This window comes from Nestor notabilis, unplaced genomic scaffold (assembly GCF_000696875.1).
Source record: "Nestor notabilis isolate BGI_N333 unplaced genomic scaffold, ASM69687v1 scaffold12375, whole genome shotgun sequence".
NCBI lineage: Eukaryota > Metazoa > Chordata > Aves > Psittaciformes > Psittacidae > Nestor > Nestor notabilis.
Window position 1 is genome coordinate 1 of NW_009930685.1, and position 54,168 is coordinate 54,168.

General features: G+C 43.9%; 1 protein-coding gene across 1 annotated transcript; it reads right to left on the minus strand.

Moving 5' to 3' along the window:
* Positions 1–5,776: 5,776 nt before the first annotated feature.
* LOC104406523 (unconventional myosin-X-like) lies at positions 5,777–44,323 on the minus strand (the record flags this gene model as incomplete). The annotated part of the gene is made up of 20 exons (XM_010015519.1): positions 5,777–5,891; positions 6,665–6,789; positions 7,759–7,839; positions 8,537–8,645; positions 10,147–10,229; positions 11,091–11,159; positions 14,751–14,843; positions 15,304–15,370; positions 17,594–17,694; positions 18,424–18,570; positions 22,396–22,514; positions 23,377–23,506; positions 24,860–24,963; positions 26,594–26,678; positions 27,317–27,330; positions 28,680–28,804; positions 33,500–33,634; positions 33,879–34,066; positions 38,463–38,621; positions 44,225–44,323. Coding segments are annotated over 20 exons (2,148 nt in total), but the record flags the coding sequence as incomplete, so codon positions are not given.
* Positions 44,324–54,168: the final 9,845 nt, after the last annotated feature.

Below are 54,168 nucleotides of genomic sequence, written 5' to 3' on the forward strand. Positions count from 1 at the left end.
TCGAGCGCTTGCCTCGGCGCCTCGCCCGAGCAGCCCGTACGCGGGGCACCGGGAAAAGTTCTGCAGCGACACGAACCAAACTCCGTACCCAACCCCCGCCTCCCTCACGGTGTGGTCAAGACTTAAAAGAGAGAGGGAGGGAGCGGAGGCAGGAGGGGAAGAGGAGGGAGGAGGAGAGCCTGTGCCTGCGCCTGGGATTAACTCTTTCTCAGCTGAGAGCTTTCCCTGAACAGTCCAGTACCTCCCTGCAGCTGGCACTGATACTTACTTGGGGGATTAAATATTTTGCAAAGAAACTCCTCCGCATTTCAAGGAAAGAGAGATTTCTAGACTCCAGGAAGAAATCTTAACAGCAATCCTAATAATGGAAGACAGCCGGAAAGCTAAAAACCCTGTCGAGGTGCAAAGCTAAGTACACCCTCAACCCTCCGGAGCTGAAATCCTTCACCAACCTCCAGGAACTCGGAGGTGGAGATGCTTCTTTGCTGAAGAGGCTCAGCAGTGCAACATGCATTAGAGGGAACTGAGCCCCGATGGAAGAGGTCCCCAAGTATTACTGGTTGCACTTAAGTGTCCAGTAGTTTAAGTCTCAACCATCTTCCATCACCAGTGTTTCAATACTCTGCTCAGTACCAAACGCTTATTTGAGGGATGATGGTGCTATCTTGGAGACAAAAGGACTGAGATACAAGCAAGATAAGGGCATGTTTACAGGAATTGTGCTGACATATCTGAGCTACTTTAACTTAGCTGGCTTGCATTGTGTTAGCACAGGGTTCAGCACAAATTGCTCAAATGAATGCTTTTGCTTTTTGAGATGGACTGCAGCATGCATGGAGCTCCACAGCACTGTAGGTACACTGCTAGCAGTACCCAGCCTAGAATAAGTTGGCTAAGAGTTAGCTTTGTCCATACAAGCTGTAGTCAGAGCAGCAACTGCCATATGGACACGCTTGTGTGACCTGCTGCCTGACACTGACTAAATTGCTGCCAGGGCAAGCAGCAGAATGGACTACATTAGGAGAGTGCTGCCCTACTTGTTAAAGCATTGCTGTGAACATAGGCTGTGAGCTGACACTCATCAACCTGCAGAACTACATTAATCAGTAAAAATGCTTTACAAATTTATTAGATCCATGTGGCTATGCTGAGAGGCCAGAGGGATGTTCAGAGATTTGAACAGTCATTTAGTCCAGTGCTCTGCACAGACTCTCCCCCTCCCCACTTACCTCCCCTTATGTCTCTGTATACCTTCCCTTCCATCACTGCTTTTGGCCTCATCACTTATTTAGGCTCTTTTTTTTCCCCCTGCAATGACCACCATGTAGTGAAACCTCTCCCTGAGTTATTACCCATACCCAGTGACTTCCCTGGACTTGAATTTCTCCTGGGAAGCCATTTCCATTAAGATGGCCTTAAGGAATGAGCTGTTTTGTACTGACTAAGTAACCATGGGTAGCCTTAAAAGAAGGTTCATTATCAAGGTACTGCCAACCATGAACCTGGCATCCTTCCCTGCAAGTTGTATATCCACTCCCTCTGCCAACTCAACAATCTTTTAAAGACTTCTTTGAGGCAGAGATTGCTCTTTCCGTTACATTCCAGAACCAAGCAGCAGTCACCTGTTTCAAGAATGCAGCCAGCAAAACACTGTCTCAGTCCACTATCTTCATCAAATTGCAAAAATACTGAGTCCATCAGTATTTCCCTAGCAAGCACAGACTTTGCTGTGCCTGTAAGGAGGGGGAAAAACCCCCCTAACTTCAGGGCATGCGGAGTTCAGCAAGACCCAACCTTAACCCCATAGGCTTTTCTATGCTTGAGAATGAGGGCTTAATCTCAAGTAATAAAATAATACCTAGTTATAAGCTACTGGCATTTTGAGGAGTTTTTTCAGACTCCCATAGGTGACAAGGAAGAGTAAAATGCATTCACATCCAGAAATATTTTTGGTGCCTTGTGGAAATAACTTGTAAGGTGGCCATTTCTTTGTCATAAATCATACTCACTTTCTGAAAACATGAGATCACTTTAATCTGAGGAAGGAATGACTGAAGAAAACATACAAGGTTACTTCTATCATATCTGCTTATATTAGACACTGGCCAAGTTTTAAACCACAGTGCAGCACCAGTGTTCTGCACAACCTCAATGCTTGCAAGCACTATCAGTGCAACAGTGAACACGGTTAAGGTTACGTGTAGATACATGCAGACACAAATGGAACTGTGTGTGCACCCATGTGTTTATAAGTGGGCTTATATGATTCTTGTGAACAACACTGGGAAAAGCAGGAAGCAGGTCACCAGGACCTGGATGCCAAATTGTCTACAGAAATCTCCTCCTTCAAACAGGCCCTGCAAAGCAGTAGGTTGAACTGTGGAAATGAAAGCTTTCAAACAGCAAGGATTACTGCATTAAACATCCATAGGAAACCTGTGTTGTGGGTATGGGCAAGTATGGCAGGAGGTCCAGGTGCACTGAGGAAAGGGGCACAGAAACTGCTGCTCCATCCCCACTGAAAACAAGGGCACCCTAGCACAAGCTTGCCCTACTTGTTTGCATCCAAGCCTTCATGTCTGCCATGCCACAGGATAAAACCTGCCTTATGTACATTAATACCTCTTTTAAACATTAATTTGACAACTGCCAACACAGCAGCTGCTCTATTCTTAATGAAAAACACAAAACATCATCCTGCCCTTCCACCTCTATTTCCTTTCCCAAGATTCACAATCCCTTGCACTAATTCACGCAGTCTTTTCCTTCCTCCTCCAAACAATTGCTAAGGATATAATTATCCTTCCATTCATTTTGCAGGAAGTATTCCCTCTTCTATAAGCTTTGCTCTTCACTCACCCCTTATACTTCTTCCTAGGTTACATCCCCATTGGCCTGTCACACCTTTTTCAGTAGCTACTTGTGACTCCATAAGCCAAGGTTAGTTCTGGGAACTGCTATCTGGGTACCCAGCGCTGCACCTGTAGCAGCAAGTGGCAGCAAGGACACACAGGGGACTTTTCTCCAGGACAGTGACCTACATTCTGTGCCCCTTAGCTGGTAACTTAGCCCTTACCTGAAAGCCTCTGGAAAAGTCAGGGAATGTTAGGGCTCTTTTGTTTATCAACCTAAGTATTCCAGGCCTGTGTTATGTAACACCAGTTGAAACAAGGCACTCTGTAAACCAAAACCAAGACACAACAGCTTGATGCAGGCAGCAGGGAAGGGACTACCAGGAAGCACCACTGTTCTGCATGGCCTCACCTTGGCATCTGCTTTCCTAGGGTCAAGCTTTCTGGAGGCACTGGCACAAAGCAGAGTTGCTTGAGGGGTCTCCAGGGGAGCAATGAAATGGCTTTGCCACCATCTGAGCATGAGAAAGAACACCAAGCAACTCCTCTGAAGAATGAAATGTCAGGGCAATGGTGACAGCACCTTAGAGCAGCCAGGGGCTGGCCAGCCATTCAGCATAGCAGCAAGGCTGGAACAGGCCAGGACAACCTTGGAGTAATATATTCTTTAGAATAAATAGAAATGCTCCCCTCTACTAGGACACACATCTCTAATGCAAACTGTGTTGAATATAAAGTAACTTCTATAACCAAACAAGATGGCTCTACTGCTTCCCAACTGCTTTCAGTTTTCTTTCTCAGTCATAAAGAAATAGAGGTACAAAGATTGTCAACTCTTAATAATTTCTTTCTTCCCACAACATGCACACTCACAGCAACCAGTGCCCTAGCAGAGACACTGCTGTTTACCAACATGCTGCATACAGCTCTTCAGCCAAGTTTTAGTTTATAGGACACAGTTGTTCCAAAAATTACATTAGAGTACATCAGGTGTTTTGGCAAAATATAAACACTTTTTGTTTGCCACAATTTACCATCTACATTGTTTTTCCAAAAGAATTTGTTTGTGCAGGTCAAGGAGTGAGTGAAAACAGATAGATGGACTCAGTCCTTCAGGTTGCACAACAGGGATGGAAGAGAAAAGGGATCCTATTGCTGCCAAGGGCTCAAGCATCCTGGATTTCCTGCTTGTCGTCAGTCTGTTGTAGTCCCTGGACTCCAGCTACATATCTTATAACCTTTTATACTTTAAAACATGAATATATGCACGAGTTTGGTCCTCACGTATATTTCCCTGCTGCCCTTGCTGTAGCCCAGCAATCTTCCATCTCTTGTCATGCTAGGAAGAAAGCTCAAACTCCATGTTTACCAGCTCTAACCACCACTTTCTAAAGCTCCCCCAGCACAAACAGATCTGCAACACGCGCACACTCCGCACAAGTCTTTAACACTAAAATTCTGTGAGACTGGCAGCCACCCAAGCAGTGTGGGCTATCTAGGGACAAGAATGACTGAAATGGCTCCTGGTTTGCAGGGACCAATGAGGAGACACCAGATTCCCAAATCAAAGATGTGGAACAGTTTAATCACAGAAATAAATTGGAAATACAGCTAAGCAATAAAACCTTCTTTCTTGAATGTAAATAGAGGCATGTGAAGGAAGGCCATAGAAACTTCAGGCTAATACATCTCCTCATAGCAAAGGCCAGTGGTTTCCTTAGTTGTCACACAGAGTTCATAGCCCAGACTACCACTGGGCTGCCACCACTTCTCTAAGAATGCAAGAGAAAGAGCTTGTTCTTTAAGAAACATTGTAGTCTACCCACTCATTAAGAAATGATTGCTCAAAGTAACAAATACCATTATCTGATCTCATGGCAAATTAAACACGAATATTCCCTAGAATCGCTTTGGTTCCATTGTGACCCTGGAAATACTCTGAACTACTTTTTGAAGGCTTAACAGCAAAAAATGCAAGAAAAGTTGCTTTCATGGACCACCCTATGCTCTGGATATGGACTGTATACCCTCTACTTAGAAATGCTGTCTTTAACTGGACACTACCCATCTTGGCATATTCTTTGAAGAATTTACTGGAATATGTGGAAAGTTGTGATAGAGAGTTTCTATTTTTATTTGAAACTGTCTCAAAGCTTTAAAAAGTTCAGAATGAGACAGCCAGCTCCCTCTCTATTAAATGATAGTGGTACATTTCCATTTGGATGACTGGGGAAAAGAAGAAAAAAAAAACAAAACAAAACAAAATCAAAACAAACACAAATACTCTAGACAAAAATACCCCAACCTGCACCCCAAATCCAGACTATATCAGGCAAGAGAGAATTATTAAACATTCACTAGAGCAGAAATAAAGTCTGAATTCTGCAAGTGGTAAGAAGTATTTGCATACCTTTTCCTAGAAAATGTATGCTAGCATGTGGGCTAACTGCACAAACCATCAGCTGAGCTTCCAGAGCAGAAAGCTGCCACACATCTGGTGATCCAACTACCTATTCACAGTTTAGATATATACCAAGCAGCAGCTCACTGCCTCCTGCAAGAATTTGGTTTAGCCAAGCAAAGCAAAACGTCTGGCACAAGAGGCAAGAGTAAAGGCACACACTGCAACTGTATAAAATGAGACCCATGCTTGTCTTCTTTGGATCCTGAAATTGGATCAGACACAACAAAGTCAACCTGGCTTGGTCAATGAGATGTTGTTTAAACAAAATTAAAAAGCCTTTTACTTCTCTAGATACATAATCTGAGAAATAGTTGAGATGCTACAGGTTAGTTGCAAAGCCCAATGTAATTAAAGGGTCATCACTGCTTTGCCCTTTCTACTGGCTTGAATCTCACCAGATGCAATCGCACACCCTTGCCGCTGGAAGAAAGCCATACCCCACCCCACACTGATGAAGTACCTTGGTTTTACCCAACTGCCATCCTTTCTTGCTGCTATCATAGATCTGAAGAAAGCCTGCACATACAGCTCTGCTGTTGTCTGAAAGACATGGCCCCTTCACAAGCATCTTGTACCTTAGAACCAAACAAAATCTCATGAGATTATGTATGACAGTAACACATCCCCCCTTCCCCTCCCTAATCTTTTAACTTTAATTATCCTCCTCCCGTTAGTCCTTCTTCCTCTGAGACCTCCCTTCTTCATGTTTGCCTTCCAATTTGGAAATTTCCGTCCCCCAGCCTTTATCTGTTCCTACCACACTGGCAGTTATTGTTGCAATCCCAGTAATAAAGTACAAACTAAACAGCATTTTTCAGTAAAGAACAACTGTCTCTCTGGAACACGTGCTTTCATTAGACACAAGTTATTCTGTTCAGTATAGTGGCGGCATTTAATGCTGCAAGAGACAAAGGAAGCAATATTCAATGGTCTCTTCTAGCCTTAAACTTCAAGAAATCCTTTTGATGCAGCCAATTAAAAGAAATAATCATACTTTCCAATTTTAATCATCAACTATATTGTCCATTAAAATTTGCTTCAGCCTATTTTCTTTTTACATGTTATGACCAGCTGGGCTTCACAGCATCACACAAGGAAATCTGTGACAAAGCTACAAAAATAAATTAAAAAAATGGACTGTCTGGCTATTTTTCCGTTCTGACTTTTACCCTAAAGGCAAGTCCCTGAAATGGCTTCCAAATCAGCCTATGATATGGGCAATAAGGCCATGGTTAGAAAAACATCCTACGAATGATTCATATCAGTAGTAGCAGTTATAGAGGGAATAAGCATATAGAATCATATACCTTGGGGCTGTTACAGAACGTGGTACAATGATAGCAATTACCTGCTGAGAAAATCCTGGAAAAGGCGCCGTATTGGGAAACCTGCTCTTCGAACTTTCACTGTCTCCAGCATCCCTGAGTACCGGAGCTGATTTAGCACCACATCTGAATTGAAGAGGTTTGGTGCCTACATAATGATCCAGATTGAAAAACAAGAAAGGAGACAGAAAGTGTTGATCGTGGTGTTATTTCTTTGCTGACTTGAACATTAACTGTTCCTCTGAGCACAGATAGTCACAATGGATAGTCATCCATTTCGCTGTAGAAAGTCAGCCCTGCACATGCAAGGTGAAAAGGGGGAAGTTTGGGTCAAGAGGAAAGCAACCTCACAACACTGCATGGTGCAGAAAAAGGGCCAAAAGGGAGTTGGGCAGATCCTGGAAAAAACCCAGTGTGCAGCCTGCTGTCATAGCTGGATTATGGCAGGAAAGCAATGATAACAATGCATTAACACATACAAAATGTAGAACTCTGGCTCAGTTCTGTTTGCAAGCTCTCTCCAGCCAAACTAGAGACAAATGGAGAATTCTTTTCTGGCATGAAACCCTCAGCAGGCTTTCTTCTGCCATATCACACACAGTTTCAAAACACACAAAGAAAAATTACCGGTTCAGAGCTCCCCACCCAATCTAGTTAGCAGTATATCCCCCCATCACAGTTCACAATACAAGCCAGAGCCAGTCTCTAAGCACTGTAAGTTGCTCATGAAGTATCCACCTCCTCTGCCTCAGAGCCAGGGATCTGCAGAAGACGCTTCCTACTGCAGAAGTCCTGCATTCCAGAACAAATTGTCTACAGGCACCACAAACAGGAGCAACTGCTGCTTCTGCCACAGCTCTGGACTCTGCACAAGCACAGGAAGAGGTAGGAATGGCTGTATCCTATCATACACAGCATAGTCTTTTAATCTGATTACCAGAAGGAGGGTGTATTTTTCCTCAACTATAAAACAACCAGAAGGAAAAAAGGAAGGGGAGGGGGAACTGCTCCTATCCTCAGCTTGGACCCTGATGGAGGCACCTGTCAGCTATTTGTGCAAGTGAGTGCTCATGAAGGTCTGTGTGCATGCATATGTTCTGCTGGAAGACAGACTTGCCTTTTCTGTATTTGGTTTGATGCAGCGGATGAAGAATGGGTTGGAAGTACTAAGCATGGCCATCAGGGAATGGAGAGAATCCTAAAAAGCAGAAAGACAAAACCCAAAGGATCTGTCACAATAGGAGGGAAAGGTGCTATGTTCGATGCAATAGGATCTTTGCACATCACTCCCATTCCTAATGCCCTTTGCCTACCAAAACTTCAGTAATGCAGGAGATCACTTCCTGTCCAAAACACACCCACACAGTTAGTTTACTCTAACGCTGTTTTAACATGGCCATCATTGTTCTCAGAGCTGTACAGCTGATGTGAGTTATTTTTACAAGTCTCTCAAACTTTAAATATAGGAACCTAAAACTGTGAAACTAACAGAAGATTTGCAGACAATCTAGGGGCTGAGATTCATACTTGCAAGGTCCCCCCAGTAAGGTTTTATTGAAATTGCCACTATGTCTGTAAAAGATATGGCCTAAAATGACACATACACTTAGCTGAAACACCAAACCAACAGGGAAGATCTAAGAACCTCAAGAACTTCATACACTTAGCAAAATATTCTTTTCTTCTTCCACTCTGATCAGTCTTAGCATCTCACATTTCACACCAAAGAGAAATCCTTCGGGCAGTGGCACTGTCTTTTTTTAGAACTACAAAATTCCTTCACATTTCCAGTGTTGGACACAAAACAAGGATGAATGACTCCTCTTGGCTGCAGGCATTGCTTTACCCATCTGCTCCTCCCCAGAAGCCTGCTGCTCTCTTGGAAAACATCCTACCCTGAACTGGGAACTGACAGTCGGTCTGCGCCTCTGGGTGCCCATCTTCAGTGTCTCTTCACTGCACTGGCTGCAGACTCTTTCGAAAAGGTCATAGATGAAGTCCAGTCTAGGGGAGAAGAAAAGAACTGAAGGACATGCAAGACACCCACCACCTGTGAGAAGATGGCTGTCATTCTCAGCTACTGCTCTTGTCCTAGTGTGAGCCACCTCATTTTTATTCTTGCTGTGTCGCAGAGAGTGGCTGCAGGATGCAGTTCAGCTGTGCACTTCAGTGAGGAAATTAATACTTTCCATGTGGCTGCCCAGATCCTGTGGGCTGCCCTGTATGCCACACTCAGCTGCAAAACCAGAAACTCCATCTCATGCTGTCAAGTAGGATATTACACAAAGGGAGATCTCCATTCTGCACTGAGAAGGACATCTCCTTCGAGCTATATGCCCCCAGGTGAAACTACCTTGAAGATACTCCAGCTAGACTGTGCTGTCACACCCCTCCTGACCTAGCTTTCATGGCTAGCACACAACATGCTCATGCAATTGCAACCACAGCTTTTCTGTGGCTAACGGACTTCTAGAGCTACCCTCAGTGCAGGTCAGCTCTGGGGAATCTTCCACCGTTTTGACACTCCTTAGACAGTGGTTTTTATGAAGCTGCACAAAATTCTCCAGCACTGATTGTGCCTGTTTATTGTTATGACTGCTTCTAGCAGAATTTCCCTTTCTGACTTGTTGAAAAACCTTGAGTTCTTCTATTATGGTGGACAATGACAACCACAATTCCGGCTTCAAGACCTGTGTAAAATGTTCCCAAGACGCCACTGTTCAAGTAAGGCAGCTATGAGCAGCTCTACTCTCAGCTCCCTCAGGTTGTTTCAAGGGTGCTCACAGTGCAAACTGCAGCAGGCTTCAGAGAAGATGCAGTTTTGAAACAGTTTCATCAGGCTGAAGCCCAGAGGCAATACATGGACTGAGGTAAGAGGCATGTGGTAGAGTTGCTACTCAAAAACTTCTAGAGTCCTCCAAATTATTAAATGCTTCTCTCCTTCTATTAGGCACCACCTCTGTCTTTCAGACTTGCTGAAGGACAACATCAGCTCAATTCTCTAGGGTCATGTTGCAGCAGTGGCATATAATAGCAAGGGCCATGCCTGGTCCCACAGCAAAGGCTCAGTCTGCTCAGGATAAGGACAGAACCTCTCCACTAACAAGAAGGCTGGAAAACAAGCAGTCTTTATACAGAGGCTGGCATTTGACAGCATGGCAGAGTCTTGACTCATTCAGGGCAAATTTGCCATTATTAGGACAGGGAGGTAAGAGGAAGAAGAGGAATAGGAGAAGAGAGGAGGGAGAAAACCAACACTGCCTGGAGGGATTTCCAGCGTGCTTTTATAGCTTTTTTCAAAACTGGGACAACAGTACTGGTTAAATCTGTGCTCATCTGGCTTCTCCAGCTTTCCTTTCTTTTGCCAGGACACTGAAGCACAAACTGAAGAATGATGCCTGATGCTCAGACAAAAGCAACTGCTTTCCTTGGTCTAGTTATTACACAAAGTGGCTTAGTACAGCCCAACAGATGTGGCCTCCTCACAAGCATAACAAGGTCATACCTGCTGTCTTTCAGCATGTTTAAAATGTCATCTCGAAAGGTGTCTCTATTCTTCTCCAGAAAGCCTCTCACATCATAGAGCACCTGCAACGCAGAGAGACGCTAGAACAGTCTGTACAAATCATTAAGCGCTTCTACATTAACAATTCAATATACAAGCCCTCCAGCAGAGCTACAAAGAAATGCTGCAAGCATGTGCCAAGATACAAATTTTTGGGGTCAAAGAGCTCCAGAGTTCCTCAGTTAATGGCAAGAAAGTGGATTTTAGCCATCAATTATTAAAAAAAAATCAAAACACAAAACACAAAAAAACCCTAAACCTCAAAACCAGAAGCCAAAGTGAAACAGCTGCAGAGATTTGCCTGTGGTGTGAGAGCAGGGAAATCCTCTGCAAGGTGTGAGGAACTCCATTCATTTCAGGAAATACTAACTATGCCACCCAGTGCTCTGACGTCCCCGCCACTAGTGCTCTGCAGATATGATTCTAGGAGGTTAGCCCTCTCTTGACACATCTCCATCTGCTCCATATCCCTCTACAACAAAGAGCAGCATTTAACCTTGGAGGCTTGGAGACTTTTTCCTTTTTGCAATAGGTATTTAGCCTTTTCTCCTCCTCCCGAAAAGCCAAATTATCCTTGTGACTTTTACTTTGGGTTTTGCTTGTGAATGTGAAAAAAAAGACAACATAAGTAACAGAAGTAAGGAGGATTTTATCTCCCAAATCAAAACTTAGCTGAGAAACTCAAACAAATGTCCAAGCTGGAGAATATAAGTACTGGAGAATACCATGCTAATTTAAGCCCATCACACTCCCTGTGATCTGGTATGGGGCACTAACTGTTCAGAAACACAAACAGCTCTGGGAGATATTCCTGATTTTTAAAACCTAAGCTGCAGGACCACACACCCAAGATACACCAAGCATCTCACACCATGAACACCTACCTCACCAGCATAGTGTCTTATTCCAAACTGATGGTCTGTTACCCGAGGCTTTACATAGTAGTGGTTGCTCTGAAATGAAAGAAAAAGAAGCCTTCTTATAATGCCAGTGTAAGAATAAATATGCCCAGTCAGAAATTCTGCCATGACTATGACAACGCTGGGATGGGGAAGGACCGTAGCTCTTGCAGAGCCCAACTGCATCTGCTGCTGCTATCTGCAGCTACATCACAAATACAGTATTCCAATAAGATGGAAAAATCCAGCCCTTCAAGGCATTCCTCATGTGAGCAAGGGCTTGCAGAATCAAGGTTGGGCAGGCATGCCATGGATGAAATGTTAATTCTTGCATGTCTGAAACCTGAGTAGACTAGGCTCCACACAAACTATGTGGTGCAGGACACAGGATCAGGATGCAGGGAAGCTGGCAGCTTAGCAGAACTCCTACACACCTCTACTTTGTCAAAGAAAAGATAATACCAATCTCCTGTCTTCCTCTATATTTCATCTGTCTTTGCATTTCTCTTCCCCTTTTTCAATATTAACTTTCCCTTTCTCTTACTATCTGTTATACTACCTCATTCCCCTCCTCCTTTCTTTGTTCTATGAAAAACATTAGCTATATAGGAACAGGCATGCTGCTTGAGACCAACGGTCCATCCAGCTGAGGATTCTGCATCCAGCAGTGGTTATGTAGGGTAGAGTAACGAACAAGGCAAGCAAATGATACTTTCAGCCTAATGCTCTCTTGAACTCCAATTATATTCACGCAGTCTCCCTAGCTAGAAACTCCAAGTAGATTTCTCTTTGAAATATTTGCCCATTCCATGCAGACTTCTCGCATCCAGAATGTCCTTTCGGAGGAAGCACTCAACCAATCGCACAGGGAAATAGAGCCTGACTCCAGTTAGTGCCACTTGTCTTCCATGGGCCATGTATTACTTTTAAACCCATCACATCCTACCTAAGTAATTTTTCTCCACACTGCAGGCTTCCTTCAACATAGTTTTACATAACACTGAAGCTACCCCAGACTTGTTGCTGATCAGATCTGATATAACCCCTTCTTGAGGGGAGGAGCCCAATGGTGTACACTGTTCAAAGCACAGCTGATCCATGGATTATACAGAGGTATGACAATGTTTTCTGCTTCTAATCTGTTTCTTTCCTAGGAATTTCTAATACTTGATCTGGGCTTCTTATTACTATTGAGCTGATGTTTCCATGGAACTATCCACCACAGCCTTTGTCTGGGAGATTGCTGCTCCTGAATAGCAGCAACCAGCTCAGGCCCATCATTTCAAACATGAAACTGAGACTGTTTTCCTTCAGGCACACCATTTTACGTTTATCTACACTGCTTTTCATCATCATTTTACAACCAAATCAGTTTCGTAAGGCACCTCGCAGTTTAGCCTAACCCTGTAAACCATGAAAAAACTTCCACTTCAGTGCTCATACAAGATGGAGTCTTATAGGCATCACTCCACAGAGATAACTGGCCATTTACATTCTGTGAATTTACCCAGTAGTGATATATGGATTACAAGCCTATAATTTCTGAGAATATTTTCTAGAAATTGAAATAATTTCCCACCTTCTCAGATACAAGTACAAAGAAAATCTGAAGTATGATGTTACATAATAATGTTAGTAACTCAGGTCTCATCTTCAAGTTCTTTTAGCGGTATCAGGTGGATGGCTTCTGACCCTGATAATTTGTTATTGCTATTGAAAACATTTTCATTGCCTTTTTCCTTTTCATGTTAACCTAATTTCTTTGTTCTTCTCTTCCCCCATCCAGTCATCTTTTTCCAGCCCCAAATTCCCTCTTTTCCACTCCAAACATGACCATTACTCTCTCATGTTGATGGGCACCCTCCTCTCACTCTTTACCAAACCTTTATACTTCATCCATGCCTACAACACTTCTGGTTCCTTCTCCCATCTCCCCTATTGCTCCTCTTCCCAGTTGTATCAGAGGTCATATTCTCTTAAATCCCAGCTCTATGCTTTTCCTCCTTAAGCCTATTGGAATCCACAGAAAACACGGAGAAGAGGGCTTGTTTTGTTATAATGTCCTTCAGGCTTTCCATGGGCTGAATGCCTTCCAGTGCTCTTCTAGCTAGCACTAGAGACTTTTACCAGGTACAAATGACGCTGTCACCTTCAAAAAATGCAAACTCTACAGCACTATCTATCTACTTCATCATTCCGCCTTGCACTTCAACTCCTCAGCCTCTTCCATCTCTCATAGGGTTCCATGTTAACTGCTATCCCCTCAAAGCAGACAGAGGTGATGCTATGAACAGCTTAATGAAAAGGCTACTTAAAGCACAGAAATCACCAAAAATAGCAACCAAAATGTCGTGGGACGCAAGGGAATGCAAAATAATACTGATAGTCTCATGCTGCTGTACAATAAACCACAGGTACCTTCTTACCAAGGGAACTGCATTCTAGTCTGATTATTTATCTCAGAAAAGAATAGAGAAAATATGCAGAGAAATTCAGAGACAAACAGCAGAAAGAAAGAGGAGCTTTGAAATTTCTCCATTTGGAGACAAACTGAGGAGTTTGGGACAGTTCAGAAATAAAATTCAAAAGAAGTGATGTAATAAAAATATTCATAAGTACTTTATTAAAAGTTAACAAAATACCAGCAATGATAAAAAAATAAGAAGGTAAATCAAGCATTCCCATACACCTACATAATACAAGGAAAAGCTACAGCAGACTAAACTGAAGGCATTGATTTAAGCCTAAAGAAAGGAAATACTTCCACAAAACTATGTGTAAGCAGCCAACCAGAAATTATTGATATTGTATCCAATTTGTAGTCATGAGTATTACTAGCAGAGTTAGATACAAATATGAAAAATAAGAATATCTGCATCCATACAAATTAAAAAAAAAAAATTCAGATAAAGGATACAAACTTGCGCATTTTCAGACTTGAATGAAGCCTGAGTTGGAAGATTAGGAAACATTAGCTGACTATGTTCTTACTACAGTAGTAAATTATTCCGTATGTCTCTGCTACACGGTTTCATTTGCTTTGTTTTCAGTCTATTTTCTATTAAGAAGAACTATGCTGGCTGTACCAGAGACAAGGTAAGAGATTGCTACAGTGATCACGCTGTGGTTTCTGTGTCCCCAGGGTAACTTTCAGACCTGCATGAAAAATCCTTCTACTCCTGTGTCCAAAATGCAAGAAAGAGGAGGAAAGAATTTAATTAATTAGGAACAGTAAGAAAGCTTTCATTAAAAGTCATGAGGCAAAAGCTGTCCCCAGCCCCAGGAGACAAAGATCTGACATGCTCTGGAGCAGACGCCTGTGAGTCAGCTGGCAAGAGAAACCCATGCACACTGTGCAGCAGCATCCTGTGCCTGGGGTGCTGCCTCATGTCCCATTGCAGACCAGCAGAATCTGACCTCCATCCCATGCTACAGATTCAAATCTCCTCTACCCACAGGCTGTGGAACGCACAATCCCTCCCTCTATATGCGCAAGTGACCATTTTCAGGTTTCGGGCCTAAGGCATTTTAAATTTCTTGCACAAAGCACATATTTTATATCAACAAAACGTTCACTTTTAGTTTTGAAATGCTGATGGGGCTAACATACTGATCTTTTGTCTGCCAGGTTATTTTATTACTTACCATATGCTGGCTGTGAAGTTTTTCCAGAAGGGTGTTGTCTGTGCCTTTGGGGAATCGACTCTCTTCATTCACCAAAGCCAGTAGACCCAGTTTCTACAGCCGAACAAGAGAGGGGCTTTTACAGTCATCAAAAGCTCTAACTACACAGCACCAAGCCAAGAGCTGGAGTTCTGGACAGCACATTGAGCAACAGTCCCTGAGTTATACCCAGCAAAGCTTCATCTGAAAGCAGAATTCTGGCCAGTCAATGCATTCCGCAAGCAGAACATAAGTGGAGATTATTTACTAAAAATTCACATTAAGGTTTTACTTAAACACTGCTCCCTGTCTAAAACTATGACACCCTCCCTAAGCTTACTCTCAACAATGAGCAGAGATCTCTTTTCTTGAGTTGGTACTATGGCTAGAACAGCTCATACTTTTGCCAGGTCATGATGGGAAAAGGATCTAAGCAACTACCTTTTTTTAAAAGCAGGAAACCCTAAGGAGGGTTTCAAGACAATCAGCAGTCCTCACTGTGATCCCTTACAAACCATCACAGATAACTGCTCACCTTCTCGATAAGGTCCAGGCACTCTGCATTATCCATCCAGTCAATGGCTTCCCAGTTTATCCCTTCCCTGACAGTCAAGAACAAACAGAAGAAAGATGTGAAATGGAAGATCCAGTGCCCTGGAGGTGCAGGACAATAGAATTAGCTGAGCATGGCAGCTGTCCCAGGACTCAAGACAATTTGCAGGAATTAGGCTTTGCCATGTATGAGGAAAAAGAATAGGACACAGAATGCACTGGCTGACACAAGGAGATGGAAGTAGGAGACAGCCTTTCTTAGCCATCCCAGTGTTTTAGACTGATGCTTATCTTGTAGTCATTCAGCAAATTCCACACCAAGCAGTAAGAAACTGTAGTTGCTCTCAGTTGTTCTTTCAGGAGTGATGAGCATCAGGCCAAGTGGTGGTCACGATGGACAGCTTGTTACACAGCTTCAAGAGTCAACTGCTTACCCACCAATCTGGAAAGCAGACCTGAAGCACATCCACCAGAAGACTGAGCCATAATTTATGAGTCCACCCAAAGAAGAGACAGGAACAACTTTTCAGGGAGAGTTTTGAAGAGGATGAGACAGATAAGCTTTGGTCTGACATGCAGGGGACCTGCAGGGTGACTCTGCATCTTTCAGAATGAGAGCTCCAGTAGGCACAGCAGTGTGGTAAGCGTGCTTCAAAAATTATGCATGTAATTCTGTAAATCTGTGCTGAATGTGTATTCCCCTCTCTTACCACCTTCTTATACTCCCATAATACAGGCCATTTCTGGTTTCAGAATTCAGAGAAGCCTTGGAATAACTCTTGCACAGGAATCCAAGGAAGACTATAGGCTATGTGTGAAGCTACTTAATGACATTCTGATACAGACACCTTTCAGGTGAAGGCTAACATTTTGAAGATAGTGAAGCTGTTGTCTACAAACCCTTCAGCCTTGGCTTTGTACTTTCAGGTTCAAAGCATTCAGAAACTGTGGGCAACAGTTGGAAGCAACAAACTGGAGTAATTTCTGAAGAAACGAAAGAATTATCTATCCCTCACAGGGAATGAAATATCTTAACCACTTAATGACAAAAAATCAGTTCACAGTGTTTCAGATTTTTGCAACAATGGGTGTCAGAGGAGCCTTTTTTTTTTTTTTTTTTTTACAAAAAGACCTCTTGGATTCCTTCTAAGAGCAAGAAGACCTTCCAGAATTGAAGGGAGCAGAGTTTTCCGAAGCAAATCAAAATCACAAATGAATCAAGTTGTCTCTAGTGCCACAGACCCCTTATCTAATCAAATGGTGAAATACACTGAGCTATTTACTAAACCTGAGGAAGCAGAGCTGTTACTCTGACAGATGAGCTTTAAACACCTCATCCTAGAATAAATTGATGAACAATGAAATTCTCTTGTTCTTTCCAAAGTTCAGCTGCAGAAGTTATACTCCTATGTAATCATCAGGAAAAAATCTTTTGTCACTATGATACCATTCTTAACACAAACTTCCTGCAATGGTGGAATTGGCCTGAGAATTGAGTGCATAAATAGCCTTGCAGTTTTGTAATCTTCAGCATTTCATGAATTGCCTATTCAACTGTCTCCTTTTACAAGGCTGCTGTCATTTGCCCTTGCTGACCCTATTCAATTGCTTCATTCACAAACATAAAGGCTTCTGTTTCAGAGCAAGAACAGAAGTATTTGTCTAGCAGCCTTCTCTAGAAGCAGAAATAATCTAGAACATCCAGGTACTTCACAAAATAATCACAAAACAATCCAACATGAAGCCCACAGAAGTAAAACAGCTGTGCAGAAGGCCCCATACTCTTTAAACTCAGGAAACAGCCTGAATTAAATTTCCTTGCTGAGGAAAAGAACTCTTTTCATAGAGATAGGAATCTCTAGGACAGAAAGACTTGTCAGCTGTCTAACATCTATCTTTAGGGACTTTACTTTTTGCACACCAAATTCTAGCTGCATAACACCACCACTACCTTAGGTAAATCATTACTGAAATCAGTAACAAGGCCAGTGACCATGTGTTCTAATTGGTTAAAGCCCACAGTCTTCTCATTCAGCTGAGAGACAGAAGGAAATCTGGACTTTCTAAATACTGTAAGAGAGAAAGCTTTTCTTGGAGACAAGTGACCTACCTATGCTGGAAAAGCACAGAGATACATCCACAGTCAGAGTTGCACTAAGGTCCAGATGCCTTTCCTGCCTTAGAGGTAGGGACGGGACAGCACAAAGGAGGAATGATGTCCTCCATTCAACCACCCATTAAAGAAATAGGGCCCTGCTCCCTCTGTTTGTCACCTGTTGTACTCCAGCTGCTCCAAGGAGAAGATATGTTTGTTGAAATATTCCTGGAGTTTTTCATTTGCATAGTTAATATTAAACTGCTCAAAACGATTCACCTGTAAGAAGAAACAAAGATTATAAAACTTAATTTAAGCTGGGCTCTAAAAGAATCTGTAGCAGCGATGGGGAAGGTGCCAGACTTGGTTGGAATAAAGCCAGAGAGCATAGGAGCAAGGGGTATCAGATGGACCTGAGAAGGACAGTATGGGAAGTGCCCTAGGAAAACAGCCTTTGTAGCTGGTTCATTCAATGCAAGGTTCATTCACTAGGCCTAAATGGTAGTAAAGGATGCTAAAGACAATCACATTTCTCTTCTTCTTAGGAAGAAAGAAATATAATTCCATTAGTGTTAGGTCACTAGGCTTGCTCTTCTGTGAAATATCAAAGCAGTCACTATACAGCTGTTCAACATTCATCCCTCATCAGCTGCAGTCAGAAGCATTACACAAAGATTCTTAACACAAAGCAAAACACATGTAAATGAACATCGTGCATGTAGAAGTTGGACATTTAATTTGTACACAAGTCAAAAATTCAGTATTATCTATCACAGTACATCTGCTTCTGGCCTGTGTCACAAACCAGACCTTGAATATCAGTCTACGTTAATGCAGGTAGCAGATATGGGCAGCTAACATATCTTGCCGCTTTCAGGGGTAAGTGGCAGTGGAGACATCCCAGGATGCTCTGTTGTAACCTAAACATGATACAAACCAACCAAAATTCCTTCCTGTATGGGCTGACATCTACCAGACCAACGCACCCTGCAAAGGCAAAATCCTGACCTGAAAGTTCTCGAAGCCAAAGATATCCAGGATGCCCACAGACTTAAAGTTTTCCTTGCCTTTGATCTTCGTATTAATCTTGCTAATGAGCCATGAAAAACACTGGGAATAGAGCGCCATAGAGAGGGAGTCCCTGGAGTCAGCTGCCTGTAAATAGAAAATATGAGTCACAGGGAGATGAGAAGGCATAAGGGGCACCACAAACCTCTGTGGGACTTCAGGTTCCTCCTCTCCTCTTCAGATGTCTCTCCTGGTTGTGTATGGTGCATTGTTTATATGTACAATGAACATTCAAGTTTGGAAATAGCCCAGCCACACACAGATGTAGTATGTATGACCTTTGGGTAACTGAACTTGAAAGCCTGAAGGAAGAAGCAAATTCACTGACATCTTTTGGAACAAGTGCTGGGGCAGGGAAGGTAGCAAAATACCTCATGACTAAACTGCAGCAGACATTTGCATGACCTGAGCCAACATTTGCAGAGACAGGCAAGGTATCTCGGTTCAGTACTCCTATTAGAGCTGTCAACTGGGTGTCTGCTCAGTTTTTCAAAAACTGGTAGGGTAGGATTTAATAGAGTATTCTGTCACCCAGCTACCCTCAAAAATCCCCTCTCCAACACTTTCCTGCAAACAGTATTATCTTACTGCAAGCCAGGTAGACTGGCCAACAGCCCGGACACATGCCCCAAGAAGAGTATGGGTTGAGAGATCTTTCTGGAGCTGACTCAGCATCTCATGCAGTGATCATAATGAAATGTCACAGGTGGAAAAAAACCCCTGAATTACAACAGCTAATAGGCAGTAGATAGCTAGGTGTATGCAAGTGTGTGGATCAATGTCCGAAACAGAACTACTGAAATACCAAGCAAAAGCCTACTACTTAACAGCTGTAACAGGAATGGGCTGGTTCTAAATTTTGGTAACATTTGAACTAAGCAAAAGGGGCACACCGAAATCTCCCAGTTAATAAAGAGACATGAGACACAACCACAAATTAAGAGGCTGACTGCACGTTTTCCTTCTGTACATAGATTATTTAGACTGGAAACCAGGGTTTAGGGTCCTGGAAAGAAGAGGAAGCCAAAAATAAGGGTTCCCAAAAATAAGCCATGATCCCAGAGAGTAGTAAAAGGGGCCAGGAAGGAAGATGGCAAAGACCTTGACTGGAAGAAAGATGCTGGAAGTGGAGAAGGATCCTGGAGATCAGAGACATGTGGAGACAAATGTCAGGGTATGCCCAAGGACCTTGCCTTGTAGCTCCTGAGACTGGTAACTGCAAGGAGCTACACAACATGAACCAACACAGCTTTCTGCCCAACCTTCCTGGACAAGTAGCAATCTCCCAACTGGGAAAAGAAGTTGACATCTAATGAACATAATGCTGAGGGGTAAGTGTGCAAGTATGTGGAATAATCAAGTAGTGTAAAAGCTATAATCTGGTCATTTCAGAAATAAACTGCAGTATCTAGGTTGCTTAATCTGTCTCACCTGTGACACCAGGTTAATTCCTTCAGTGGGCCTGACCCGCAATGACAGATCTTATAAATGCACCCTCATGCTCTTCAGTTCTGCAAGCCTGAATAACGGGACCTCTTCCCTTCTGCTTTGCTAATGGCACAGGCCAACTGACTCTGAATCCTCCCAGCCCCTCTCAGCAAGCTGCTTAGGCTCAGCCTGCAAGATCCTGCTTTTCACTGAATCTCACCTTTTTTTTTGCTCCTTTCTATTCCTGGGTTGTACGTTCTCTCCAGCAGCCCAAGGCTGAGGACACACAGCAACCTCTCTTCTCCACAGAAGAGAACATTTCAAACCGTGGGCACACACACCTTTTCTGGGTACTTTTTCTCTCTACCAGATGGTCTGTCTTATTAGTTGGGACTGAGGATACCCTCAAGGCCATGCCTCTGCACTGTCTCTGGCTACACAGCTAGTTGGACTCATTTTTCAGGAACAGTACCTCCCCATACAGCTGTAAGCAAAGCTCCCTTCCCCACAATATTGCGCAAATGAGATTCTCAAAGGCTCCTTTCATTCTCCCAGCTTTGCCTGCTTTCAGACCAGTTCATCCATTCAGCCCACTGAAATGTCAAAGCTCAGATGGGTAACAAGCCCATTACATAATGAGAAATCCCTGGCAGCTCTATCAATGCCTTCTCAGAACAAGTGGGAATAGGTGGGCACCACACACGATGGCTTAAGCCCAAACAGTCTGTACAGACCCAGTGCTCAGTGCAACAGGCTCACCCACTTGCTCACTTCTCCACCAGTGGATGCTCCATGTGTGAGCATCCACTTGCATTATAATCATTTTCTTGCAGTCTTAGTACTGCACCGGGCTGCAAGCAGTAAGTGTGGGGTCCAACAGGAATAGCTATAGTATAACAGAAACCTCTGTTCTGGGAGATTTTTGTGAATCCTACAACTGCACACCGTTGCTCTGGGCTGCATAAGGTATATCTGGCATTATTTGTTATCCATCCTTGTGCACTGATATGGAAAATTGTAGCTTATTTGGGACAGATAGCCGAGAAGAGAAACTGTGGTACTGGATACTGAGGGTATCTACCACAGACTATATACTGAAAAATTATTTTCACACAATTTCATTGCAAAGAAAGGTGACAGATTATGAAAAAAACCACAAACCACACACACAAAAAAACCCCAAACCAAACAAAAAAAAAAAAAAAAAACAAAAAAACCAAAAAACCAAACTATTTCTTAAAGGCAAAGCTCAGTTTGTGATATATTAGCAGGTGTGTTCACAGCAAGAAAAGAAGTGACTACTTTGCTGTAATGAGCACTGCTGAGGCTTCAGCTTGAACACGGTGTCCAGTTAGGGTCACTCCACTTCTTGAAAGACGTGGGAAAACAGAGACAGAAGAAGAAGAAGAGATTTAGAAAATTACTTACAAGGAAACATCGAAGGAACTGGATTGTTTAGCTTAGAAAAGAGAACATCACATGAAAAACTTCACAGAAGCGGAAGCTTATAAGGTGGACAGCTGGGATGTCAAAGGTAATCTAAATATGAGGAAAATCTTTTCAGTTCCAGACTCCACTGCAGCTACAGCAGGATACTTAAAGAGGCTGTGAAATTCCTTCCATGGGAAATCTGAAGGAAAGTTAGACAGACATCCGTCAGAGAGAGCCTAGTAACCCTGGTTTCTCTGACAGTGTAGGGGTTGGATTCATAACCCTCTGCAGTCCATGCCAGCACAAGATTTCCATTACAGATGTTAATTTTGCTATAACATGATGCTTCTTCCATCCTAGCAATATTGTTCCTTGTTTCCCAGTGTCTTGCATCTTATTAATGACAGAAGATTTTCTACAGTTAGCTGTGCATGGACCTAAAACACCAAGAGTGCCCTCAACTGATCAGCAATACAAAAGTTAAAGTTAGTAGGCACAACGCTGTGATGAACCACAGAGAAATGTAATAGATAAGCAGGACTGGCTCCAGCACACAGTACAGGTTCAGAAGATAAGAACTACATATCAATTTATTTGGTCCCCTTTTGTGGCTGTACGGATACAAAGAAGCTACTGAGGGGTAGCAATCTACTATCTGCCCAATGTTTCATGGTAACTGTGTGCAAGCTTTTTTTTTTTGCAGTAAATGCAGCTTAACCTGGGAGTTTTGCAAGGTAAAAGCACGCACATGTGCAATTACCCCAAAACATCTGATCTACCTTTTGCATGACAGAAGTGTGACCTAATTCTAGGTGAGCGAAAGGTGACTTAAAACCAGTATTGTGCATTGCTATTTGCAAATGAACTCCCCTGTAAAGCCTAAAAAGCAGAGTCAACACTGGGACCTGAACTACCAGTGAGGGCAAAATACTTGAGGACACAGGTGAGCACCTAGGGAGTGTAACAGGAAGCCCTAAGCTTCAATGGATGATACAGGAGGAAGAGAGAGGGTCTGGAAATGCAGAAGTGGCAGAAGCAGCACTGGGCACTTACCTGCTCCACAGTGAGAGGGGAGCTGATCTCTTCCCCACGCAGAATCATGGACCTCTGTGTCAGTACTTCAGAAAGCTGAAAGGCATCTAAGCCCAGGAGGTCACTGGCAATGTTCAGCACTGATGACAAAGGAGGACACACTTTTTTTTCCTCTGGATGGATCCCCATCATTCATGGGGGATCCATATTCTACAGCTCAGCAAGGAAATCCCAGGGACTTCTACAAGGCAAGTGACTAAAGCCCAGCACAAAACACACTCCTCTTTACTTAATTCTCTTTGGCATACTCAAAGCTATAAGCTCCAGTATAAGGAAGGGTCAGCATCTGTTACTGGCCACAGTCAGACACTCATGTAAGTCAGCCTTTCTGCTGACAACCAGAAGAGCAAAGCACTGTGTAAAGATCAGCACCAGTAAAATATTTATTGAATGAGAAGATGTGTTTTCCTAAGGGCACAGTAGTGCCATCTGAGAGTGGGATTACTAAACTTGAATGTCAAGAAGACGGGCAATTAACTTAAGACTTGAAGCATTTGTAATATATATTTATTGCTTCTGTCTGTTTAGGGATTCACTTTACCAGACCAGCTCAGCTTGCATAATTGTAACACAGTGCACACTAGCAGATACTCAAAGGAAGATGTAGGGAAGTCTCTTAACAGACTACTTTTAACTCAAAATCCTCTATGTTCTTATTTCTTTCAGCTTTTTCAATGCAAAAGAGAAGACATGAGACTGTAGTCAGTCTGAGAGTATCCAGGACAACAAATGGATTACATGGCCACAGCCCAACTAAATCATATCAGTGCTTTAGAGCCATGCATCCTGTGGCAATGGTTTTGCAGGGTTAAACTGCAGAGAAACTGCTCGCAAAGGCACTGCAGATCAGCATAGCTGAGGAAGAAAGGACAATGGAGTGAGCTTTACTGGGGACCTTACAGGGCTTTGAATGGTTTACCAAGTTGCTGGGGTCACACTTACCGGCTTTTGTTGTGACCTGGGCCCCGCCAGCTGTCATGAATTCAACATTTCCCAAATGAAGAGTGCCAGAAAGAAGTCTGAAGATGTCTCTGATTTCTTCAGTGCTGAAGTCCACCACCTTCATGGCAGTCTAAGCAAAACCATACTGCTAATGTTGGCTGTACATACAGCCACAGTACAATGCAACCACCACACCTATCCCCAGCCTGTGTAAGATGTAAACCTCAGAATTATATTAATCACGAATCAAAGAGAAATGGAACAGCACAGACGCTCTCTAAGCTACACATCTGTTAATGATCTTCATTGTCTCCCATTCTCTCCATCATTTATTCTATCCCCATCTAAAGCAGGTGGATATTTGCCCTGTCCTCAAGCTGGAGTTTGCTGCTGCTGTTGCCTGTCACAGGAAGAACATGTTTGTGCCTGTGTGAGGAAATCCTTTCCTGAACACTGACAGTACAGGTTATAGATGTCACCGGACTGCTTCTACATTCTGCTTTATTGTCTTCCCTGGAGGCGGAATTCTTATTTGATCCAGGTAAACCCCTTAATTTCCTCTATCTTAGAATAATAGATTAATGCAGCAAGATTTAAAACCAGGCTTTCAGCATTGACTGCTAGATGGTTAAAACCAGGTTACCAGATAATGAGCAAGTATGGTACATTCCCTCTGCTTAGTGCGTGCATGTGAGCCTAGGTTCTTGGGGCATAAATTGACATTGAAAGGTAAGACCTAGTTTTCACACATTCACTCTGCCAGTGGGGCGCTTCAGGATTCTAGTTCCCTTCTTTACTCCAGTTGTCTCCTCAGCTGAAGTATAAATCCCATGTTGCTATTGAAACCTCTGCTGTGCAGGAGACATTTCTTTCCCTTAACTCATACTTACATAGGACCTACTGAAATCCTAAGCTGACTCCTCTCAGCTTGCCTATCTGGTTTCACCTACATTACTAAAGCCTTTTGACCAATAACCACTTATCAAACAAAACATGAATTGCATACTCATCCTGCTAAACCCATAGCCTCTGGTAAAGTTACAGATGTCTACTGAAATTTGTGTGATATTTCAGAATATGGTATTTGCACAGGTGATACAACTTCACCAGAACATTTCAGGAGAACACTACCTTCAGACCAAACTGTTCCCCTTCTAATGGTCCATGTGAGATTTCCTGCACCAGGCCATCTAGAGGGCTCCCAGGAACCATTATGGGGTGGAGTTTATGCTCCCCAAAGTCTACGTCATTCTAAATTATTATTCATCCTTGACTGCTTCCCCAATTCCCCCATTTCTGTATAGAAAAACCACTTTTTGAGCCTTGTTTTTACCATAAAAAGATAGAGCTGAATTTCAGACTGGTTGCACACCATATTTTGTCTTAGGACAAATAAATTCTGCCTGTGGGATCTAGACCCTGCAGCACGTTTAGCCCATGAGACTGTGCTCAGAAGTTCAGGAGGAGTTAGGACAAGACTCACCATGACCTTACTGAACATCTCTACGTCATTCAGGTTCTCATCAGTCACACAACCAGACTGGTTCAAGTAGTGGTAACTCTCTGGCTCAGAGAGGAAGAGGCTCTCTGCAACAGAGGAAAGAGAAGTAGGGAGGAGAAAGACAACAATTTATACAGCAGTCAGCCTTTTCACTCTATGATCTTTGACCCTTAAAACAGTGCGTATGTTTACCACAGGGAGAATTCATCTGAACAGATTCCTTATCCCTCAAAACCCACACCTAGACAACGAATGCATTGGGGAAGGAAAAGAGGAGGTGTGTGGTAACAAAGCTTGCAGATGGTATGCAAAATGATTTAGAACATTCAAATCCCAAGCTGCAGACTTGCAGAATAATGCTTTAATACTGAATTGTCACAGAAAAATAACAGAAGATTAAATTCAATCTCATAAAGTGTACAGAAAAATAGTCTTAACCATACACATACAGTAAAGACCTCTAAGTTAGGTATTACCACTTGAGGCAGAGTTCCAAGAGACACAGTAAGATTTCTAAAGATACCATGTCATTGCTGAGCAACAGTTAAAAACTGAATACAGTTCAGTTCCTTCAGTTTTAGAAAGAACACAAAACTAAACACAAAGCCATAATTAGGTCTCTCTACATATCTAAACCACAACCTCACCTTAAATACTATCTGCATGTTTGATCTCCCATTTTGAAAAAGATAGATAGAGAAGAACTATGGAAAAAGGAGACAAGGATGATCAAGAGCTAGAAACACATTACAGATGGGGGAAGTGAAGCAGCCTGGGACACCAGCTTGGAAGGAGATGGGGAAGAATAGCAAAGATCTGTTGAAGAAAATAATCTAATTTGTATGCTTTCTCTAAGCATTTGCTGATAACCATGGTCTCCACTTTCCTTTTGTTGTAGTTGGATCTCTGAATAGACCTGTGTAGCCGTTCCTGCATGAACTCTTTAGAACTGAAGCCCTGCTCCCACTCTGTGTCAGGACCAATCTTCTGTCTGATTATCCTAACATACACAGAATAAAAGCATAAAGAAGTTCCCCAATCCCTCAAAACCGGAGTGCAACTGTAACATTTTCCTGTCCACCTATGTGACCTCCTCAGCAAGACCACCAGTGCTCAGCAGTGCTGGGGCAGCTACACACAAATGTTGTTAAGGGGGTGCTATACTACCAAGAGGACTCTTCCACTGCCTGCAGCTGCCACTTTCTCTGTATGCCCTCTTCCAGACCCACCTCTCCTTTCCCCATGTACAGAGCCATAAATCCTTTATTCAGATACTAGATATGTTTTGACTCTAGTCCTGCCACTACATCATCGCTGATCTAATTCATCTCTCTCCTCTTACCTATACTGAAGGTTTGTTGTGTAAGTATATCTGTCTCTCCAACTTTTGAACTCCCTGAACAGCTCCCATCAGCATCTGAATCAAGAGACTTCACTCTTTCTTTGCCTTTAGCTAATTGCATTACCTCATCACAGTTGCACAGACTTTTCCCTCCAGCTCAGAATGCCTGACGTGTCTTTTCTCATACAATATTTCTGTCATCCTCAGCCTATTTATCTCGTATCTCCTTTCTGTTTCCCATTAAATCACCATATGGCCTTCAAGAAAAAGTTATATATCAAGTACCTGAAATATCCATGCTCTGACTGACTTACACCTGCTTCACATGCTGGACTGGAAAGAGGACAGAGCCATATTCCAGAAAATGAAATTACCTTTCTGCTCCTTGCTCACACCAGCTAGAAGAGCATAAAAGATATGGTAATTCCTCTCTCCGGGATTCTGGTGTACCACTCTGTTCTGAAACAAAGAATACAGGAGTAGCCAGTAGAAAGAGATTGCACTTGTGGTTGCAAAGGCAGAGAGGACCATGATTCAGGTAAATCTCCAGGGACAATACACAGGAGGGGCTTCTTCCAGTTCAGTGATGGCGTTGTCTAAATAAGGTCTATATGAAGATCTTATCATGTGTGGCTGTGCAACCAAGCACATAGACTTCTCTGAACTCAGAGTGTATATGCATGGACAAACTGAACTTTGCCAGTTCTGGGCCCACAACTCAGTGAGTTCTGGTGTTCAAAGCAACCTACATCAGAGCAGAGATGTCTGCATTTTGGAGTTGTAACCCCATATTCCTCTCCATGGAATTGAGTTTCCAGGTACTCTCTCCTTTTCCCCTTGGTAAACAGCTTTTTCTTGAAGTTTCTCTGTAATGCACAGTTTATAAAGACAGGAGAACAGGTTCTGATAAAGAAGGAACAAACATAGTTCCTTCACTGTCCTCTTCCTCAGTTGAGACAGCTGCAGTAGTAACACCTAAAAGCTAATGTCTATGATGTGCTGTGACAGAGGCACCATTGTCCTGGAGGAGATCTAGCACTACCCCACCATACTGTGAGGACAGGGCTCGCCCAGCAGTCAGTAAAGGTGACACCTACCTTTTCCAGTAAATCTGAACAGCTTGTTAAGGAAAAACGATTCAAATATCATATTCACAGATCTGCTGATGACTGGCAAAGAATCTTCTAGACACATTAGGATGAACCCTGTAACAAGCAACAAATCATTAAACAGCTGACACTTTGGAAAGTGGAACAAAGACTGGTCCCAAACATCATCTCGGATCCTCTTTACTTCTTGTCCAAGGAAGTATCACGTGCCAATGTGCCAAAGATACATTTAAAAGGGCAGGGTCAGATAGAGCATAGGACCTGTACAATGGTGAGGTAACCTTGCAAAGGATGAGCCACATTAGGGACACCTGAAAAGATGGAGAGGCCACTCTAATCTGAAAGTCTGTACTGCACACAGTAAATCTTGCATCAGTTCTCATAGCTTCTACAAGAGACTACTATCTTTAATCTACCGAGCACAAAAAGCAGAGACTAAACAATCCAAGCCTGTTATTTACAACAGTAGTAAATTCATCTGGTTCCTACTCCAGTGGAAATTGGTGTGGTTTGCAGTCATTAGCAGCTTTGAATATCAGCATCAAGAAATGTAGCTAGGGCAGCTTTAGCTGCCTCATGTAGACAAAAGATAGTCTTTGTGGGAAGGGTACATGGGCATACAGGGAAGAAAGTGGTCATAGCACAACATAATTTGACTATATCCAGTCTTCCCTGTCCTTGTTGTCATTGGGACAGGCTCCTCAGGGAAGTGCTCATGGCACCAATCCTGTCAAGAGTTCAAGGAGCATCTGGATGATGCTCTTAGTCATATGATTTTGTTTCAGGTAATCTTGCGAGGAGCAGAGAGTTAGAGTCAATGATCCTTCCAGGTCCCTTCCAACTCAAGATATTCTATGATTCTATGATTAGTGTTCCAAGGTCCACTGGAGATGGGCAGCCCAAAACAGGGAGTCATCATTGGTCCTCTGAATTCCTGTTCTCTGCATCCCAATATCGTGCAGAATATACTGATTCTTAGCTTAGTCTCACTTTTCTAAATTGTGAATTCACTGACAGAACTAACATAAGGGAACAATCTTCTGTGAACAACAGGATGCAATCAACATGAGGGATCTTCTTAGGCAGCAAATTCTAGGGATTTAAGTATCAAGTGTCGTGACTGCCAAATGAAAAGTCAGCCTGTGTGTCCCTATCTAATGTAGTACCTAGACAAAAGGTTTCCAGAGTTATGTGTTGCAGAACCACAAACCTTTTCCCTCTTTAAGTTGCAAATTTTCCCACAGTTATAAACTGGCTTTGAGAAACTGTGATGAGATTTCCTGACCCACTCTGAGCTCCTCTTCATCTTCACTTACTCCACCCATTTCTGGTCCACTGAAGAAAAGGATACAATCAGTTACTCGGCCTCCTTGGATGTGTCCATGTTGAGAGAAGTGCAGCTGGATGAACTTGCCAAAGCGGCTGGAGTTGTTGTTATAAATTGTCTTGGCATTTCCAAAGGCCTCCAAAATGGGGCTGCAGAAACAAGGCAATGAAGATACAATTCGTGATGAGATACTATTAAAACAGGCATGTGCCCAGCCCTTTGCCATTTGCACAAGTGTGCACTGCCATGCGAGATTAATTTGTTACAGCATCAGACTGGACAAGCAGAAGAGCTCAAGGGCAAGGAAGGATGGCAAGAGCAATTTAACATGCTACTAGATGAAATTTAAGCCTTTGGGATTGGAGATAATTAAATGAGTCCCCAGTGAATATGGGTTGCTGGCTGGTGTTCACGCTGTCAAGGGCATTCCTCACCAACGTGGCTTCAGGAAATGAAAGGAGGCAAGACCCAGCCAGGTATGTGCTTAACACAGCAGCATCCCATGATACGGACTTGTGGTTGTTTTGTTTCAGGATTTTCAGAAGCATCAAATATATAGGGCAAATACTCTGTAGGTTTAAATTGTGTGCTATTTTGTTTCTGCTTCTATCTTTGAGAGAGAAGACAGTATAAACTATCTCTGAAAATTACAAGCAAACATTTTCAAACTATCAAACATAGTACTAAATTGATTTGTTTGCTACTGGAGCACACAAGCCCTTATTACTTAAATCTTACTTAGGCTGGTACAAGCCACATGGTTTACAAGTAAAGGGACTATATAAACATACTATAGATTCAAAAATTTTATTCTAAGAGAGCCACATAATCCATTTCAGGAAAAAAAAAATGTTGAGAAATAATCTACCACTAAACTTCAGACAGGTAACGAAGTGAAGAATTCTGTCTCCTGGTCACCTTCCTGTCTTCAAGCAGGTTCATACAATATGGAAATTGGTGAAGCTTTTTGGCTCTTGCTCCACATAACAGTACAAGGGAAACCTTGAAGCATTCAAACTGACATGCTGAATCCAGGATTAAAATGTTCATTTTTGCAGTTTAGCCAATTCTAAAATAACCTGAAGGCCTGAAAAACAAGGAGTCATGGAGATGCTACAAGAACAGCCTGTATGTGGGTCATGTTTATTTTTAAAACATGTAGTTTTTAACAAAAATTTTTGCTACTATCACCCTGAGAATTACCGGCTTTTTAAACATCTCTATCAATCCACTGTGTGGTTCCACTGGAGACAGGGGCAGATACAGGATTATTCACAAGTTAATAATTATTAACATGACAAATAATCACAACTACAGATACTGCTGGAGATTGCTGAAAGCTTCAGGCCTTGCAAGTGTTAGCTAAGTGAGAACTGTGGTTAGGAAAGGCCCAACAACCTTCAGGAAACTTCAGACTGTATTGTCCTAATTTATTTCTTGAAAATACCACTTTAAATATACAAAAGCATAGAAACTAGATTTCTCTGTTATAATAGGTTACAACCACAGAAATCCCAGTCATAGAAATCTGTGTGCACAGATCAGGAGGTTAAGTTCCTTGCCCTGGAGGATGTGAACTCCAAGACCCAAGCCTCTGAAAGAAGTATGTAAATAAGGACATTGCACAGGAATATCACACTGAGCACACCAACGCCATGAATCAACAAAAATTAATGGGGACAACCAGAAAAAGGGAGGACGGGGTTACACTATGACCACCTCAGCTGCAGTGAGAGTGCAACAACCAGCCAGACAACCTTTATGGCTCTAAGTCATGTTAAATTAGATAAGCAAAGCACAAGGAAGTATCTTCATAGTTTAGTTCGGTGATGGGCTTGCGCACGTGAGTGCAGAATTCCTTCAGGGATGGGGGAGGAAAAAGGCAAGTGGGTGTCTGAGGCTGCTGGCAGCTGCAAGGCAGAGGGGTGGGTGAGCTGGTACAGCCGGCAGTGAGGGCAGGTGCCCGGGCCGAGCAGACTGCCCACACCAGCAGGCACATCGCAAAGTGGCATTTGATGCCACATCAAACTGTGTGAGGTGGAGCAGCACATCGGGAAGATGATGCTGGCTGCTTGGCTGGATGTAGGCAGGGTGTGTTGCAGGACTGAAAATGATGAAAACAGTTTCAGCAGGGCCGCAGAAAGTGAAGCCTGGATTTTAGAAATACTGCAACATATGCAGCTCCAGAATTCAGATGCATAGCTGAAGACAAAAAAAGAAGATCTGAAGATTAGAGGGATGAATAACAGGAAAGGTGACTATGCTGTCAGCAGTGTCACCCAACGCAGAGAAGTGAAACAAGCAAAAAAAGAAAGCTGAGAGGAAAGTTAGCAGAATTTTTAATGGAATGATGGATATTTTCAAGAAGGAAAACAGACCAAATCAACAGTGCCAAAGGAGTTTTAAGAGCCTGATTTCTGAGAAATATGCCAAGTATGAATGTTACAACACACAAGCAAATGATACAAAGCTGACTTTGTTTATAATGCTATCTGAAATTGAGAAAGAATCCAGCATTGTTCCTGGGTATGTGCTGGGGTGCAAGGATGAAAAGCTGCCACAAGCTAACCCAAGGAGGGCCATTTGCAGAGCAAGTGGGGCAGAACAGCGAACGCATGAGGTAGACTTGATAAGAGCAGAAGCAGCTTCTGATTCCAAGCCAGGTCTTCACCTTCTCAGGGAAAAGGTGACAATTCACACTGCCTGGCACCCACATTGCAATAGCTCACTTGACACTAAAGATGTACACAAACAGGTCACGAGCTCTTACTCCACTAAACCTCACAGCTGTGGGATCCTGCAGACTCTGGAATCACTTACTTTACCATCATAAGCTTTCTGGACCACAGTCAAGTTACCACTTAACCACTAAGTGGGCTTGAGCCTTCTAAGCCACTTGCCTTAAAGCAGATTTTGCAGATCTTGAGTCATGACTGTATTGCACTTAAGAGCTTTTACCAATTTGCCAATGTCCCTGGTAAAATATGCACCCTGTAAAGCATAAATCATCCAACGATAGCCTCTTCGAGCACCAGGTCCAAAGTCAGCAACCCTTCTCTTGATGCTGCTCTGCTTATAAGGAACCTAAAAACTGCAATGCTCTTGCAGCTGCCATCTTAGACACTGCATGTCTGCTTAGGCTATTTTCCCCACAGTTACTAGTAACTTTTTGTGTCACCATCTTCCAGAAACATTCCTTCTCTTAAATATGCCACTTGCATCAGAGTCATTTTTACACAGATGGTTCAAAGGATCTCAGCTATTATACATCTAGATCCTGTTGCAGATATCTCATTTACTTCTCTGGAGGTTACTGCAACTATCACAGTCTCAACCTAGGACCAACCTGCAGCCTCGCCCTTGACAGTACTGAACTGCAAGACCCCCAGCAAGGCTCTCCAGTCACAAGCAAGACAGTCTTGTGTTGGGAAATTTTCATTTAATTTAATTTACTAAATAGAATTCAGGTGTTAAGAGAAAGGAGGACACAAACACAAACCAGACACTTAAGTAAACATCCTTCCTCCCTCTACCGAAGGCTTACCTGAAAGTCAAACATCTATTGTCCATCTTTTCTTAGCCTCATCTCCCATTTTAACACCAGTCCTTCACAACTCCACCCTCAAGCCAGCTGGCAGCACAGGAGGCTGGGGTCACACACACGTAACTGTTTCTTTCTGTCTCTCTTTGCTTCCTTACTGGTTTTGCCCAACTGCGCTTTCCCTATTCAGGTTTTCCTGACACTTTTTTCCTTGGTGCCCCTGTTCCAGCATGGTTCATCCATGGGCCATGGTCCCCCAGGTGTGTCCCTGCCCTTGCATAGGTCACTAGAGTCCCTTGAGGGTGTCAGGACCTCCTTTGGCATGAGGGATTCCCCACAGAGTGTGTTTCCATCCCTTTATGGCTGCCAGTTTCTTTCCCAAACATGTTTGACCCAGGCCAGACTGGGTGGGACTTTGACCAACTTGGTCTAGTAGACGGTGTCCCTGCTCATGGCAGGGGGGTTGGAACTAGATGATCTTTAAGGTCCCTTTCAACCCAACCCATTCTATGATTCTATGATTCCCTGCCTACCTGACGCCTTGGCAAGGTTTTGGTGGGTGGTGGTTATTTCCCCGTTCCAGCCCAGGGCTTCTTCCCACACAGCCCTGTTGCAGCCTCAGCAACCTCCTTGCTTGTGTCCCTTACAGCTCCCATGGATGTTTCTTCATGAAATCACCTGCCTGGACAGCAAGAGAGCTGCAGGGTGGCGCACAGGACACATGAGGGCAAGGCATACCAGGGGTCTGAAACAAGTGGCATGCAGGGGGATAGTGAGGCTAAAGGAGGAGGCCAGGACTCAGAGCGTGATGGAGATTCACCATTAGCACAGCCACAACTGAGAGCTGTAGGAGACAGGGATGACCTGAGACAGCCAGGGAGGGATGTTACCTATGTCCCCTCCAGCTACTGACACAAGAGATGTAGAGCTGGAAAGAGGGACAGCATAGTGATGCATGGGTAAGCTCTAAGGTGCAGCCGTGTATACTGACGAAAGGAGAAATCCCAGCTTTGGCTGGAGCATTAATTCTCTGTCTGCCACATACACCCCACACTGCTGTTGGAAAGAAGCCTAATTTATCCATGGGCAGCTGGGAGAGCAGCCAGTGTGAAGCATCCTGGTAAGACCACAATTGCTGCATTTCCCTGACATGACACTATTCAGCTGCATGATCCTCACTGCCTAGGTTTGCCTCCATCCACAGCACAGCTATCCAGAAGGCAGAGCCCTACCAAAGACAGGCTGACCCAGCACAACAGCATCTGCAAGGACTGGCTTCACACACCGGTGAGAGTGACTGTACCTGCTTTCCAGGATGGCTTCTTCCACGCGAGTGCTCTTCTCAGATGCAGGGCCCCCAAGGGAGGTCTGGCTCATAGCTGACAGAAATTTCAGCAGCAACTTGGTACTCTCAGTCTTTCCAGCTCCACTTTCTCCACTGTTAAGAAAAAAACATACATTTCATTCACAAATCTCAGACAGACAGAGCTAATGACCATCCCACCCACAGCAGAAAAGGGATCTCCAGGAATAAACACATAGCATCTCCACTGGTGCAAGCAGGGACCAGGCAAAGTGTAGGCAAGATGGTGTGGATATTCAGGTAGATGTCATTGCAAATGGAGCAGCAGAAGCAAGGTATATAATGCAGTCTGGGAGTAGCAGGTTGTCCCATTTCTAACCTTATCAGAACACACTGGCTGTCATGACGCTTCCACAAGCAGCAGTAGCACTCATTAGCAGTGGCGAAGATATGGGGAGGCAGCTCACCCAGGCGGTGCTGTCTGTACAGGTCTATGGCATCCACGCTGTACAGTCCAGGGATGAGTTTATAGGGATTTACTGATGCCAAGATGGAACCAATGTTTGTCTAGGGGGAGAAAACAAAACACAGCAAGGAAATAAAGCTCCTGGAAAAAAACAAAAAAATCACAACAAACCCAGACCCTGAAATAACTCGTGGTGAAGGAAGAAAGCCTAAATAAGGAACTTGGGCTTAAGTAGAGAGCTCCCCAATTTGGCAAAGAATGTCAAACCCCAGGGCAGGGGCTGCACAACTGGGTATGGATGGGGCAGTTTGAATTTTGCTGCTCTGCAATAAGATATTCTTTGCTTAATTAAGCTTACACAATTTAAAAACATGAAGCCATCTACCTGCCCAGCTACCTTGCACTGTGCTTGAATCTGAAAAGCAGAACCAGCACTGAAGGAGTGTCAGGAGATACCTTCAATGCCCCTATCTGCAGTCTTAAGTAGAGGGGGCTTGGCAGGGTTCAAGCAACTCCTGAATGAAGAGGTGGGACACAGAGATACACACACATGCACACATGTGTGTGCAAAGAGCCACTAAAGCATATTGCTTTAATTCTGCTGACAAATGCTGTTTGGAGCAGCTTAAATCATTCGGTAAGCCAAATCAAAATTGACAGCTGAAAATGAAACTCAGAATTTCAAGTCATAACATTTCTACATTTTCTAAGCATTTTATTTTGAAAATATTTATTTTGAAAATCTCACAGTTCAAGAAAAGAGTTAGTAAGGTTTAAAAATAAACACAGAAAGCCTAATACTGAATTTCTAATGTATTCTTTTGTGAAGTCAGAAGCAAATTAATTTTGGTTTTTGAGCATGACTTTTTCGGTTCAGCCAACCAGCTCAAATCCAGTTATTCTCAGAGCTGCACTTCAGAGCAATGGTGCCACCTGCTTCCTAACATTGACTTTGTAATATGGTCAACATCCATCTTAAATGCTGCTGGTGCAGTGGCCTCCTTCGCAGGGACAGCTTGGACTGCTCTACTCCAGGAATACCCATTCTCAGCAGGGGTGACAGAGGAAACAGATAGCTGCAGAAGGTGCCAAGCTTTGTGGCCAGGGACAACATCTACTATCATTTCCAAACCATGAACTACGAGTCACCACATACATATACAAGGATTTGTATGCATCCATTGGAGAAGTTGTAAATAAAACACTTGGTGACAAGAAAGACACATGCTTTGTCCCTGCCAAATGGAATCTGAGGCCATACTGCAATGCCAAGCTCTGAAGCCAGACTGAGAAATGCTGTAGTCACCAAAATATTTAAGACTCATTTAGGAAAGCAGCAGTCAGAGGGTATCAGAGGGAAAAAATCCACGTAGGCCTAATTGCATTATGAGTATGAACAGGCTAGCATGCAACAAGTCCTGAGGATCCTCTGACATGGAGTTTTGTGGGCAGAAATATGATTCATTGGTGATGAAAGCAATAAGCAAGCAGCTGAACTTTGGCAAGATAAGTGTGAGAAAATAGGAAAGCACTGATAGAGAAAACACAGATCAGGAAAAAGCACTGTACAAGCAGCTGAGCAACAGACATTGTCCAGAGACTAAAAGACAGAGATGTCCATCCTGACACTTCTCTCAGATCTTCACTGCATTTTTTTCCTCTCAGGTGTTTCATTTTCAATTTCCCACTCTAGTTTCCGTTCTCACAAGGAACAGGGCTCCCACCTCAGTCCCTTTCAGTTCTTCCACTACAGCTATCTCTTCCAAAGGTGTTTCTAGGAAACTGTCCCATCTCTCAGTTGCAGTTTCTTCATCACCTGCAGTCCCTTACAGACAATTTCTATCCACAAATTTTAATAGCGGTAGCATTTGTGAATCAACCATGTACATACCAGCCACTCCATTAGCAAGAAGTGATCATCCCCAGATGATTTAGAGCAGGACAAGCCATGCATGGCATGTCTACTTCTCAAGACAATCATAGAATCATAGAATCAAGAGAACAGATCCTACTTGGGTGGTTCAGTTTGGCACAGCTAGGAACAGCACAAAACATGGCAGTACACAGCCCCTGGCTCATTTATACATCACTCATATTATGTTGGATCTGCTTTTATTAAGGGATACAGGAATTGTAGGAATTAAGAGAGAAGGGCAGATGCACTCCTAAAAGCTGCAGTTTGTTGCTATTCTCACATAAATTCCTTAAACACTTTGGTAGAGATTGATTAGGATTTCTTTGGAAAACAAAAGGTACTGCTGAGATTGTCAGTATTCCTGTAGCAAATTAATTATAGGTACCACACTAGTCTAGATACACTGCTACCTTCACTCCTTGACCAAATAGGACCTCTTTTAGGAGGTCATGGTAGGATGCCTCCAGGCATCAGAGCAGCTCAGAACTGCACTGCCCTTTTTCACAGCAGCTGTCCATTTCACATTCTCAGTTTTCCATCCTCTCATTAATTATTTTTATTATTTTATTATTATTTTTAATACTAGTTATCAGTATTCGAGGTTACCCATTCCTTTAGTGAATGTGTTTCCCAGACAAATAATTGTATTTCTCATCTGATTCTGGTCTCTCTGATTTCCTTCCAAATATTTTTGGCCCTGACTGAAAAGCATAAGTCCTCTCAGTACAGCTTCATCTGCAATCTTAGCCTACGTTCTATCTGTGGAGACTGTTGAGGATGATATTAAATGAGCACAAGCTCTGTAACATTCATGGTATTAACAGATCACTGCAAGTCATTAGGTGACAGCTGACACTCTCAATTTCTGCTTAACTGAAAACTATATGCAGCTGGCCTATGGCAAAAACTAATTGTTTGTGATAAGGTAATTGCAACTGCACTGCAGAAATGCAAAACAGCACTTGTACAGTTTGATGTTCTTCAGGTCAGACACTGTGCACACACATACCTAGATACAGTCCCACACTCAAGGAGGGGCTTACAATCCTTCACTGTGGGGTTTTTCCTATTGCCGAGCATGTTATAGAAGTCAGGCCCCTTCATAAATCTCAAAAAAGTCAGATCTGAGGTGCACAGCTGGCATTCATGCACTACACACAGGCCAAAAGTGGTATCATGTTTAAACACCTTTACACACAGATGGAGAAGGCACAGAACTAATACTGAATAGAAGAAGGAATGAGAATCTAGTTGAGTATGTCCCTGCTCATTGCAAGGGGGTTGGACTAGATGACTTTTGAAGATCCCTTCAAACCCAAACTGTTCTATGATTCTGATTCTATCAGAGCTGGAGGAAAGGCATGGAATGGAGGAAAGGCACCTTATGGAGACACAGCTGCTGTGACACTGTTAGAGTCCTGGTGGTGTAGCATTTCTGGTGCAAGGCACAAACTTAAAAAGGAGAGAACCCTTACTCACATTTCAAAGTGTGAGGAAGAGGAAGTGGGAGGAATATACCCACATGGGCAAAGAGCTGCACAAACACATAGTGCATGTCAAACACAGGTCAGGAAGAGCAGCAAGGACAAGGGCCATCAAAAGAGTGTGTGCACATGAGTGCTGCCACAGGGTCACAAGGCTGTGTTGATAAACAGGCAAGGGGGATCTACAGCAACAAAAAAGAGAATTTGCAGTCTCCTCCACATCCTGGTGCAGGAGATGGTTCAGAAATGGGGTCACTTTATTCAACATTTCCTGGAATACAGGTGCATATGGTTTGGTTGCCTTGGTAATAGTTGCTGTGCAACACAGATAGAGATTTACATTTTTTCTGTCAAAATCTGAAAAATTTTGGGTGCACATAGAATGGACAAGCAAGGTGAGAGTAAAGCAAAATAAGGCAGTCTTTGCAATATATCCTCCTGTCCTCTCCACATTTCAGCAGAGTACGGTGCCATGCCAGCACTCCAGGGATGCCTCCTCCCCAGTGTGGTTTCCCTCTCAAGTCCCTTTCCTGGTGCTTGCCTCTTTCCTGAGGGCCTGAGGGAAATCAGGATGTGCTTTGAGTACTCATTTGTGCAAGGACAGCAGGGCGACTCAAAAAAGGCACAACTGCACATAAAAGCAGAAGAATTAGGCAAGAGGTTTGCCTTCCTAGTTTTGGAAAGAAGCAGTAGCTTCATCTGTCCAGATCAGGAGGGATACTCAGCAACAACCTGTGTACACTGCACTTTCCAGACTACTTGGCCGTATAAACCTCTGAACAGCAAAAATGGGGAATCTGGGGAACATGAATGCCGGCTTGTAATACATGAATGTTCATGGAGGATACAGAGCTGCACAATTACCACAAAGCCTAGAAGTGAACATTCATGTTTTAGAAGTTCTATAGATGCAAAGATAGAGGTAGGATCTCACAGGGCTGATGGAACTGGCAAGGCAAGGAAAAAAATCTCATTTTCTATCCACATGAAACAATGCTCATGAAACAACGCTAAAATCAGTGTCTCACATGCTAAATGGCACCAAAACTAAACAAAAATCATTAGCCAGAAGGGATGTGGCCCAGCTTGAGCACTTACATAGATGTTACCCTGTTGATAGCGCTGGCGCAGGTTAAGCAGGATGGCAGCTTCATGCAGATCTCCCAGCATGGACATGTCTTCTACCCCATCAATGCTGGTCTGGTGCATTGGCAAGACCTTTTCTCTGGTAAGGGAGGCCTTGGGGTACTGGAATACCTGGAAGAATGGGGAAAAGGACAAATAAGCTCATGACATGTGGGCACATGGTCTAATTCCCTACCAGAAACACGCCCCTTCTCACAGCTTTATACTTCAGCACTGGAAAAGGAAATGAATAATGCACAGATCTGCTCCCTATTTGTATAGACATTCTTCTATTCCTGTTCCTGCCAATTTGAGCTCTCTGGCCAGAAACCATATGGAACAGTCTCTTCTTTTGCTACAGAGTCAATCTCTCACCTCCGCTACTGACAGGGACAGATCAGTGCAAGGTTACTTTTTTTTAACAAAATCCCCTTAGCAGGAGCAGGTCACCAGCTGCCAGCTGCTCTTGGCTGCACAGGTATTACACACTACACTTGTAACTGTGAATAACAATGGCAGCTGCTCCCAGGAGACCAGGAACAATCTTGCACAAAAACATAGGTGGCATCATGTCTGTGTGGGGAGATGGAGACAAAGCTTATTCATTCCAAGTTTGGCCCTGCACTCTCCATAGGAGCAGCCAAAGAGTGTCTGGGAGAGACTGTCATGTCAGGACTAGAGGAAAGCAAAGCACATGAGAAGCCAAATAAGGGAGTGACATCCTGTGTGCACACTGGCATGTATGCATAAGATACTGCTTTCAAAATATTTGTGCAGTGACAGCTATGAACTTCTATCACTGCTCTGGGAAGTGCTTCTCTCTCCACGTGGTTGTACACTTTTTGACTCACTTGCTGCATCCTTCTTCCTGCTAGAGCTTCCTCCTCCTCCTCCTCAATTACCCACTATTCCGCTATCAGGTCATCTTCTTCACCCCCTTTCAACACAGCTGAGATTATGTGACTGCTCCCCTCCACCATTATGCATCCCAGCCCTCCTTTCCTCCTCCGCAAGCACGATGCTGGCATTTCACAAGTTATTTCAGTTGCTTCCCACTCTTGGATTCAACTGTGTGCCATCTCCCACCCAGTATCCCAAACTGCACTAGATGATAAGACCCAATATAAACAGATGGGAGACTTCATACAGGCAGCCTGGAGAAGCAAACTGGCCTGCAGTAACCCTTCCAAAGAAATTTGGGCTTTTCCTTCCCTTCTGGGGCTCTGGTCTCTACCTCATTTCCATCCCTTCTTGTCAGTCCTCCTACGTGCCAGCAAGAAACTGACAGACTCCACAGAGAATGAACCATGATCTATAGCATTGATCTAGCTGGTTTCTTCTGCCTGCTCTCGTGGAGTTCTTGGGCTGCTGTAATTGCCAGAGAGAGGCCATACACCAGCTGCAGCCTGAGGACAGAATGAGGTCACCCTGCCCCCTCCAACCTTGTGAGTCCCTTGCAGGGTGCTCACTGCTGCAGCGCATTGCAGATGCCCAGTGAGCACCCTTTCTTTGCTCTGCGCCTGTACCCTTGCCAGCATGGGGAAGGAATGACCTAGCACAGGATCCCTTTACAAGAACTCCATGCTACCTGTGAAGCCTGCACAGTTACAATAGCAGTTCTGTTCCTGGAGGGAGCTGGGGAGGAGAAGCAGGCTCATCTCCCTGGATGTGTTTGCCCCAAGTCTGCCCAGTCACACCTAATGTGACAAGGACTCGGTCTCTTCCACTGGGAAATCACCCCACAGTCCAATTTTCTTGCCAGCCAGGAAGCTTTCAAAAATACATAGTTCATGTTCATGAACAGTGTAGGATGGAGCCTGCTCCCAGCACACAGGCTTTCTCCAGGCATCTCTGGACTTCTCTGCACCACTTCTGCACCTGGGTATCAGAGAGGTACGACTGCTAGCAGCAGGAGCCCTGCTCTGCAAGCATGACCCAAAAGAAACACAGTCACTTCCTAAGAGAACTGATGGAGCAGGAAGGGAGAATGGAACAACTAAATTCAGTGGTGAGTACAAGCTGCAGATGCACAACGTGAACTGGACTCTGTCAGGAGAAAAACTACTACAGTACTTTCAAACCATGAGGCAGCAAACCACCCTGGCTTTCTCTTCTCTGCTGACTTTGACAAATTTCGGAAGGGGACAAGTCCAAAACAGTATGATGGGATCTTTCCTTACATCTGCCTGGCACTTGCTCATTTACCACTGCATTGTCAGCACTTGTGGCCATTTGGACCAGAAGAGAAATATTAAGAAAACATCTAGGGAAAAAGCTGAGTGGACAAGTGTTCCAAAAGATACCAGACAGTTGACAGCACCTGTGCCAAGAGGCTGCTGAGCATGAAAAATAACTTGTTTACTTGCTCTTGAGGACAACGCAGGAGAAACTGGGACCCTGAAGAACAAGAGGCCCAAAATACACAAGTAAATTATTAGGGATTAGATCATCACCTGTTAAACCTGAACTGCCTCTGACTGGGATTATTCAGCCATTTTTCTCAAAACCAAAAAGAATCTGGTACAAGCTCCTTGAATTAAGCAGGTGCTCTGGCATGACTGCAGTAAAGGAGGATTAGAAGCATTGGCTCTGGTACCCTCTAGTCAGAAATACTGCACAGGGGAAACACACTCCCTGGAGGAGCAGTCTGATGCCACACTGACACCTGTCTGTCCCTGAGGCTGGAGAGGTTCACTCTCACCCGTCACTGAACCCCTAGAGCTCACGCTTCCTCAAGCCAAGCCTGGGGCCTCCAGTCCCACTGAGATCTGGGAGGTGAGGCCTCTGCCTCTGGAAGGCACCTTCGGTATGCAGGAGAAGTTCCAGGCCTTCCCTGGCACTGGGTGAGAGTTGACTTCTAATCTGTCCTCCAGTCTCTATCACCAACAGGCTACAGTGATCATCCAGGATCCTGGAGACAGACATAGAATCACAGAACAGTTTGGGTTGGAAAGGACCTTAAGATCATCTAGTTCCAGCCCTCCTGCCATGGGCAGGGACACTATGCACTAAAACATGTCACCCAAGACTCTGTCCAACCTGGCCTTGAACACTGCCAGGGATGGAGCATTCACAACATCCTTGGGCAACCTGTTCCATGTTATGTTTTGTTCCCAAGATTGTGTCAAAGGGGTTTTCCAAGAGGAACTCTGAGAACTCTGAGAACTCTGAGGTTTGAGAGACAAATATTACCCAGACATGATGATGCTGTGCCTTAGAGGTTGCAAGGTGCTGCACTGATCCAGGCCAGCCAGGCCCTTTCTCACTTCTAGTCACCCCAGTAAAAAAGAGTCTCCTTTTACTCCACTGCTCATTTCTGGTCCCCTCCAGCAATCTGCCAGATCAGTTTGAAGGAACATCCTCCCCATCATCATGCTCCAGGTAACACGGAAGCACGGCTGGTAGGCCAGGCTACACTGCTGAGCTGAATATGATGGCTGATTTTGCCTGAAGCAAGTGAGAACCCAAACTGTTCTTTCAGCAAAGCTGCCTCTGGAATACCCCTTTTCCAACCAGTTAACATTTAAACAGAAAGTTATAGGTGTTAATAAGCAGATCTTTCAGCTTTCACTCTAACTACAAACAACCCATCAAATACCACACAGGCACTTCACAACGCAGGCAAAGATTTCTACTTTCTCCCCAGTGATAAACTGATTTTGTCTCAGATTTAGTGCACAGACAACAAAATGACCAGGACTCTCTCCAAGCCCCTGCAATGGTCAGGAATAAAGCAAAACCTGGCCAGCAGGCAAGCCAAGATGAGGATTGCCAACTCTGCTCACCAGGCTGAGCAAGGGAGAAACGATTCCTTTTCAACCTCAAATCCACCCTTTAGTGCAACCCTGGGCACTTGAGCAAAGCACCCACCTGGCATCTACGTTATGTTTATCCATAAAGCATTCACCTGATCTGTCTGGACTGTGATTTTCAACCTTGAGTTTCCTAAGAGTTGGCTCCTCCTTTCCTCCCAGGAAGTGACATTTCTGATAGATATGTTGCTTGAGGTATTTTTAAGAAAGTGAAAACAAATAACAAAGGCTCTGAAGCATGAGTGGATTTCTTAGAGCTGCAAAAGCTGCAGGAAGGCTGGCCACAGCAAACATGGGAACACTAAATTTAGCAATCCTAAAATCAGAGGGATCAACTAGCCCATGCAATCCAAGGTAAAGTGAAGATGTTTTCATCTGAGTTGTCACGTGGGGTAGGACAGACAACCCCTCCCACAGTTACGAAGCAATGAAGGTGGCAGGTGAGGGAAGCACATAGGAAAAAATGTAACCAAAAAAAAAGGAAACAAAACCAAAACCAAATTTACTTTTCTTTTTTTTTAGACCTGTGACTCCACCCAGCATCATCCTGTGCACACTTTCTAGCATGGACACAGGCTGGCGGTGGGTGCACCCACTCAGCTGGCTCTATGGACGGGATTTCTGGTGTTCTTTCTGAGGTGCCAGGTGGGTTTCGAGGATTTTCCAAGGCCACAGCAGCGTATCAGAAGAGATGGGAGCAAGTCTACAAGAGTTACAGAAGTACTCACCATTTGTTGACCCTCCACAGGCTGCTGTGTACCCATGATGAACACCCCTGTGATCTCTCAAAATAAGTTAGTGACTCCCAAAACAAGGCAACTCCTTGAGAAAAGATTTGAGACTAGAGTAACTAAATGGAAAACCTTTGTGTCTACTAGATGAGTTTCTGATTCTGAGAAACAAATCAGACTCCTTAAAAAGGAATAATGATTTGAAATCTAGCCCTTTCAAAGCAAGACTGAAAAATATGAATTTACCACTGACTCTCCACAAACTGGAGTCCTAAATCCCCTTTCCTCCTCTGCCCTCCTTTGTTTGCAGGTAAGAGGCTGAAAAAAAAGTGTCCAATTTTCTGTAACAAAGCAGTTGCCTGCAGAGCAGCATTCACCAACACAGCTGAGCAGATCTAATTGCTCACTGCTGGAGGACACAGTCCTGCAGGTTTCTCAATCCTCCTCCATGCCCAGGCACCAGTTTGACTCACTAAGAACCTCAGTGAAGGCAGTGAATAGTGTTCCCAGGATTAGTGAGCCGAGCTGACTCACTGAGGACATAGATGATTCCCAGAGGTCCCTTCCTACCAACATTACTCCACAAGCACTGCAGAAAGCATGCCAGGGAACCACAAGGCACACAGGGCTGGAAATAGGGCAGGAAAGAGGCTTCCTCTCTCTGGCAGACAGCTCTGCTCTCAGAGGAGCTTAGCTGCCTTGTTGAACTGTGCTGTGCATAGCTGCTGCACTTACACTGCTGACAAAGGGAGCTCACTTACATGTGCCCATGACCCAAAGGGCTGATGGCAAAAGCTGCTGAAGCAGATGGTGGTAAGCACAACAGCCCTTACTTATGGCAGTATGGCTTGCAAGAAGCATACACCAGCAGAAGGGGCTACTTAGTTGGTGCAGCTGCCTCCTTCCTAGGAGCATTTTGCCAATGTAATGTTTTTGCTAGGCTGCTTCAGAGGTGGCACAATAACAATCAGGCAGAGTGAGGCAAGTAGACAAATGAACAGAAGAGAGAGAATGATCTTCTCTTTTTAACGTTTGTTAGGCATTTGGCATGGTTTGTAACAGAACTGGGTCACTTTTCAGACAGAATTGCAGCATTTCAATTGATATATTTCATTTTAATATGAAGGTCATGCGAGAACAAGAACATCTTGAAACTTTGCACAGGCTACAGCCTCATGCAAACTTCACTTACTGTGCCGTAATCTGAGGTGAAGAGCACATTTCCATTGGCACATGAGCCAACAGTGCATGGCTGCAGCTGGTTCTGCTCCCGCAGCCATACCCTGTCACCCTGCAAAAAACAGATCTCCCGTTAGAAAGAACTGGAACCTGCGAGATCAACACACGGAGTGCAAACACCCAAGGAAAGCTGGGGGAAGCTGCGGTATTCAGAGATTACTTCAAAGCTACAGCTGCTTAAAATTTTTAAGCAAGTCCTACTTACATTTTCAGAGAAACTGGTTTTGATTTTTTTTTAACATAACGTGAGAGGAAGAAAAAGCAGTTTTCATGTGGAAATCAGCATAAGAAAACATCAATTTTTATGGAAGAGTCGTGGAAAGATACAAGCGCACAGAATAGTGGGTTCGACTGTCTAAATATTTTCAAGCTTAGGATAGCCGGTCATTAAAAGTCATTCTATAATAATAATAGGAAATGTAAATAAAGCATGTTTACAATTTCATACACCCACACATCATTGTAAGTAAAAATGTTTCCAGAAAGCATCAGCAACAGCTAAGAAGACTTCACAGAGCTTTGCTTGCCTCTCTTGCAAGAATTTGCTTTGGTAAATGACATGACTTGACAGTTTCTCTCACATATATATACATGTATATATATACTCACTGACGTACGTATGATGGCCTTGACGTATACATAGTTTCACACACATTATAACATCTTAAATTACTCAGTGCCTCTTAAGACAACCATGAGCACAAAGGCAGATTTCTGGCAACACATATGCAGGGATCTGCAGGGCAAGCAGATCTGATCTGATAGTCTGCCTACCAAAAAAATGCAGGGGAAATCAGTTTGCTGGATTGGCCTCTTCTGCCCTGCCTGGTGGTGGGACCTGGTACAACAGAAAGAGCAGAAGCACAAAGGCAAATCAGGGAAAGTGTGACCCGCAATTACGCAGAATTAGGCATAATATCACACTGCATTTCAGTTATTGCAGACTAATCTGTTCCATGTCTTCCCATAGAGATCCCATAAACTCTGCTTGGACAGGTATTGAGAAAAAGCCGAAGTGCTGAACTGTTGAGTAATGTTAAGGCCATCCCGCTTTTCATCGATCCGTAGATCTACTTTCTCCCTAATTTGTCTTCTACCCCTAAGTTATTGATTATAAAAGCCTTTCCTATCCTCTTAAACCTGTCAGCACCATTAGCTCTTTGCTTACAGGCTTACTATGTTTGAAGAGATGCCACAGTATTTCTGTATTACATTATACAGAATGTGGAACACTAATCCTATCTTTAGTCACTTTAGATTTATTTTATATTAGTTAGGGTTTTTAAACTACTTTAGTCACTTTAAACACTTTGGTACCCTGGGTTTTCCTTATTGTACAAGATATGTCTATTGGCCACCCTCCAGTCCTCCCAGTAAAGGAACTGGGTTTAATGACACTAAAAAAGGCCTACATAATTCTAGCTTTGCTAATGTGTTCTGTTCTAGAGTTTCCACAGCAGGCAGATTAATTTCACCTCACCAAGTAAATGAAAAGCAGCAGTGCATCTGATCAGTACCTAAACCCAAGGACAGTGTGCAGAGAGCACCCTCATGGCCAGTGAGCAATAGTTTTTCTTATGTTACAGATTCAAGTTTCAAGATCCCAGAGACCTGGTAAGCAATGCACTGAATACAGATTTTGAGGAACTTCATGGTTCTTCAGATTCATGAAGAGGTTTTCACAACATCCTCTTACATTTTCTGAAACTCTTGATGCTTGAGACGAAGTGTCCTGAAGCATCTGGGCAAGACGTTGCTGTTGAGAAATCATCCATTTCCTAAATCACATTATGACTATTCTGCCTAAACATATGGACAGCAACATGCATCAGTAGATGATCTTTATGCTGTCTTCACCAAAGGCTCCTACTATCATCACAGTATAGAGCAAAGTGTCAGAAAATAGCAAAGGTGTGTCTGGAGTTCCCAAAAATGAAAGAAAACCTTCTCTAATACCCACATTCCCAACAGTGCATTCAATGCCTTCAGATACCAGTAATGCAGAAGCACAGAGATGAGAGCCTGCAGGCAAGTGCAGTTTAATCAGGAGCCAGGCCTGCACCCTTCTACACACACTGCACCCCAATGCCATGGCACACACATGCATTAGGAGTGTGTCATGCATTAGGAGTGTGCCATGCTCACAGAGCCTTGCATTGTCTGTCCCTGCAGATCAGGGAGGTCTGGGTTACACACACTTTCCACACTCTGAGCTTGGAAATAAGTTTGGAGATAGAGGCAGTTGATAATCTTACACACAAGAGACACTCCACAGGCATGAACACAGTTACTTATTAGGTACCATTTAGAGAGGAAAAGAGGGGAGATGGACAATGATATCCCCCTGGTGTCTTCAATCCCTAGAAATTATCAGAAAGTCCAGACCAACCCAGACCCTTTTCCCAGCAGAATTCCATGTGCAAAAGTAGTAATACTCTCAAAAGGAGTTATTTTGTACCATATTACACTATTTCCCACAGATTTACGGCAGATCCTTCTGCATGCTGCTAATGAGTAGAAGACAACATGGTGAAACTCCCAGGCGCGTGGCATTTCAGCTGCCCAGAACTACTTACTTCAGTTTACTTTGATGTCATAACTGTTTGTACAACAGCAATTGTCTCTGCCCAGTAGAATAACTGCACCCATTTATGTTGTTTCCAAAAGGAACATCTTGCTGAAACAGCCAGAATAGGAACCACAGAGCAAATAATTATTGTAACTTCTGCCCAGCATAGCCCTCATTTCCTGAAAGGCTGAGTTTGTTTTAGTGCATCTCCTTCCATCAGCCCCTTTTTCTAAACATGAAATTCCCCAAGGAGCCTTGACTAAATACAGAAATAGATGGTGACACTAAAGAGACTGCCCCCACATCATTCTCCTCTCCCCCAGTACAACACATTTCATTGATCAGTTGAAAGGATTAAATTGAGCAGGAAACTTCTGAGGTCTACCAGGCAGCAAGACAGAATTTCCATGGGAGAAGCAAGGGCAGCAAAGCAGAGACCTGCTGGCTTTGGGGGATCCCAGCTCCCACAATGACAAAAGAATCTCTGCTCTCCCAGCACAAGAGTAAAAATCATTCAGTTTTCAAACTGGGATATAGAAGGTCTCACCCACATCCAGAGACAAAACAGTTTAACAAAGTGAAACATCAAGCAATCACTGATTTGAAGAGAACACCTTAAAGATAGCTAAGGAACAGCAGTGATGATTTTGTGTAACCACTTCCATCAAATAAAGCTGGCTGAATACTGATGATACAGTTAACTTGAGCCCCTTATATAACAAGAACAGCTCATCCCCTCCCAATTCTTCTTTTAACTAGAAGTTTATTAGTGGGGTTGTTTTGCTTTTAATTGGAGCAACAACAGCAGATACTGAAAGAATCAAGTAGTCATGTACTGAAGTTCCTGTATCAAGGGTAAGTCACTCGGATGCTAAATGAACTCTCAGAGACCAGCATCCTCATTCCTATGGCCTCACTAACAATATGTCCATGAACTGGCCTTGCCACAAAGTGCATAGCAAAGCACAGTCCTGAAAACTGATCCCATAGCATGGGATTATAATTTAAAAAATAAAGTTGCTTCATATCGAGAGCAGTGTTTCATCAGTACTGCCTCACTCTCACACCATGATGTCTTCCACTGTGGACCCTAAATGCTAAGATGTCACTTTTATTTGTTCACATAAGACCTGGCACTTTGGTATCGTAGACTTTGAAATAAATAACATTTCCTGGTATCCAAGACATCAAGAAAGCAATTGAAGCCATAGATGGGGTTTTTTTGGCCTTCTGTGCCTTTTTTAGCATGACTGATACCAGAAGTTATCTCTTGCATTCACACATCTGCATCTGCATCTCAGCAGATGTAGTATACTTTGTGTCAGCTGGGAAAGAATAAGAGAGATCTTGTGCACTATACCCTAGGGAAGGGGCATAAAGGCAGACAAGCAAAGCACCCACACATTAAAGCAGAGTGCGTAGCCACCAGTGGGTGCACCCTCACCAGCTATCCAGCTACCGAACGTAAAGTAAGCTCCAGAGGACAGACACAGAATTCTGTAGCTGCAGGTGCCTTTGCCTCCCCAGAGCCTCCCAGGCCAGCAGGAGACACATTCAGGGATTGACATGACCAAGCCACTGCTCTGCAACAACCACCCTTTAGAAACAAGTCTTCAGATCTTGTTCTCCTCTTATTTGTGCAGTCTGGATTACCCTTGAATTTTCAGGTTCCCTCAGGATGTCTCTGTCTTCTGGAAACTGTCTCTTCCCAGGCACAAGCGAGAATGAGCTGCCCTAGCTGTACAGCATTTGAGGAGATTTAGCAGTGCTGACTCTCTCTAATAGCACTCACACACCCCATTCCTCCTTGTGCACAAACCTGTGTAACTCCCACAAGTAACACGCTCAGCAGGGGCTACCACTGGGATGGGTGCATCAATTTTCCAGGAGTTATTCGGAGATCAAAAGTGCTTTTTGTTGGAAGGCACCTTCCAACATACAAAACATGCACACAGTTGTCTGCTACTTCTGTTACAGGATGTTTTTGTAAGGTTTTCTTTGTGAAAGAACATGGTTCTCAGCCTCCAGATCTATCTGCAAACACAATACTATAAGAAGCTCCTGCCGTGCTTTGGTTTGGTTTGATCCCCGATCACAGCTCCAGACATCCTGCAAGAGGCAGGGATGCCTCAAAAATGTACACCTGCCCTGTGAGTCCAAGCCAAAAATATTTGTGGGTACTTAAAGCTTTTCAGCTGGAAGTATTACATATATACATACCTTTGTCCCCCTGGCACACTGAAGCTGTTTAATGTGTATTAGGCATCCAAGCCTTGTGTTTTTCCTGGTAATGGATCCATATGGTCCTCGGCTTGGAAGCAACACTCTGCTAAGCCAGCTCTCTTACCAGCCTCAAAAAGCTCTGTGGTTGTAAACCACACAGCAGAGATTGGGCCAGAAAGGCCCTTACAATGCAGACAAAGCCAGGATCAGTTTTCAATAAATGCACTTTTCAACAGATTGATCTAGATGATCATGAATAAGTGATGGGACAGATAGAAAGAGACGTGGCTAATGGATACTAGATTGGTGGGAAGGAGGAGTCCCTGATACCCCAGGCCCATACGGGAAGGAACTGAAGGTTTTCTGATGTCAAACTGAGATGAAGTCATACAGACAGTGCCTGGGTTATATCTGATGAGTAAATCCTACTGGAAGGGAGGGGGTAGTCCAGGAGGCCACAGGTAAGATAGAAGCAACAACAGCTGAGCTGGCAGCAGCCAACATAGAGAAGCTGGAAAGAGGGACAATACCTGCAAGAGCAGCAGCAGAGGTAACAGAAACAAGAGCAGAATTCTTGTGAAACACAAGGATGACACACTGCAGAGCAAAAAGGGACTGGATTGCACCTGGGAAAATCCCATGGTTCCCACATTCATGGTAGCCCACTGTGTCTAGGCAGCCCCTGCAAGCCAGTGCGGCTCACAGAGCTGAGCACAAAGCTGCAGCCGGGTGTCCTGCAGCTCCAGAGCTGCAACCCAGGCTAAGTCCATGACTCAAACTAGTTCTGCCAATTAGCAGCCCCATTCCGTACTAATTAAGGAGCAAAGCCCTCAGTCTGCCAGCAGCTCTGCAGAATAGCAATATCAGGAAAAGGTTTGTGCATTTTAAATCATCTAAGAGCAGTTTGTTACTTCTGGTCACTGATATATATGCACGGCTTCCCACCCCTCTTTGCCTCCCCCTCCCATCTGCTCTGTTCCTCTCTCCTCCCCCAGTTTGGCTGCTGCACAGCTTCCCTTCTCCCCACTCTTTCTGCACATCTCCCAACTTCAGATATCCTCCAGGAAATGCCTAGTCCTTGAAGGTAGTTCTTGATCTCAAAGGAAGAACTACCCACTACAGCAACCGCCCCAGCTCCTTGCCCTGAGAGTGGAGGGAGTGAACTCCCAACTGTTTCCACATGCTTCAAGGCTGTCCTTCAAGGCTAGGCAGGTGTGCATCCCTTCCAGACTTTACTGCAAGCTCTCTCCAGGCTCCGTTTAAGATGAGCTGCCCCCTGCAATTCCACTATGGACAGTGGAGTCACTGCCCTCCTCAGGTGAAGCAACAGTCCTACAGAGTTTGCAACCACCTGGGAACTTCTCACCAATCTCAAAAATGCATACTAAATTTAGTTCAGTTCCTGAGAGCCAGCACCAATTCCATGCCTTCCCAACAAGTCCCGCCCCACCTAAAATGTGAATTAAAATAAGTCATTGCCTAGGGCACATTACTCACTTGGGTATCTACAGATGTGTATTTCCTGTCTCTGAACATCCCTGACACATCACAGCAGCGCTGGCTTTCCCACATCCTCCCCATAGCCCTGAAAGGAAGGAGGCAATGTGGCATATGCAAAAGCCAAGCCTAGCCCTAGCAAAACCTTCACTGACAAGTTAGTGGATCCAAACTGAGCAAGAGAATAGTTATCCCTGCCCTGTCCTCAATTCAGACATTGCTTTCAGTCTCCTCTCCCTCCTGCCACCAAATACAGTGGGGCAGCTTCCTTGCAGCTCCCTTCCTCTCTCAAATTCAGCCAATGGCTTCATGCTGAAGCTGGGCTGCCAGACAGCTGAATGGCATTTGGGGTCCACAGGGGAGATCTCAGGACCTCAGGAAGCCAGCTCCAGCACTGTGCCTTCAAGCAGCCACAGTGCAATCCATTCTGTAAAAATCTCAGGTAAGAGCCCTGGAACAGTGTTTCTTCTTCAGTGTTTACTATGCATGATTTGGCATTATGTCAAATACCTTTCTGCATCTTGCTGTTATCTTTAACTTCAGTAATTCCCTGCCATGTGGACTTCCACCATCTACTCACACATTATGTGGAAACACTTTTTAATCAGTGTCATCACTGTGAAGCAGAAAATCCTTTTTTCTTGCAGTCAGAGGTGGAGGAACAGAGAATTCAATACACTTTCTCTGTCTCATCCATTATTTTCTGCTCTTTTGCCGTGTCTCCTTCTATTTGTCACTTTGCTAATAAAGTTTTTCAAACTCTTCACTTGAGACATTCAATCGTCCTCAGTGTCCTTTCCTCAACCACCACACAAAAAGCCAGCAGAGTGCCTCTGAGCTGTAATGCACTGCCAGCCAATCAAAAATAAGAGTGAAAGTGGGGAAACTGGGGGAAACAGCCCACCTAAGTAAGAAGTTGGGAGACAGTAAAGACAGTAGAGTCTATGTTTCACTATTTTCTCTTCTAAAATCACTGGGGACTTAAAGACGTGTGCTAGTAGCAACATCCAGCTACTAGATGGGGGTGGCAGCATTGTGAGTAACGATGGAGACATGCAGAAGTTTCTAATAAACATCCCTGGAAAGTACCCCTCTTCCATCACATTGAGATGCTGAAAGTGCTTTCCCATGTATTAGTAATTGGAAAGGACATAAAATGTTTTAAAAATCAACAGATCCAAGAGTTCCCAGAGATGTGTCTGGTAAAGTTTCCCACCAGCCTGGTAATGTTGAGGAAATTCCGAGAGATTGGAAAGGTCAGAGCCTAAATGGGGGGGATAGCAGGATTATCCCAAGTAACCACGGCTTGCTTATTCTGAGAACCCCAGGGAAAAAACGTAAGTTTTACCCTCAGTTTTTTTCAGTGTAAGGATACTCTGCATTTAACTGTTGTCCAGTGACTGTCAATGTTAGAAAGGAGTCTAGTCAAAAAGACTTCTTCCTTCTTTATATCCAAGCATGAGAGACAAATAGACTCTCACGGCATTGCTCATGTAGAACACAGTATTCTGATAAAAGTCAGCCCATGAGGAACAAACAGTAGCAAAGGGATCTCAAAACAGTTCTTATGAATGGGAAAAATCATGACTAATTGAGGGACTTTCTAACAAAACTCTGCAGAGACAGGATTAGTAGTATTTTGTATTCTCATCAAGGACCTAAAATCAAAATCAGTACTAGCAGATGCCAACATCTGGGAATCAGTAAGTACCCACAAAGATGAGACCATCAGAGCAGTATGGATTCCACAGCCCGCTTGTTTGAACAAAACAGAATTAAAATACAGCCAAACTGAAAGGTCAGCTTCAGGAGAGAAGGAATGCAAGGAGTACTTCAAACAGAGGAATGTCTTCTGGAAAGTCACAGACCCAAAGAGGATTGTGAATTGCTGCACAGAAACTCTCAGGACATTTGGTTGCAACAAGAGCTGATGCATGTCTGGGATGTATAAACAGTAATAAGGAAGTTTATTGTTTACTTATGCTTTGAGGTGTGAGAAAAGAAGCCTTCCAGAGAAAATCTAGAAGACTCGGACATTTTTGCTGTTCAAAAAGACCCCTTGTAATGCAAAAGTAGTTGTGAAAATGTTAATGTCATTATGTAGATTTGCCAGCGCTAGGGCTGCCCTATCTAGCCCAGACACTGATAGCAGGGGGAGCACAACTGCTCCAGCATGGGCTGCAAACCTCACCTTAATCCCTGCATACTTAACTACACCCTGCTGAAAGCACATGAATGCCAGCAGTACTGAGGCCACTGCTTTGTTACCTCCTGTCTTACCTTTGCCAGCAGCCAAGAGGCAACCCCGTGGTAGAGAATAAGTTCTTGCAGACAGAGAAGTTATTTGGGATGAAACAACTCCCATGAAGCAGAAGAAAAGTAGGACCCAGAAATGGATGCAGCAGCCAGACACTTTAGAACTGCAGCAGGATTTAGTTTAAAATGAGGTTGTATAACCACTTGAAGAAACTGCAAAAAGCGGGGGATCCTCCAGAAATAAGAAGCCTTTCCATAAAGTATGATTCAGCCAAATCTTAATCATTGGCTCAAGATGTAGGTAGCAGGAGTCAGCACTAATACACAGCCCTGGTCCTAACCCTAATTTCCACCTTATCAACGTACACTGATCACTGTATCTATGAGAGGCCCTGCCACTGGTTCAGTTGCTATGATAATTATTGCATTTATAAGAGTCCCCTGGACACTGTGCCAAGCAGTACATGGCAGACAGGCCCTCTGTAGGTGTTCTTCCTGGGTCTCAGCTCCACAGCACTGCTGAACTGTGTGCAACCTCAGATGGAAATAAGAAGACAGAACCACAGAGCTTAGGGTAACTGGAGGATAACCAGGAAACCCAGACTCACAGAAGTTTCAGTCTTAATGATCACATTTAAATAACTTGTACCTTCACCACGACTGAGGAACCATAAGATGCTTGGAGGACAGTGTGTACAGTTGAGTATCATGTGGCCGGCGAAGGGCTCTGCTGACTAGCTGATGGCTCTGTGAGTAGTCACACGCTTCCCACTTGCATCCAGTAGTCAGCACACCTGTGCAGCAGCCAAGGCAAAGCTGTCAGAGCTATTTGCTCCCCACTTAAGTTTGGGACCAAGAAAGAAACTCAGATGCACGCACTGTGGCAACTCAGGAAGCCCTTGTCCTCCTCCATGGACTTGATTCTGAGGCTCCACCCTGGTCTGCATGTCCCTGGGGGAGATGGCTCTTTTCCTCACCTCCACTGCAGATGTCCCAGGCAACAATGAAGAGAAGGGCTGTAGCCAGGGGAGGATGGGGGACAGTAAGTGAAGACCAGGTCAGCTGTAGACAGGACAGCTTAGACCACCACAGCCATGCAGGACATGAGTACAGGATCCTCCCAGCCTTTTTCTCCCCATGTCAGAAAGCTTAAGAACTTAAGGGGATTTATTTTACAACACAGATGAAAAGCACTGCATTTCACCAAAAGAGCAATGAGGAAAACTGTTTAATGTTTAAAATGCCAGCATTTATAGGCCAGTGGCACATGAGCAGAAGAACCTTTGACACCACTGGACGCCGCTGCTCAGTGGAGGCTGACCATAAGGCCATGCTGGCTGGCCACTCCAACT